At 43.1% G+C, this 70,338-nt stretch overlaps 6 protein-coding genes across 6 annotated transcripts in view; 3 read left to right on the forward strand and 3 right to left on the reverse strand.

Annotated features, from left to right (window-relative positions):
- Window positions 1–4,819: 4,819 nt before the first annotated feature.
- nol12 (nucleolar protein 12) lies at window positions 4,820–8,106 on the forward strand. Its single transcript, XM_063213766.1, has 6 exons — window positions 4,820–5,040; window positions 5,297–5,402; window positions 5,501–5,549; window positions 5,641–5,786; window positions 6,977–7,071; window positions 7,440–8,106. The coding sequence occupies exons 1-6, from the start codon at window positions 4,934–4,936 to the stop codon at window positions 7,645–7,647; spliced, it is 711 nt and encodes a 236-aa protein (XP_063069836.1). The 5' UTR covers window positions 4,820–4,933; the 3' UTR covers window positions 7,648–8,106.
- Window positions 8,107–18,405: 10,299 nt separating this feature from the next.
- triobpb (TRIO and F-actin binding protein b) lies at window positions 18,406–47,397 on the forward strand. Its single transcript, XM_063223840.1, has 13 exons — window positions 18,406–18,787; window positions 20,630–20,686; window positions 21,352–21,420; window positions 21,716–21,805; window positions 22,223–22,332; window positions 23,207–23,702; window positions 24,847–25,126; window positions 27,627–27,738; window positions 41,187–41,346; window positions 43,642–43,755; window positions 44,350–44,436; window positions 45,097–45,308; window positions 46,301–47,397. Exons 1-12 carry the CDS (start codon window positions 18,782–18,784, stop codon window positions 45,256–45,258), a joined length of 1,743 nt encoding a protein of 580 aa, XP_063079910.1. The 5' UTR covers window positions 18,406–18,781; the 3' UTR covers window positions 45,259–45,308; window positions 46,301–47,397.
- A 3,349-nt stretch (window positions 47,398–50,746) lies between these two features.
- Window positions 50,747–54,479, reverse strand: LOC134461041 (zinc finger protein 287-like). The gene is made up of 3 exons (XM_063213778.1): window positions 54,257–54,479; window positions 53,339–53,673; window positions 50,747–53,025 (listed from the first exon to the last, which is right to left on the reverse strand). Exons 1-3 carry the CDS (start codon window positions 54,411–54,413, stop codon window positions 51,736–51,738), a joined length of 1,782 nt encoding a protein of 593 aa, XP_063069848.1. The 5' UTR covers window positions 54,414–54,479; the 3' UTR covers window positions 50,747–51,735.
- A 1,381-nt stretch (window positions 54,480–55,860) lies between these two features.
- ndufa6 (NADH:ubiquinone oxidoreductase subunit A6) lies at window positions 55,861–58,448 on the forward strand. Its single transcript, XM_063223841.1, has 3 exons — window positions 55,861–56,030; window positions 56,539–56,654; window positions 57,954–58,448. The coding sequence occupies exons 1-3, from the start codon at window positions 55,892–55,894 to the stop codon at window positions 58,083–58,085; spliced, it is 387 nt and encodes a 128-aa protein (XP_063079911.1). The 5' UTR covers window positions 55,861–55,891; the 3' UTR covers window positions 58,086–58,448.
- A 1,153-nt stretch (window positions 58,449–59,601) lies between these two features.
- LOC134469689 (essential MCU regulator, mitochondrial-like) lies at window positions 59,602–60,914 on the reverse strand. Its single transcript, XM_063223842.1, has 3 exons — window positions 60,670–60,914; window positions 59,940–60,084; window positions 59,602–59,859 (listed from the first exon to the last, which is right to left on the reverse strand). Exons 1-2 carry the CDS (start codon window positions 60,826–60,828, stop codon window positions 59,947–59,949), a joined length of 297 nt encoding a protein of 98 aa, XP_063079912.1. The 5' UTR covers window positions 60,829–60,914; the 3' UTR covers window positions 59,602–59,859; window positions 59,940–59,946.
- Window positions 60,915–62,496: 1,582 nt separating this feature from the next.
- fam234b (family with sequence similarity 234 member B) overlaps window positions 62,497–70,338 on the reverse strand; it is a 14,429-nt gene continuing 6,587 nt past the window's right edge. Inside the window, exons 6-14 of the mRNA XM_063213789.1 lie at window positions 68,019–68,134; window positions 67,334–67,484; window positions 65,846–65,987; window positions 65,120–65,314; window positions 64,601–64,682; window positions 64,289–64,450; window positions 64,029–64,143; window positions 62,790–63,016; window positions 62,497–62,690 (exon numbers count right to left, since the gene is read on the reverse strand). Of these exons, the coding sequence (XP_063069859.1) occupies window positions 62,688–62,690; window positions 62,790–63,016; window positions 64,029–64,143; window positions 64,289–64,450; window positions 64,601–64,682; window positions 65,120–65,314; window positions 65,846–65,987; window positions 67,334–67,484; window positions 68,019–68,134 (1,193 nt within the window). The 3' untranslated portion in view covers window positions 62,497–62,687. The remainder of the gene's footprint in view (window positions 62,691–62,789; window positions 63,017–64,028; window positions 64,144–64,288; window positions 64,451–64,600; window positions 64,683–65,119; window positions 65,315–65,845; window positions 65,988–67,333; window positions 67,485–68,018; window positions 68,135–70,338) is intronic.

Raw genomic sequence — 70,338 nt, forward strand, 5'->3', positions numbered from 1 at the left:
ATTCCGACATTTTGGTATCAGCATTCCGACAATTTAATGTCACCATTCCGACACTTGTGGGGAGCTGTCCATGGTCATGATGCGAGAGATTGCTCGTGCGTCGGCAGCAATCATATGTGCAATGTCGGTGACCGCGATTTCCTCGGGTTACTGTTGTTCCTGGAACGACATCGCAAAGTTGGCCCTGGATCAACATCTGGTTTATCTTACGTATGTAGGTATTGGGCCTATTCTTTGTCTGATTCCAAAAATTAAAGGGCATGCCAAGTGCCGCCACGGTGGTTATGGTAGGCTATATAGCCTACGGCTCTGGTTATGGATAGGCTACAGTGGCTACTACGATGTGGAACTGTGCCTAAACCAAAACTAATTCCTAAACATAACCTGTCAGTGAAAATGTGTGTACACCAACCTAACAACATGCCAAACTATGCCTTTACCAAAACATATTCCTAAACTTAACCTGTCAGTGAATAATGTATTTTGTAACAGCATGCCACTTCTGCATGTAACTGATCTTACGCCATACTGCAGAAGACGTTACTGGCGCAAAATCTGACATAGATGACCACTCAAACCAGATGTTGATCCAGGGCCGACTTTTCGATGTTGTTCCAGGAACAACAGTAACCCGAGGAAATCGCGGTCACCGTGCAATGTCTCGTGTCTAATGTCTCCTGTATATATACGTATGCTACTTGACACATTCATTTCCCCTTGGGATCAATAAATGATACTCATACTGACTTCTACACCTCTAGAAGCCACGGGCAAAACATCCCGGATGGAGAACATTGGACAGGATGGGAGGAATGTGTTGTGGGCTGGGGATTTTAATGCACACAGTTCATTATGGGGAGGAGAAAGTACTGATAGTAATGGTCAGACTATAGAAGATCTGCTGAGTGAGAAGAATTTAGTTTGCTTAAATGATGGTAAGGGAGATTTGATGTTAAAACGGGGCGTGAGTCAGCACTGGATCTTACGCTCTCTTCAACTAGGTTGGCCCCTTTCTGTTCCTGGGAAGTGCATGATAGTGGTATAGGGAGTGATCATTACCCTGTTGTCTGTACAATAGATATTGATGTCAGACTGCGCTCAGGAGTGAGACCAGGAAGGTGGGTCTTTCAGAAGGCAGACTGGGAGAGGTTTAGTGAAGTTAGTGACCTGTTCCTCAGGTCAGTTCCAAATGCAGGTAGTGTTGAGGAAAATGAAGCAGAGGTGCGACGGAGGATTTATATGGCTGCGATGGAAGCTATCCCTAAAAGCTCAGGAAAACTATATAGGGCTGCAGTCCCATGGTGGAACGAGGAATGCGAGGCGGCTGTGAAAGTTAGAAACAGGGCCTTTAGGAAGTTGAAGCATTCGCATAATTTTCAGCATTTTATTGATTATAAGCAGGCCCATGCAGTGGTCAGGAGGGTCATTAGGCAAAGGAAAAGGGCGTACTGGAGGGATTACTGTAGCTCCACAGGAAGTACTGTGGAAATAAATGATGTGTGGAGTATGATTAGAAAAATGGAAGGTAACAGGAGAGAGTGGAATTATCCCATTCTATCAGATGGTGGTCAGCTGGCAGTCACTGATGTGGAAAAGGCGGAAATGATTGTGACAACCTTGAGTAAGGTCCACAGTACTGATAATCTCTCAGAGGAGGAAAGGCGGGGAAGAGAGGAGACTATGCGTGAATTTGGTGGGATTATTCAAAAGAAGAACAAATCAGAGGATAACTTTAATGTCCCTTTCACTTTGTTAGAATTAAAGAATGCTTTGGAATCATGTAGAAAGTCAGCCCGTGGACAGGACGAAATTTCTTACCAAATGTTGTCTCATTTGAGTGATGAGGGTTTGCAGGTACTCTTGGCTCTGTATAATAGGGTGTGGGACGAGGGTCTCATTCCTGCAGGGTGGAAAGAAGCTGTCATAGTGCCCATCAGAAAGCCAGGGAAAGATGCAAGTAAACCTGTAAATTACCGCCCAATTGCATTAACTTCACAGATGGGTAAACTAATGGAGAAGCTAGTCAATGGTAGGCTGATGCACTTTGTTGAGGAAAAGGGGTTGCTGACAAGATTTCAGAGTGGTTTTAGGAAGGGGCGAAATACAATTGACTCCATTATATGTCTTGAACATGAAATCAGGAAAGCCCAGGTTAATAAAGAAACTGTTGTAGCAGTGTTCTTGGATGTTGAAAAGGCGTATGACATGCTTTGGGTGGAGGGACTTTTGATTAAGTTGCACCTGCTGGGAGTTGGAGGAAATATTTTTAATTGGGTGATGGAGTTTTTGAAGAACAGGAGTATTCAAGTGAAGATTGGGGCGGACATATCGCGAAAATGTGCAGTAGAGAATGGAACGCCACAAGGCAGTGTGGTCAGCCCCTTACTCTTCAACATAATGATCAATGATGTTTTTTCCACTGTACAACCTGATATTGGACAATCTCTGTTTGCGGATGATGGTGCTTTATGGAAGAGGGGTAAAAATGTGCGGTATACTGTGAAAAAAATAAGGTTCAGGAGGCTTTGACCCTTGTGGAGGACTGGGGAAGGAGGTGGGGTTTTAGGTTCTCTGTTGAAAAGACAAAATCAGTGTTTTTTACGAGAAAGAGAATCTGTGAAGACAGTGACCTATATCTATATGGCCGTCCAGTGGAAAAGGTCTCCTCTTTTAAGTTCCTGGGAGTACTTTTTGATGTCAAGCTTACAAGGCGGGCTCATGTGTCAAGGGTGGTGGATAAATGCAAGAATGTCTTGAATCTGATGAGGTGTCTGGCTGGGAGGGAGTGGGGAGCAGATTTGGCCTCTCTGAAGCTGATATACATATACCTAATAAGGGCAAGGATTGACTATGGGAGCCTGCTGTATGCTTCTGCGTCAAATACAGTACTGGCTAGACTGGATGTTCTTCAAGCAGCGGCATTGAGATTGTGTGCAGGTGCTGTGAGGTCTTCTCCAGTTTGTTCCTTGCAAGTTTTGACGGGAGAAATGCCTCTGAGCTTGAGACGACAACTGTAGGCGAATTATTAGGTTAATTTGATGGGTCAGCGTCAAGATCACCCTGTCATAAGAGTGACTGAGCCAAGCTGGGAGAAGGAGGTGGCAGCTATAAATAGTTTTGGATGGACCGCTGAAGGTGTAGCCAGGGACTTGAATGTCCTGCAGAGGACCTTTTGTCCAACAATACTGTGGCCCCCTATTCCTTTGTGGCAGCTTGAGGTCCCAAGTATTGACTTGTCTTTGTTGAAAATAAAGGAGCAAGATCCTGATGTAGACCTGAGATCAATGTTTTGTTGTCACGTGGCTGATACATATTCTGATTTTCTCTTGCTATTCACTGATGGGTCCAAGGACCAAGACACAGGGATTACTGGGGCTGCGTTTGTTGCCCAGGGAATGGACGTGCAGGAAATGCAGAGGACTTCTGACATGTTGAGTGTTTTTACTGTGGAGTTGTATGCCATTCTAATGGCTGTTAAGTGGACTGAGCAATTACAGAATAAAAAGGTATTAACATGCAGCGACTCTGTGTCAGCAGTCAGGAGTCTTGGGAAGGGTATTTCCAAGGGGAGGCAAGACATGGTCTACGATATCCTAATGGCAATTAGAGATGTGGGAAGATGTGGGGTGAGTGTGTCTTTTTTATGGGTTCCTGCTCATGTTGGTATCCAGCTGAATGAAGATGCAGATAAGTTGGCAAAGGCTGCAGCGCAACGGGAAACTATAGATGCCAATATTTCCATGTCAAAGTCAGAAGGAAAGAGTCTGGTATGGAGGGAGTCTCTTATGTGTTGGCAACATCTTTGGGAAAGTAATGTAAAAGGCAGGCATTTGTTTTCAATTCATGGTAGTGTCGCTGAATCAGTTGCGGTTTTCAGTAGCGGAAATCGCAAGGATGGTGTGATCATTGCTAGACTGTTGCTGGGCCATACATGTCTGAATGGGACGTTATTTCTTTTAGGGAAACATCAGGATGGATTATGTGCTTGCCAGCAGGTGGAGACAGTTCACCATGTTTTGTTAGCCTGTGGGAATTATGACCGTCAGAGAAGAGATTTGATAAATTCTTTAAAACAGAATGGACTAAAGCAGGTGTCTCTGAAAAATGTGTTGACTGTGGGGATAGGTAAGGGCAGGCAACACTTGATCAAATTCCTGCGCGATACAGGATTGTACCATAGGATTTAGGACATAGGTCATTAGCAGGGTATATACACCAATCTTGAAGTCAAATTTACTACCATTTAATACCCTTTTTCACTACCTTTAGATTTTTTTTACAACCGTCACGACGCTCTGATGCGAGTATTAACAAGACATCTTTCGTCATTTCTACCTCCTTAACATTACATTACACTTTCGTTTTTTTGCAAAAAGACGCTCGAAAGGGATCAGTGTGGCGGGATGGTACCATGCTAAGGGCACCTCAGTCATGGAAGAGGATGGGGGAGAGCACTGGTTAATTACTCCACCCACCAACCTGGCAGGTTGGCAACCTGACGCCCTAACCATGTACCCATGACTGCCCTCAGATACAGAATCAATCCATTTTTTTGTCAAAATGGTACAACTGAGAAAAATGAATACCTCGTTTTTCAAAAAATAATACCTTTTGAGCAAATTTACTTCTTTTAAGGCCATTACATTTTGGCTTTTTAATTTATCACCTTTTAATACTTTTTAAAACCCTGCATATACTCTGATTAGCCACTTCAGAACTCTAGGTGGCAGCAGTGCAACATTTTGGATGCCGGCTGCCGTTAAAACTCATAGAAGAAGAAGAAGAAGAAAACATCCCGGAACCTTACTTTCGATTAACATCGGCACGACGGAAACATTTAATCGTCACAACTAACTAGACATACCCGGAAGTTGCATCAAAATAGCAAGTTTGTAGAAAATCCACGTGTGGTGGAGTATTGTTGCAGTTGAAAATGGCTAAAAATGGAAAGTTCAATAGGCCTAAAGGACCTAAACACAAACCTGGATCCAAAAAGAGGGAAAATAAGTGTATAGTCATGTTCGATGAGAAAAACCGACAGTAAGTCAGCATAACTTACCTATTGACTAACCATGCTGTAAGCAGATTGTACTGTTAGTATTCAGTTGTATTATTGCCTCATTTTTTCTAAATAGTTTATGTCATATTGCAGTTTTGTGGTATATTGCAAATTGGATTGGTAGTTATTGCTCCCCTCGTTTGTGGCTCTAGTTATTTGGGTGTCATTTTCTTTTGGCTCTGGTTTGGGTGGTTATCCTCGTCCTCAATATTGAACATGAGCTGTTTGTCATTTCAGGGAGTATCTGACTGGTTTCCACAAGAGGAAAAACGAGAGGAGGAAAGCAGCCGTGGAGGAGATAAAGCAGAAGTTGAAGGAGGAACAGAAGAAAGTCAGGGAAGATGTAAGTTGACCATTAACAGAAAAGGATGTTTTGTAGAGTTGTGCTTTATGAATATCAAGAATACGAAACCTCTTAACCTTATCTCACCCTCTCCACAGCGACACAAAGAGTACTTGAAAATGCTGCAAGAACGACACGAAGCTCTTGGTAAGTTTAAGTTTACAGTGACAAACCCCATTAATTGGTAAGTAACATCACACCATCACTGATACTAACATTCTGCTGCCTGGGTTTTAAGATGATGCTGAGGATGAACTGGAGGATGCAATCACTGGGACCACAGAATCTGTTCAGTATGACCATCCAAACCACACAGTTACCGTGACGACCATCAGTGACCTTGACCTAACCAGGTCTCATCTTTTTGGTGGGGAGACGCATCAGGTACATTTTCTTGAGACATGGTCCTTTAAAGAGAAAAGCGGGGGAGTTTTTTAAATGGCTAACAACACCACATGTTTCATTTGTTGCCATGGCACAGAGACTTTTGAAGTGTGAGATATTGTTTAGGAGTAGATAATGACTGCTGAACCCTAGTGCATAGCATTTTATGCCAACTACCATCAATAATAATAATAATAAATATATTTTTTAAAAACTAGAAATGTACTCAGAGGGAGGCGCTGTGGCGCAGCGCGATGGGACCCCCAAATTTGGGCTTGCATGCCCGCGGGGACCCCGGTTCGGGTCTAGCCGGAATCATTTCCCGGTCCCGCCCCGTCTCTCTGTCCCACTCGCTTCCTGTCACCATCTTGGACTGTCCTGTAGGATTGGGGCATAAAAGCCCCTACATTTTTTTAAGTGCAGACCTCTGCCAATGAAGCTGTTTAATAGAACATTTTACTAGGTTACACCGTATTTCTTTCAAGTCTTTCTGCCTTCTTTGTGTGGAGTTAGAATCTGGAATGTCAAAATTCGCCCTATCCCGCAAAGGTGAAGAATCTTTTTTTTTTTTTTTTTAAATCCTGGACCTGGATCACCATAAAAATGTAATCATTTGTTCCTTTGGTCATTTCCAACAACTCCACAAAGTTTCATTCAAATCTGTTCATAACTTTCAGAGTTATCCTGCTCACAGACAGACAGACCAACGTGACCAAAAACATAATCTCCTTGGCGGAGCTAATAACTGTATTTTTTGTACCACAAGTCATACAAGACGTGCAGCTCAATGTGCTTAACAATTAATAGAAACTAAAGTAATATTAGAAAATAGTGAAATTAAAAATGAAAATAAAATAAAATAAAATAAATAGAATGTGGTTTATTAAAAAAGAAGACAAGTAAACCCAAAAGCTATAGGGTCAAGATATGCCGAGCAGTAATAAAATATAAAAATATCGTAAAATCCACAAGAATCAGAAAGTTAAGAACAAAAACAAATGACGTACAATCACAAGGATCGGAGCACCTAAATGTGGCCCATTTTGCCAGCTGGGGTGAGGGGAAAAATCGTTTTTCACTTGATTTATGATTTCTTGGCGGGGGGACAAAGTACAGTCTGAGGAACAAAAAAACATTTAGTCCAACTATCAAACAATTTCTCCTCTAAATTCCTTTTCCATCCTTAACAGAATGAAGATAACAGCGATGCAGAGGATGGCGCTGAAGACAATGATGCGGTGAAGTCACTCCCTAAGACAGCTGGCCAGCCTCTCCTATCGAAAAAGTTAGTAGTTCAGCATCTGCAATCCCACTTCATCATTTTCATCCTTTTTTTTTTCGTCTTTAATAACAGTGAAGATCTCTCCTCATTACCATCCCCTTCCTGCACAACACCTAATTGCTTATTTTATTTATTTGACCTATATTTTACCAGGAAGGTCCAGTTGAGGTATAAAAATCTCTTCTTCCAGGGAGTCCTGGCCAAAATAGCTTACAGACAAACAGAGAAGGAATATGCAAGGATACATAAACCATAAACACAGACAGAGGACAAAGCAGCCAGTTCATCTATACATTGAACTGTATATACTAAACACACAAGCATCCATTGCTGCTCTGCTCTCACCAAGTGGCTGTTTCCTGTGCGTGCAGGATCAAGTCCCTGACGGCCTCGCTCAACATGTTCAGCAAGAAGCCGCAGAAGAAGAAGAGGAAGGGGAAGCAGGAAGACGGGGGACGAGGCCGAGCCAGGGTGCCCGACAGGAACTTGACTGGCAGCAACAACAAGAAGCGCCTGGGCAAAACCACCAAGACCCAGAGGCGCAGGCGGACGGGCGGCAGGAATCGGAACCAAGATTAAAACGTGTGTGTGTGTGAATCAATTATTTGTGGACTATTGGAAGACCTGCCAGTGAACTTCCTTTGATGGACTGAGCTTTCTTTTAATATACACGTGTATGTGTCTCTGTGTTTCTCAAATGCAAGAATATCGACTGTGTTCATGAGAAAGGTGTTAAGAGATTAGAAGTTGTTGATTTTAGTGTTTGGTTGCCCGTTTTCTTACCTGAACCACACAAGTTCAAACTTGCATACGCCAGTACAGAAGGGATTGTTTACTGCCCGCCACAGCCCTTCATGTGTGGTGAAGATGAGTACCCATTTGACCCTTGCCAGGAAAGTGTCAGTGTCATTGATTGAGGATCACTGTGTTTGCGTCTTTGCTGTACAGAAAATTTTTGTATTTTACATGTTTGTTGACCTTGAATAGTGTACATAGAAATGTAATGCCGTACATGGAAAATAAAGCGTATTATTTGTACATCGTAACTGGAAAGTTCCTTTTATTGTTCACAAGTCATAAAAAGAAAATAAATGTTTCAGTACAATACTTATTCTTTAGTCCATAGTGTTTTTCCTCTCTTTTATAATGAAAATGTACATTTAATGTATAATGTAAAGGGTCCTTTTATACTGAAGTGTTGATTTATTTAAAGTTTAGCCTTTGTGTGCCATCTGCTTACTAACCCACGAGGTCTTCATTTCGCTTTCTAAAGCAGATGACATTCAATACATCTTTGTGTAGAGGGACTGTCATGCCACTGGTGCCATGTTGGCTCAGCTCCACAGCCAGATGGTCGATTTCTGGGAAGGCTGAAGGAGATCCAAAATGGAGGACCAGCATGGTGTAGTTTCACCCATTGTTGAGGCAGCCAATGGGATGTGTGTGAGTGTGAATAAGCCCAGGGGGTTTAAATGAGCGTAAACTAGAAGCATGTGTCAGGGGTCTGATGGACACTTCATTCTAGTCCTTCTGATGCCAATTTCTCCATTAAAGTGAGGACCGGACTACCAAATATTAGGTACTGACTTTTTTATTCATTCATGTGTATCAAAATTAGCTTTGTCATCAAATAATTAATGAATGAAATCTACACCTAATGTATTGCTTACGTTTGTAGTTGTAATTAATTGTGGGGTAATTATGCAACTGTCTTGGTTAACTGCTAATTACTGTAGTCCGCTTGAGTGTTATGACTTTGACGTTTAAAGTAGTGCCTTCATATTAGAAGGAGTATTCTGATATCACTGACAAGTGTTGTATTTCACTGTCCTTGTGGTCAGTTTCACTTAGTCTAACTGCTTTCGTGAGAGATATAAATTACAGTAGCAGGAGAGTGCTAATTTCGCAACACTTCTCGGTGCTTTTGATCACACTACTTTTGTCACCTCATGGCAACTTTGTATTACTACTCAAAAAACAGAACCCCATCACACAGGTTTGAGATAATGGAATTACAAAGTTGGTGTCCTTTAAAACAATATTTTCCCATTTGCGTTTGAGACATGTTTTATGTTAAAATGTTAGGGTTTTCTTCTGATAGTGTTGTTATTGGGCTTTTTTTAAATTTAAAAGTAATTTTATTCAATGACTGATAACATATGAGGTACATTTAAACCATATCATTGAGCTGTTTGATTGTCCAATTTAAGTGCCATTGTAGTACTTAAGGTATCTGATCTCTAAGCGCTATGGACTGTGACATACTTGATGAGCTTTGACAGATATCCATCTTAAGGGTTCTCCACTGAACCTTCATTAAGTTATTGGAAAACGTTCTGACTGGCACCATCAATGTTCTATCTATCTATCTATCTATCTATCTATCTATCTATCTATCTATCTATCTATCTATCTATCTATCTATCTATCTATCTATCTATCTATCTATCTATCTTCTCTTCCTCCTGAAGTGTGTGGAGAGGGGTGCGATGTGTGAGCAGCACGTGCCCCCTCCGGATGCACCATGCCACTATCCGGCGACGACCTCATCTGCCCCAAGTTCCAACCCAACATCTTCGACTCCTCCCGCTGCCACGACTGCCTGCGACAGAAACACCTGCACGCGGGCACGCCCTCCGCTCCGCGGGTGAGCCCCACGCCACCGCTTGCTGGCATACCGGTGGCTGCTGCAGAAGTGAACCCCGGGCAGCAAGTTGGCGCACCCACAAATCCACAAGTGAGCCCTGGAGTGCCCTGGACTGGCACACTCCCGACTCCACAAGTGAACCCTGCACCGCTCGCTGGCACATCCACAAATGCACAAGTGAGCCCGGGTCTCCATGCTGGCACCCCCACGACCCTACAACTGAGCCCTGGCATACCCCTGACTCCACAACTGAGCCCTGGCACGGGCCCCAGACCCACAGCAGGACAAGCGCCAGTGTCAGAGGATAAGGATACAAGTGCCAAGGTAAGATAGGATGCAACGGGCATTGTGGTTGTGATTAAGAATGACCTAACTCACTGGAGTTACGTCCAGTAGTTAGTATGTGGATACTGGCTTGCTCAAGATGCAGTGCCATGCGAGACAGGCATTGACAATGAGGATAAGAGCAAGATTAAATGATATGTTAAGCTGTGGCTGGGAGTAATGGATAGGTCTCCTGCTATGGTTAGATAAAAGATAACTTCCGAGTGAATATTTTTTCAGCAGGTGGAGGCCTGGTAAAATAAAGAAAGAAAGAACGAAAGAAAGAGGAGTGGAGAAGGCATTTTGCTTAAACAGATGTTTCCTGTGAAAGCCTTTTTGCAGAATGACCTCTCGCATGCTAACCTAATGAATTAAGTTAGAAGTGCAGCAGGGTGGAGTACAACCAGAAACAAATGTGAGAGAGAGACTGAGAGAGCAAGACCATGGGCTGTGGTGAGCGTGCGCGCCCATTATAAATTAATGAGTGGAGATCATTTACTGCCCTATTGGGAATCACTGGTAACATAATCTGCACCAGTAAGGCAACTGAAAGCACTGGGCTCACCGAGTCTTCACGCAGAACTTCAGTAAAATGTCTCAGTAGGAAAACTCTACTTCCCCATAGCCACACAACATTCATAATGAATTTAAATGTGGTTTTCTGATCTGAACTAAAACTTTGAACCACACTATTTTGAGTGTCAGAAGTGTAGAGCGCTAGTACATTACAGAACACAGAATTATGAAAGACTATATGGAAAACGTAATTTAAATGAAAAGTTAGAATATGTTCAATCTCAATTCCACAAGTTTTAATCTTAGTTACACTAGTATATTTATAGCAGCAGTAAGAGATGGGTGAGCATGTTAAAGCACAAAAAAACGAGGGCTGGCATGAAATAGTGATGAGGAGAACCGCGCTCTAGGTTTGAATTACAGTAGATAGCTCCAGTGTAACCCTAATCGAGTCAAAGACAGCACAGCATGTATGAGTGTGATGGCAAAAGGTGTAGAAATAGTGGAGGACCAGGACAGAGGTACCGCTGGACCACGGTTCCAAGGAGGTCTACACTGGCGTGTCAATCGGAAGCCCTCCATTTAGGTTTGCACGGAGAGAGAGCGAGAGACAAAGAGTACTCGTGCTAGGGTAACTGTGCTTGCTTGTTGGGATCTTTATCTTCTTTATGTGTGAAGTTGTTTGTGTGTCCTCGTTGCATTGCAGTTTTTCATGCATTACAGTGTGTGCATGGCTGACAGTCGAAAGAAATTCTTACTCTGCTTGCAAGATATTTGCACAAGTTCTCTGCACAGCCTACGTATCTGAATTTAGTTGTTGAAATGACAATAATGCCTTTGAAATGCTTAGAAGTATTTGTCCAAGTTATGAACATGTTCAAGATTTTAACTTATTGGGTTGTCACGTGGGTTTCTTTTTTTACTGTCTTCTTGATGCTTGACTGTTGACCCCTCAGGACGACTCTGATGTGCAGTCAGTGGTGAGCATCTACTGTGACGTCAGTGGGGGTCAGACAGGCTATGAGGGAGGCTCGCCGCACATTCTGAGTCCCGACTGTCACTTCTACCTCTGTGACGGAGACGACGACAGCACAGACAGGTGGGTGACCCAATTACAAAACAATTCTTTAAAAAGTCTTTCTTTAAAGTCTTTGAAGATAATATTGTGTTGAGTATATATAAACATATTAGTTTGTAGTTTATAATGTCATGTATGTGTTTTCCATCCTTGTATCGTTGGTCAACTTGTACCCTCTTGCATTTACTGTGCGAAGGCCTTTGGTTAACTATATGTGAGGGTATGCTGTAACTAACAACATTAAAATATGTTTGACTGCTTTGCTTCAAAGCTTCCCTATACCATCATCCTAATACCAAATAGCTAATACCTACTTATACGTATATGTAGTTGAGTATTTTACACTTGTGGTCCAACTTCACAAAGCTTCTTTCTTACACATATACTCTTTCCAGTCAAGACCACTGCGACTGTTCGGACTTCTCTTACTCCACAAGTGCAGACGAAGACTATCATCCCGCTCACTGGAGTTCTTCCCAGTCAAGCATGACCCGCCTGGACCCGCCACCACACAGACCCAACCCCCGCGCATGGATGGAGGAATCCCGGGGCAGGGACAGCTTAGGTCGCCACTCCGGTATGGTACACCACACTTGAGCCAGTTTTTGGGGGGATCATATTACAGTCCAAGAGAGATAATCAGCCTAGAGTTGGCACTAGGTTATCTCTGAAATTAAAGGTTTTGACCTATATACAAGGTAACAGTAAACCGCCTCTTGCCCTTTCAACTCCCCAACTGTTTCAACTGTTGTAACAACAGAAAGATACACCATCTCTGCTTCGCACAGTATCCTTAAACAGTTATCCATGCACATGAATTTAGAAAGATTCTTGTTTTTTGTGGACACATATACAGCTATGACAGACACAGATAAGTGTAATCCTATGTTTTCCCCTAGTTGGCTCGAGAGGAGATCGGGATCGAGAGAGTGGATACTTCTCGTTGGGGAAGGCAGGAGGGACGCGCTCTTTTCGAGACCAAAGCCCCCCAACCCCATACAGGCATAACGAGAGGGGACATCCAATCCCGAATACCCGAAACACTGAACCAAAAGACATAATCCCATTTCGAAATCCAGACCTGGGAGTGCCATCTCACAGGAGGAACCCTGACTTCATAAACCTGGAATATGAAGAAGAGGAACCCCCTCCACCAGAACTGACACCCTTGGAGCGAAGCATTGAAGTTGAGGCACAAGTTGGTCCTCGATCCCCCAGCCCCACACCCTTCAAGCAAGCCGAGCAATTCGCCTCCAACCGTAGGGGGTTCGGGGGATCAAGGTCCAAGTCTCCCTCGGCGTTCTCCTCATCGCAGCAGCAGTCCCGAAGGGGCTCGTGTGTGTCTCGCTCATCTTCCCCTGCCAGGGGGACTTCCTCTTTTAAGCGGAGTGAGTCTGTGGCCTCGTTGAGCAGCAGTCGAGGCTTTGGCTCAAGTGGTGTTACGCAAGGCCTCAACAACAACAGCAGATCCAGGAGTCCTTCCTCTCAAACTTCTTACGGTGGACGAGGTGGGGATTTTGGGGGTGGGCAGGCAAACTTCAAGTCGATTGGAAACTCTGCAGCAGCAAAAGCTCTGTCTGGCTCTTACGCTGACCTGAGAGGGAGTGGGACGAGTGGCAGAGGGGCCTTGCGTAAGGCTGAGTCGACCACCTCTTTAGCGTCACGTGGACCTGCGAGTCGCAGTTCCTCACCTTCCAAGAGGGGCTTTGACTCTCCAGGTCAATCTGTTTTGCGCAAAAGCGAGTCAAACGGAATCCTCAGTGGCCATGGTCGTGACACAAGAAATTCATCGCCTTCGAGAAGGGGCAGTGATGCACCTGGCCAATCCCTGCTTCGTAAAAGTGACACAAGGACTTCCACCAGTTCTTATGGTCTAGACAGGAGGAACACATCACCTACAAAATCCAGTTATGATCACCAAGGCCAATCCCTTTCACAGAAGACTGAGAAAAGTAGATCCACATACGACCGTGATAGTTCTTCAGTATCTAGAAAAGGCTTAGACTCTGAAAGGTCATCTTTAAAAAATAAATATGAGACAAAAGGCTCATTAAGTCGTAGCTCATCTCCAGCTAGAAATGGCTATGACACTTCTAGCCAATCCATAATGCGTTTTACTGAGACGAGTCGCCCTGTGCACTGCCAAGGCAGCCGTAGTCCCTCTCCCACTAGAAAGGATTACGACGACCTTCGCCCATCCCTTCAACGCAAAGCGGATCCTGACAGCTCTAGAAGTCTATCCAAACGTAATAGTAGCCCCTCTCCATCTAGAAAAGGCTATGACACCCCTCGCCAATCAATACAGCGCAAAACTGAAACTGAGGGGTTCAGAAGCATATCTGACCGCAATGGCAGGAGTTCAACTCCTTCTAGAGGGACATATGACACTCCTCGCCAATCGTTCCAGAGGAAAACTGACACTGACGGTGCTAGAAGCATAGCTGGCCATACCAGTAGGAGTTCATCTCCCTCTAGAAGGGGACAGGACACCCCTCGCCAATCCCTTCAAAGGAAAACTGAAAATGACAGCTTGAGAGGCGTAACAGGACGTAACAGTAGCCCCTCTCCATCTAGAAAAGGCTATGACACCCCTCGCCAATCAATACAACGCAAAACTGAAACTGAGGGGTTCAGAAGCATATCTGACCGCAATGGCAGGAGTTCAACTCCTTCTAGAGGGACATATGACACTCCTCGCCAATCGTTCCAGAGGAAAACTGACACTGATGGTTCTAGAAGCATAGCTGGACATACCAGTAGGAGTTCATCTCCCTCTAGAAGGGGATATGACGCCCCTCGCCAATCCCTTCAACGTAAAACTGAGACAGACGGCTCTAGAAACCTATCTGGACATAACAGCAGGAGTTCCTCTCCTTCCAAAAGAGCCACTGACCTTTCTAGTCAGTCTACAGTGAGAAAATCGGTCAGTTACGAATCTAGACCCAGCGCTCCTTTCTCATATACAAACCCAAACCCAGTGAGTAGTCATGGTAGAACAGATTCTAAACCCAAAGTTCCCTTTTCGTACAGCAACCCAGCAGTGGGTGGCCATGGCCGCATCGGTACCAATCCTTCCTCCGGTTCCTGGAGAGGATCCTCCCATTCCCTCAGCAGTCCGCCAATCTCCCGCAGCCCCTCCCCTTCGAGAAAGACCTCCGAAAGTAGGTCGTTCGAACGTTCTTCTCAGAGGCCATCACCTTCTGCCATCTCGGGAAGTGGCAGCAGAGCTGGGAGCAGGAGCAACAGCAGCAGCAGGCATGCCACCACCATGGAGCACAGCCGCAGCCACACTCCGGAGACCAGGAGGTCGTCAGTGGGCCAAAGCCGAAGCCAGTCGCCCCAGATGCGCAGGCTTACCTCCTCGCAGAGCTCCATGGACTCCACTGACGTGTCCAGTCACATCTCTGGGGCGTCCGCGGGCTTCAACAAGGAGGAGTACGCCATGTTGGCAGACCTGCCCAAGGTCAAAACCATATTCCAAAGAGAGGGGCCAAATCGCCTGGGAAAACTTGAAAGTCGCCCTTCAGGAGAGGAGAGACTGTACAAGCCAGCCAGGTAACTGGCCCAGAGATGTATTAGATTTTGTTATTTATTATGTTTAGATTTATTAACATATTATCTTATTTTTTTAAAGCAATACTAAGTAGTTTAACCCAAACCGTCTTTATAGTGGTTTATCAAAAGAGTTCTGATGGGGTGAATGGCACTTCTGACCTCTTTGCTACCCTCCATGGCTTACATAAACTATACTTAGTAAATATGAAATTTGCAATTTGAATGAGGGACTGTGCAGTTCCACTTCCATCCTGTAGGGTGACTTCAGAGCAGAAAACTACATAGTGTTGCTTTAAAAAGTCTTACCTATTGATAGGTTTCCCCTTTACAAACATTTACTCTGTGAGGAGGGGCAAGATGCTAAGCAGCCAATCACGTGAGCGTATTTTTTGAGTGACAGCACTTTCCAAACAATCAGAGGTTGCAGAGGGATCCTCAGCTGCGCACGCAGAGATCTTTGTAAACAGGAAACCTGTGTACTGAATACCCATGGATGTATAATGTCAATGATGATTCCACTGAAGTGACTTAAGCTGTACCACTGTGTCTGTCTGTCAGCCACTCCCACACCAAACCCTCCTATAGCGGCTGGGACAGCAGCGGGGAGCAGCTGGATGGAAGACTGACACGCTCACACTCCTCCAACTCCCTCCACCTGCAGGTGTGTTGTGTACCGCGTAACATGCACCACCCCGAGTGACATGCACATCCTCTCCCTCTACCATAGGTCGCCCCAAGCTAGCCAAGCTATGCCGAGCAGCCATGCCGAGCAGGAGCCAGACTCAACAACCGGCCACCTTGGCAGTGTTAGTGAAGCATAGCTAACTTGACTGACAAAGTTGGGGTCAAGAGTTCAGTTCCTCCTCTCCACACCATTACTGAGGCGCTCACAGCTTAGTCACTGCCGAGCTATGCGCTTGCAGTGCAATTGCATCTGAACACAGTTAAAAACATTTGTATTGCCCAATAGCAACATGCACACACACACACACACACACGCACGCACGCACGCATAAACACAAAGAATAAGTCTTAGTGTTTATCCCCAGAGAGCATGCAGTCCAACTATGGAGGAGGACGAAGAGGAGCAAGCATGGACAGAAAAGCGGAGGTCGCCGAGGCAAAATCAGGTTTTGATACATTTGTTACCTTATTATTACTTAAGTATTATTGTAAAATAAAAGTGAAGTTTATTTAGGCTGAATCCCATTTCTACCCCTTCCACTTCCACTTCAATTTGTTTAAGAGAAGTTGATTTAGTGTCTTTTTACCACCTCTGTGTGATGCGATGATGTCTTCACTCACCTAGAGAATGACCCAGGGCAGGCCTTCGGTCTACTTCTCACCCAGCGTGGAAAGTGCTGATGAGTCTGCAATTGAACAGGTATGTATACCACCAGTGATTTCCGCAGAACATCTGTCAGTCAGGGTCGGTGTGGGGGGTTGGCTGGTATCAGAGAGGTGACCATCATAGGACAAACAGTGCTGTGCAGTTGAAATGATAAACCGTGAAATGAAGCCCAGACTAAAAGAAATAGGTTATAGCCTACAGTCTTTAGACATACAACTTTAGACATTAGGACGTTTTCTGAAAGTGGAAGGGATTGGTTGTTGAAGTGGCTTAAAGGATAACTTCAGCCAATTTCAACATGCAGTTGTAATGCTCACACTACCCTGGACTTGTCAGTAGGGCCTACCTAAGATTTTTTTTTCCAGCCTTTTCTGAGATTCTGGTCATTGTAATGGGGGCAGGTGTTTGTTTACATTTCAAAAAAACGTCTGGATTTATTCCCAAAAACATCCAAAAGGTTATGCAACATCAGCAGACAATTAGCAAAGAGTGATACCTTTTGGGAGTTGGCCTATGTTAAGATGTTTTTAAATGTAAACAAAAACTGCCCCCATTAGAATAGCTTAGATCTCTGAAAGGGCTGAGCCGAAAAATGTGGCATCACCGGGTAGCCTACTGACAAGACAAGGGTAGTGTGAGCAATAGGCCTACAACATTGAAATTGACTGAAGTGGTCCTTTAACTAGAAAGTGCTATGGGAAACACACTTTTGATGATAATACCTCCTTGTGTTCCTTTTGTGTGTGTGTGGCCTGTGTCTTCCCCCACCATATAGCCTAGAAAATACATTAACACATCACATACAATATTTTGATAGAAGAAGACATACATGTATATCACGGTATTTACGAATTTACGAACGAGTTGATAATAATTAAGAAAGAGGTAACTAGATGTCTCACACGTGCACTTCTGTTCTGACCGACTGGGTTAGACACATGGATCGACTCGAGTCCCGCGCCCAGTGTGTACTCCCTGTGGATGCTGAATGAGAGCGCGCATAGAGCTCTTCAGCGTTGACGTCAACTTGTATGCGGCGTTTGGACTACCGGTTCCCTGGCGATTTTTTACATTGCAAAACGCCATAGAGATTCAGGTTTGGCAAAAATATAAGTTGCACGGCAACAACGAACATTAGCGTGTCCCCGCATCCCTTTCTCATTAGTGGAACGGATCGTATCATCATGTTGGTGTATTCACATGTTAAATCATGACGATTATAATTCAATATTGCTAACCCCTTTCTGATCATTAAAACTTCCGAACTACATACTTTCCTTTGGTTGCCATGGGTACAACCTTCCGCACGTACATGCCGTTAGATACTGGCGCCGTTTCTGTAGTCGCCAAAAGCTTCCGGGTTTAGCATATGGACGCAACATCGTATTTATGTCGAAGTTTGACACAAAATGATCAACCATGTCATACCTACAGCCTATTTTTAACACCCTCGACAGTTTGCGGGGGTTCGCTAAGCGCGTGATTGCACTCGGAGCTTATTTGAAATTTACCCCTATTCATTCCCAATGGAGGCCGGAAGCCGATAGGAACCAGGACGTCCTTAAATGCTAACATGAAAGACTACAATCTACTACATGCTTCCGCTTCCGCTGAAGAACTCTATTGTCAAATGTGGGCTGCCAGGGCACGCATTCCAAATTCCTGGGAGCAGAACCAAAAAGCTAGAGATGGGATTTCACCTTGTCAGCTGAAAAAAAATCCCAAAACCACGCATAGACGTCCCTTTAACGCGCTATAGCCTACTTTGTGTTTACCGCCTTTTGACTGTATTTACTGTTAGTTATTTGTTATTGCGAGATACATATTCAGTCAGTCAAGTTAATGTCACACCTGATTGGTTTGCTATGGTTCTACTTGCCCAAACGACTACCAGAGACACGCCCAGGAAGTAAATTGCGAAGTAGTGCGAGTTTGCAATGGAGCTGGGGGAGTTGAGAAATCGATAGATTCAAATTGTCACGTTATGTGTTTGTTGTAATTTATTGTGTTAGAGAACACGATGCGTGTTTACTCACTCGAATCATAATGCTAGGAGATGGCGGTAGTGTGTCGATGTAGGTTATGTTAGAAGAGCACGGTGCTTATAGCCACAGAAAATCAACAGGTAGCCAGCAGATTGCTCTCGTGTTTACTTAACGCTGGCTCTCAACACCAAACAGGAATGCGTTACTAATATTTCACTTTCCCCCACTGTGTCTTCAACTGCCTATTGGATTTAAACATGACGGTAAGTGTTGCTCGCCGCCGCTGTGGTGAGATTTCTTTGCCTTTTCACAAACAAGAAAGGGGAGTTGCATTTCTGTAGTTCTGGGAACTTCGACAAAGTCTGAATTAAAATCGCGTTGTGTCTGTAGGTGGTGATGGTAAGAGATGATGTGTCACTCGCTTCTGTAGCTTGTAAATTAAACGTTGTTGCATGATTTGTTAAGGATACCTTGCGATGTACATGGTGAAATACTTAAAGTGTGGCAGGGCAAGTCCTTGTGGATACAACAGAAGTATGTGGGCTAATCAGCAAAGGTATGCAAGGAAAAGGTCTAATAATCTGCGTTGTTTAGATAGGCTACTCTTTCAACTGGACGTGTCATGCTGCTGCTCGATAGTTTTATAGTCGAAGTGGCTAGTGTTGCTTCCTGGATTTCAGATAAGGCCGTTTCATCTCATCTGCATTCAATAAGCCAATCTTAAAACCGAGTAGAAGATGAACCCAAGTTATTTGTTGTAATTAAAGTGGGAGCACACAAGCAATTATTAGTTATGAGTGTACACTTGGTAGTCTCGTACATAAATATGCTTTCAATGTCAGCTTTCCTAAATCCTGGTGTCCTCCACAGCTGCCATTATTGATCAGTCGGTCAAGGAGAAATGTGACGTAGGCATTAGAGTTAACTAAACTAAGTTCACGATTATCTTTGGCCATTGCCCAGATGCTTTTGTTTGTCATTCTCCAGTGGCCAGTCAAAGTCTGCATGCCATGAGAAACTGATCAGTTAAAAACTGCTGATTGAGAAACTGAACAGGGGTTGTTCATGGTTGGGTGAATAGAAGCTTATGAGATGGTATGACAAGGCAGATAATCTTGATTCTCCATCAGAGTCTGAAAGTAGGTCTACCTTAGGCAACTTGGGTGTACCTGTAGCTGCCTGATTGTGTTTGCTTCCTTCTCATGGTGGTGTGTTTTGACAGGGGTTGTAAGGCAGGCAGGCATTCAGACAGACAGAGAGGGTGTGGTTAAAAAGGCGGCATTGGCTGCAATAATCTGCAAAAGACGCCGGCAAAGCCTCCACTGTTTACCATTTCTCTGAAATATTCCAAACGCAGACAGTTTACAGCAACTCCCCTTGTTTGGGATTGATGATATTGCTCATCTCCCAAGTACTCTACTCTACTTAGTCTTGGACGTGGTTGTGAAATACAGCCCTGGCTCTGAGATGCATGTTGGCCTGCTGGTATTGCTGATCATGAAAGGGTGATGTTGTTTCTGATGGCATCATGCAACCCTTCAGAGACGCAGTGTAGGGTGCTCTGCTCTGTTCGCTGGTGTTGTGCATTGTTGTTGTGCATGAATACATGCTGTGTTTGCCGTGCTGTTTCCTCTCTGTCTCACTCGTTCTGTTTCTCTCTCTCTCTCTTTCTTGCTCTCTCTCTTTCCCCCTCTCTTGTGCTTCCTGCCACTTTTCACACCTCATAGCTTCGTCTTGCCCAATGTAGCCGTGACACACACACACACACACACACACACACACACACACACACACACACACACACACACACACACACACACACACACACACACACACACACACACACACACACACACACAGACAATTTCTGTGAAGTGCACACAAGTGTGTATGTTTTTGTTCCGGTGGGTTGCTCTGAAGCTTTTGAAGGGTTTGCTGTCTCTCTGTTTGCCATGATAGAATTATGGTAAGAAGTGTTTGTTTTTCACTTGAACCCTGAAAACCCAAGAATTCACCCCCCCTCTCTCTCTTTCTCTCTCTCTCTCTCTCTCTCTCTCTCTCTCTCTCTCTCTCTCTCTCTCTCTCTCTCTCTCTCTCTCCCACAGCCTGACCTCCTGAACTTCAAAAAGGGATGGATGTCAAAGCTTGATGAAAATGGAGAGGTACGAATGGACGCTGCCCCCTCCCCTTTTTTTGTTTCACTGTCTTTTCTGTTCAACCCTTATATTCCTTTATTCCTTCTCTTCTTTTTCTCCTCATCGTTCTCTCTATGCTCCTGCTTCCAGTTCTCCTGTTCCCTCTACTGTATTCCACCCTCCGTTGGGGGAATTGAGAAGGGCTGCTGGTAAAGTGATAGCCCCAGGCTCTCCCTACCAGTGTCCTCCTTGTTGATGCCTGTAGCTCAGGTGTGTGTGTGTGTGTGTGCGTGTGCGTGTGCGTGTGCGTGTGCGTGTGCGTGCATGCGTGTGTGTGTGCGTGCGTGCGTGCGTGCGTGCGTGCGTGCGTGCGTGTTGCACAGAGCAGTCCGCCTACATGCGAGTAAGATGTTCACCGGTGCTGTTGGCAGTGGTGACTAATGTCTTAGGTGTGGCAACCCAGTGCATGTGCCTGAATAACTCGACAATTAAAAAAAAAAACCTCACCGATAATGTTTTTTAGAAAACCTTTGTAGATTTTAATTTCCCATGTTAGGCGTTTTCCCCGTTGACCAAGTAACTACGAGTAGGGTTTTGCTTGCTAGTACAGTACATTCCCCACAATAACTCATCAACAAAACTGCGTTCCCAAATGGTCGACCGATAAATCCTGTGTGTTTGTGTGTTTGCAGTGGAAGAAGCACTGGTTTGTGCTGACTGATGCCGGCCTGAGGTACTACAGGGACTCTGGAGCGGAGGAGGTAGGAGGACAGGACTCTAAATTTACTTTTTTTCATCACCAGCTACTAGCCAAACTGAATTTTCACTGACATTTGGCCAGTTGGCACGTGTCAATTTAGAGCCCTGGTAGGAGGACAGCCCCCACCAACCACATTGCATTGCTACCTGAATTCCTTTGGTCTGGGGAGAATACCATATGCCACGTCATATTATGGACCTCCACAGTGGCAATTTCAGAGGACTTGCTGGCTAGTGCTGTCTTGTAATTGCAGTTTCTGTTTACTATAATGTGACACTTTTTGTGCTTCTACGCAGAAAGATGACCTGGACGGGGAGATTGACCTGAAGTCCTGTGTGAAAGTGTCTGAGTTTGATGTGCAGAAAAACTATGGCTTTCAGCTACACGTAAGCAGCACATTCCTCATAATTGTTTTTTTTTTCTTGTTGGAAGAAATGTAAATAAATGTGTGCAGGAAGTTCAATGTAGCGTGATAAAAAAAAATAAAAAAACATTTATTCAGTGTCTCGGAGTTGAGAAAGAAAAGAATATGTGTTATGCCTGAGCTGCTTACAATGAAGCGTGTTGTCAGAGTGACTGACTGGTGAATGTCGTGGTTGTTGACACTTCTAATTAAAACTTGTTCTGATATTGTTTTCTTTTTTTCTTCTTCACATCCTCTTAACTGCCAACCCACCCACTCTTCGTCTTTTGCCCACTTTCCTTCCTGGTTTGGACTCCACCTCTCTACACTGCTCTGCTCTGCTCTGCTCTGCACCCCTCCACTGGTCTGTCTCTCTACATCCCTCGTTCCCCTCGACCAGACCCGGAACACGGTGATCACACTGTCGGCCATGACGGCCGGTATCAGAAGGAACTGGATCGAGGTTCTGAAGAAGAACATTCAGCCCAGTAGCTCTCCGGACCTCACACGGTAAGTACATTTAGCCATCTAACCTTCTACCCTGCATCACTCTGGCTGACGGACCCTAGTTGTTTTTGTCAAGGACCATTTCCTTAATGTTGTCTTTGCACCTGCACCTCTTCCTGTACGCTACCTTCCCAACATGTTTATGTTGTTATCCTCTTTTGTTTCCTACTTTTCCTTAAGCTTTTCTATTTATTTGTGTCCGGGATTGTGTTGGAGCTTGTTGTCGTTTTACCCCTCATCCCAAGAGTTTTTTTTTGTGTACGCAAGTCTTTGTGTAACACTCTTCAAAGACTCTTGAGGCATTTGTGCAAAAGTGATACGAGATGTATAAAATACACAGGACACAAGGGTAAGAAATAAGAAAATTAATAGAGCTTCCATCAAAAGAGACACTTCATAGGCGAATGCATAGATGATGGGGGTATATGCACAATTTTGAAGTCTTCAGCTGCCTTGATGGTGAACTAAGTGTTCATTGGCGCTGGTTTTGTGGTACTGCTCAATCTGAATTGAGAAAGTAACATGTTGTCACACAATACATTCTGTATAGATATGCTGTACACTATACAGGCTGTACAGATATGCCGTACTCTGTGGCGGCGCACATAAAGGCCCGTGTGATAATTTGTAGCAAATTACAATGCGGACGTACATACCCTGTAATAAAGCACCTTCCTCCCAGCCAGCCGGTGCAGGAAAAGTGGCCCTTCCTGCATGTCGCGGTGACTCACCTGTCTGTGTTTGTGAAAGCAGCGAATGAGTCTGCACCTATTAGTCAAGCCGAGCCGTCCACTCACTTCCCAACCCAAGTCATTCCTTTCCTCTCTCCCTCCGTCTCTGTTGAATTGCGTTCTGTTCCCTCCTCCTCCTCCTCTAGGCTGCCCGACAGTAACAGCGATAAGGAGAACTCACAACACTCCCGTTCCCTGTCCTCTAGCCGACGCCTGCCCTCCCACTCGGACAACGCCAACAGCACCGCCGCCCCCTCATCCAACCCCCCGCACCAGCACCGACGCTTCGACTACGTGGAGCTTTCCCCCGTCACCGCCACCACGGGCCCGGGTTCGAGCGGCCAGAGGGAGGCTGGCGAGGGCCAGGTGAAGGCGGAGAGCGGCTCCTGGAGGGAGGAGTCGAGGGACGCCACCAGCAGCCAATGGGAGGCTGTGCTGTCGCGGAAAGGCGTCGGGCAGGGCGGGGACGGCCGCGTGCGCATCGAGGACGAGATCGAGAGGAAGTGGGCGGAGTTTGAGCGTCTGCCCCTGAGGGAGATGAGGTCGCTGCCCTCCATGGGGTCTCACTCCGGCCCCGGTTCCGATTCCGGTTCCGGCCCGGTGGGGGGTGGGCCGCCCTCCAGCGAGGCGCTACAGAGGGAGGTAGTGCGTGGAGATGACTTTTCTTTAATTTGCAAAAGACTAAAACGCAAATTAACAAATTTCATCTGCTGAGTTGAAAAGCAAAAGTGTGCTAGCGAGTGACTAACCCAGGGTGGTTTGTTTGTTTGTGTGTGTGTGTGTGTGTGTGTGTTTGTAGCCATTGCTCTTTGAAAATCACACCACAATTGTGACATCAAATTTGCATCAATAATGCCATCTCTGTATTGCACCTTTTAAAGATCCAGTATGTAAATCAAGGTGTTTATTTTCCAAATATATGCTGCCCATTCACAAACTTGATATTTTCATTATTTACTAAGTAATAAGCTGATATTTACCAAATTGTACTGGTAATTGAAGATGACGGACATGGAGAAGATCCTCTTGTTCGTGTATGAAAAGCGACAATTTTCAAGTCATAATGAAATTTTGGAGATTGATGATGGTGGTTAATACTCATGAAAAGATAATGATAAATCAATGATTAAACGGCATAAATTCTGGAAGTAAACCTTGAAATAAATTACATACTCCTTTAAACTTTAATGGGTACTTGCCATAGGGTACTGTCAAGCAGTGCGGATTTTCTCAACTTTCACTATTCACATGCAAGCATAAGCCTAAGCAGAACGACAATTAGTCATGAATAGAATTTCCTAGTGTAAGCAAATTCGCTCTAAGGAGAATCGTAAGAGGTCAGATTTAGTGGCCAGTGAACATATGACCAGTTCAATGGTGCAAGTTAACAGGTTAAATCCTGCTGCTTTGAGAGTGCCCTTGTGTGACTTGTGTGCAATTAGTAGTAGCAGTCTGGTTTCTGTTTTCACCATGACCGTACAGCCTTTAACGGAAACCTCAGCGAGTCACATGAGGCTCTTTGTTGGACTAGTGGGCTCGTGGTGGGGAGGGATATATACATTGTGGATGGCACCTAATCTACAATCTGAATGCACAAAGGGGCCCCTTTGACTGAACAGTTCCGCTGCAATCACATGTGCTTGCCCTGGCTTCGCATCGCCGCTTCACCATATAGATCTGCTAGTCTGTTCTGCAGAGTGCTTTACCCCATTCCCCCCTCTCTTCCTCTCTTCCTCCCCCTCTCCTCTCTCTCTCTCTCTCTCTCTTCCTCTTCCCCCACTCTCAGGTGGCGTCTCTGAGGCAGCAGCTCGAGCTTCTAAGGAAGGGGGGCGAGGGAGGGGGGGTTAGGGGGGGTAAGGAGCAGCGAGATGGAGTTGGAGACGGAGGTATAGGAGGAGGTGGTGAGTGTGGGCCTCTGGCTTCGTGCGGTAAGAGCCTGAGGAGCATGGAGCTGGCCCACCGGCACGCGCTGGAGGAGCTACAGAGACTGCATGCACGCGAACTGCTGGAGATGCAGCAGGAGAGGGACCGCCTACTGCAGGAGGAGACACAGGCCACCACCAAAGGTACAGAACAACACAACACAGCACAGCATCCCTTTCAGACAGCTTCCTCTTGCGTCCACAGGTAATCCTGTTGGGTGTGGCTCATTCCTCTTGGGTATTATCTTGGATACCGTGGCTCTTAATAAATCACATAGACTTGGTGTCTCGGTCAAAGATGCAACCGTTACATGCGCACCAAGAAATTCTCTTTTTTGAACTCTGATGTGTCACCCATAATGCTGTGTGTATTGCAATTGCATTGCTTCACTTTACTGGTGCAATCACGGTAATGAATATTGGCCAACAGGCTGGTCCATTTGAGCCATGAAACTTCCCATATAAAAATGACAGGTGTTTCAGTTATTTTGTCCAACCCCTGGATATTAGGGGGAGATGAGATGAAATATAGTAAGGATGAGATGCAGCAAAGGAGGGGCTGACTGTTGCTGGAGGAGTCACTGGCTACCACCAAAGTTAAAGATCACCACACATTGTAATGATTTGTTAGAAATAAATTATTAGAAAAATATAATGGGCAGCGAAGATGAGATATTGTTGACGAGATGCATCAGGTAAGAGACACAGGCCACCACTAAAGGTAAAGATCACTACTCAGGCACTAGGATGTATTCTGAGGGTGAGTCAGTACCAGCAAACTTCAGATGCAAAATCCTCTAAAAGCCATTTTTAAATAGCATTTTCACTAAGAATGAAAGAGCCAAGTGAATGTTATCAAGTTAGTTTGATTCATTTGCGGGGGTTGTTGAAACACCCACATGGAATCAAGCCGAGAGACTTTCGGTGAGGTGATGACCTTTGTTCGCTTCATTCCAGACCAATAAAATTTTATAAATAAATAGTTATTAGTAATAAACCCTATATACTATGGGAAGCTAAGATTACATTTCGTGAAGGAAAAGTGAATTGGACCAATTTTGTTTTGGTGGCTATTGCCACTGTCTCTGTCACACATCCACCATTTTACTGCTGGCTGTGAAACGAGACATCTCCATACCAAGAGGATTTGCCGTATCAAAGGAACTTGACAAGCATGTGCAGACGGGCTGCAATATTTTACATCAAGTTGCTAGGTCTACCAGTATATTATAGGTCATGAAGATATCAATCAGATTGATGTGTTAAGTGAGATCCAGGCTCTGGGACAAGCTGAGGAAAAAACCCTCTATGTAGTTCAGAAAGGGCTTGTACTGCGAGTCTTGCGTAGCAGGAAAAATAAGTGTTGGCTGTTTGGGCTACAACTGCTTACTCATCTAATTCCATCATCTTTATGGCCGGACATCTGCATTTTTATGTATACAGCATTTATGAGTTTGGCCCAAGACATTCAACAGATGACCAGAGGAGGAAATTATGAAGCCCCATAGCACTGTGAACTTGTGAACGCGATCAACCAGCTCAACACGGTTTCAGCTTGTTGTTCACACAGCCTTGTAATGCGATATACATTGTAGAAGAATAACTTTTTATCCTCAATTTAGCCAGGATTGTCCCTTTGAGGCTAAAGCCCTATTCGAACGGGACTAGTTTTATGCATGAACATGGCAAGATGTGATTTTATCTCTGAACATCGGTAATGGCTGATTCAAACTGGATTAAAATATCTCAGTAAACGAACAGAAAGTGGGAGGCTTAAATCATCATGCACCGTCGTGACAGTCTCTATATGTCTCTATCTATTGTGGAGATGTGTGCCATGTCCACAATATATTGATTTTTTTAGCATATTATTGGGAATCCAAGGAGTAATTTTTCCCGTGGAACAATTTTAATAATTGGCTCCTGGTTTAGCCTAATCAGAATCCATTAAAATGCGTCTGTATGCGTGTCCTTCCATCTGGAGAATGCGTTTGACCTTGCTGCCTGATTTTGACAGCAAACACAGTTTGGAACAACTCTCGAAAACAAAACGGACTGCTTACTTCAAGGCTGTTAACAAGCCCAGAGAGGTTAGATATAATGTGTGTTTCATGCACTTCACCAGACATCCTTACATAGGATCACATTCGGACAGGATTAGTATGACGGAGGGTAATTTCTCTGGACCGTTTCACAGGTGGTGAAACTCTCGGCAAAGTTTACCAACATTCTTCGCTATCTTTACTGACATGACTCGTTCGGACGGGACTAAATTTCCACATTATTATTACTTTACCCCACGTCCCTTTATTAAACTAGTCCCGTCCGAATATGGCTTAGTGTCTCTTCTGCCAAGTATGTCCTGGTCGAAATGGCAACCAGTAAAAAGTTCCAAACACGTATTAAGACATAATAAGGAAAATAAACTTACATAAAACATTAAATATTAACACTATTCATGTTCAATGTAGGTTCAAAGTGTATTGAGCAGATTGTACCATTACCGAGCTGAGAACGGTGTTGTTCACCAGACCATCTGACCTAATGATCTGGCATGATTATTATTCATGTTCAGTGCACTGACAGACAGACACACAACTAACTCTCTATGTTTTTCTTGCCATCCCATAATGGTCGTTGGCAGCCATGGAGGTCCTGAAGAAGGCCCACCACGAGGAGCTGGACAGGGAGCTGGAGAAGGCGCGGAGGCGGGCCTCAGCCGGGGCGGACACGCAGGCCCTCGGGACCCAACAGCGGTCAGTGGCCGGACACATCACCATTGCATTGCATTACATTACATTACACTTGGATGACGCTTTTTTATCCAAAGCAACTTACAATTATTTGCAGGCTATTGGTTTCAGTCCTTGGAGCTGTATGGGGTTAGGTGCCTTGCTCAAGGGCACCTCAGACATGGAGTGCGGTAGGGAATGGAAAGGTGGGATTTGAACCTGCAACCCTCTAATCTGAATATCTTCTGAATCTCCTTAGCGATTGGGCCATGGCTGCCCACACACATACACACCACACAGAACAGTAGAGCAAAGTGTGTGTCTCCTACTGCACATACAGCTGGCCCACACAGTAGGCCTGTGAGAGTTGAACTCTGCTCTCAGCCCATAGATTCCACAGCTTGTAGTGCTAGTGCAGAGCAGTGCTGCTCATCCATGAAGACTCTTTCTCCTCTAGGGTCGTTATCAGAGTGGACATGCACTCCAAGAATTCACAACCAGTGGCCACGGATTACCTCACTAGCCGCCTTGACCTTAAGCCGAGTTTGCACTCACCACCACTTTCATCTTTGTGCATAACACAAAGTGATGACACTGGCTGTATTGAAATGATTTCCTGATTTCAAATGTTTCCCGTTGTCGTAGTACCAGTGACTTTTTTTTATGGTAGTGAGTGTTGTGTTACTGCTGAACATGGAAAGATGTTTGTTATTCGTCACATGTGCAGCATGTGGGCTGGGTCTTATGCTTGTTTTGCTGAGCAATGCTTGGTTCCTTGCTGCCACAAACACGCAGGCCAAGGGTGGATAAAGCGCTACTGCATTGTTGGTTTCTGTTATACTAGTATACTAGCCCCACCCACCAGCGGTTGAGAGTGGGTCTAGCCTCAGACAATGCCCCAGGCCCTGAAACTGACGGACCAATCACAACGCAGGAGCTTTATGTTGAATCTTTGGATGCATTTGTTTTGACTGTTTGGATGCAAAGCGGGCGGGGTTTTGGTCAGAGCCTTGGCCTATAGGCGCAGACACGGTTTGATAAACAACGAGTTGATCCCATCAACAATCTTCCGATGTCTCATTGATCAGGGCCAGACTAAATATTCACATTTAATCTCCCATTTAGTCTGGCTGGCCAGGCTAAGTTTCTGTGTGTTATTGAAGCTAACTGGAATCTCAACACTTGTACGTCTGTGGTATGATATGGTGTGAAGTGTCAAGGCAGTCAGGGTCGGTTTCCGACTACCGAGTTTAAAAAAAAGAGCTATATCTCTTGCCGAGTCGGTCTTGCCATGATGTGGTTGTTTATTACATTGGCAATTTGAACCATAACGACGAGAATGACTTGGGTCTCTCTCACCCACAGCCCTCAGCTATCTGACACGTCCGAGTTCCGACTTAACTTTTCATATTTTAGTCTGGCTTGTCAGGCTAGTTTTACTTTGTTATGTAACATTCAGGCATTCTGAGTAAAGGAAACCCTGGGTCATTTCACGTGAAATCAGACACTTTGGGACCCGACCGACACAGACTTCAATCATACTGGCTGTGCCTGTTTAGTAGCAAGGTAGCGCCCCAGATCTGCATTTGTGTGAATCTGACACCAATATGAAGGGAGAAACGGACCAGCAAAGTTTGACATATGAGGGTAGGACACTATACATTCAGCCTTGATTATATCAGTCAGTGTAAGTCACAAAAATATGTCTGAGGTGTTGTTTGAAAGCTCTTTTCTGGCTCTACAAATTACACACACAGCATGGAATACAACAACCTTCAGAGTATGAATTATGATACATTAAAAAATAAAAAATTGAATATAAAAAAAAACGTATATTTTAAAATGGCCAGTCTCTTGTCTTAACATAGCCTGTAAGGTTATAAATGAACAACAACAACACCTGAAAATGGGGTGTTTGGTTCTGTATTCATTTCAGAGATAATGGGACATAAAGGTTGAAATGAGTTGTAATGAAGTAGTAATAGAGTAGTGTCAGGGACAGGACTGGACTGGCCATCTGGCAAAACGGGCATTTTCCCGGTGGGCCCTGCACCCTTGTCGGTCCCTATTCCAGGTTCTCAAAAACTACACAGCTTCTGCCCATTGTCAATGGACACAGTGGAAGCTAGACAACTTTTAGCATTCAGAGAAGGCAGGGTTGAAAGAATAAGCTCAGTAAAGGAATTTTCGAAATGTTCAAGCATCAAAGGTATGTTGTAGCTGTATATGATGGCAACTAGTGGCTAGCATGTGTTGAGGAATGTATGCCAAGCACTGGGGGGGGTGAAACTGAACTTCCTGCATCCTCATGGACCATCTCCATCCTTCACATATTCCGTTAGACATGCTGTCATGTGATATTACTATGGTATTAACATATTATTACTAGGTGATTTGTGTGATGCCATATTTTTGAGTCCCATTCTCTCTGAAAGGAATAAAGAACCAACCACCAGCATTTCAGGTGTTGTTCATGACATTGCAGGCTATGTTTAGACAAGGAACTGGCCATTTTAAAATATAAGTTTTTTTGATATTCAATTTTTAATTTTTCAATTTATGATCATTCATATTCTGAGGATTGTTGTGTTCCATGCTGTTTGTGTAATTTGTAGAGCCAGAAAAGAGCTTTCAAATAACACCACAGACATCTTTTTGTGACTTACACTGACTGATATAATCAAGGCTGAATGCATAGTGTCCTACCCTGATATGTAAACCTTTGCTAGTCTGTTTCTCCCTTAATATTGGTGTCAGATTCACACAAAAGCAGTTCTGGGGTGCTACCTTGCTACTAAACAGGCACAGCAAGTATGATTGAAATCTGTGTCGGGGTCATTTCACGTGAAATCAGACACTTTGGGACCCGACCGACCCGGATTTCAATCATACTTGGTGTGCCTTTTTAGTAGCAAGGTAGTGTGACGGAGGTCATCTTGCACCTGTTCACTCCCCTCGGGGATCGAACGTGCGACCTCATCAACTACAACGGTCCGGCAATGGGAGACACAGTACGATACCGCTGGGCCAAGAGACTAGTCTCTCGGCCCAACGGCACGAGACTGTATGAAGCTATCGGAGGGAGGTTTACCAACGTTCCACGCCAACTCTGTGCTAGTTAGCCTCTGTTACACTCTCCCCCTTAAACCTCACTCCCATCCCGGGTCAGCGGCACCACTGTGACGGAGGTCATCTTGCACCTGTTCACCCCCCTCGGGGATCGAACGTGCGACCTCGTCAACTACAACGGTCCGGCAATGGGAGACACAGTACGATACCGCTGCGCCAAGAGACTAGTCTCTCGGCCCAACGGCACGAGACTGTATGAAGCTATCGGAGGGAGGTTTACCAACGTTCCACGCCAACTCTGTGCTAGTTAGCCTCCGTTACAGTAGCACCCCAGAACTGCATTGGTTTGAATCTGACACTAATATTAAGGGAGAAACAGACTAGGGAAGGTTCACATGTGAGGGTAGGACACTATACATTCAGCCTTGAATATATGAGTCAGTGTTAGTCACAAAAAGATGCCTGTGGTGTTGTTTGAAAGCTCTTTTCTGGCTCTACATATTACACAATCAGCTTGGAATACAACAACTCTCAGAATATGAATTATGATAAATTGAAAAATTAAAAATGTAATATCTAAAAAAGCTATATTTTAAAATGGCCAGTTCCTTGTCCAAACGTAGCCGGCAATGTCATGAGCAACACCTCAAATGCTGGTGTTTGGTTCGTTATTCATTTCAGAGAGAATTGAAAGAGCCAGAAAAGAGCTTTCAAACAACACCACAGGCATCTTTTTGTGACTAACACTGACTCATATATTCAAGGCTGAATGTATAGTGTCCTACCCTCACATGTGAACCTTTCCTAGTCTGTTTCTCCCTTAATATTAGTGTCAGATTCAAACCAATGCAGTTACGGGGTGCTACCTTGCTACTAAAAAGGCACACCAAGTATGATTGAAATCCGGGTCGGTCGGGTCCCAAAGTGTCTGATTTCACATGAAATGACCCATCGGTCGGGTCCCAAAGTGTCTGATTTCACGTGAAATGACCCCTCTGCATGTCCAGCAACGCTGTTGTGATGATAAGCAGTACACAGTGTGAAGTGATGTGGTGTCACTGTCATTTCTGTGCAGGTTTTTGGTCACGACGACTGATATATCAAGTTAACCTAAGAAAGTTGACCATGGTTTTTGTTTTGGAGTTACATGAAGTGTAAGCAGTATTGTCGTACCAGCATTTGACAAAAACTGCTGTGCGAACCTGGAAAACTAGCTGACTTTGCAAACTATTTGTAAAACATTTGTGTGAGCCTTGTTTATTTTGAGCAATGTAAGAAGAGAAGGTAATTAAATTTTAGGCCATTGCCACATGCATAATCATGTCTTTGCAATTAAAAGGTCACAAGCTTTGTGTGCTGTTAGCCTGCATAGCCATAATGAAATCTTATTCAGCTGTAATTGGGTGGTTGACGTTTAAGGGCGTAACGCAAAAAAAAAAAAAGTTTTTCCAGTTCCTGAAAAAAACGATGGGAAAAATTGGGGAAAAAATAGAAAACAATAAAGCTCATAGTGGTCCGTGGAATTTCGCCAAATGTTTTCCATTTTTGGGGAAATGTGGCCTGCAGTGTGACATCCTTGGTGTGACATTTCTGTAAAATACAATAAAAGTATTAATATTCTGCACAAACATATTAGTCTAGTCATTATGGGGGGTCCACCCGCACCCCCCGTAATTGTTGTTGACACCCATTTTTTTAGACTCCTTAATATGTCTAGTTAACAATAAAAGATGTTAACATTGCTGCAAATTGTCCCATGACTGTTTTTCAGAGGTCATCTTGGAAACTGTGCAATAGCGATTTGTTCAATTCTGACATTTGACTATTCACATAACTTTTGAACCAGACATGGTACAAAGACAAATTAGACCACTTTTCCATATAATTCCAGCATGGGGAATTGATTGGAAGGCTCATTTAGTTCATAAAAACATGTTTAGACTACTTTGTAGGACAAAAATGACTAAAATGTATCAAATATTCTATAGATTCGGACATTAACTAATGTCTAAGTTTTCAAAAATAGTGCAAAAATTGCAGAAATTACAAGCATTTATGACTAAATGCATTCCTTGACTTCAGATGACTACCATACATGCTGTCATTAACATCAAAACATCCCTGCAACCTTTTAAGGCTATGCTTAGTCATGGTTGATGCGAAAAGCACAATATATTAGCAATCTGATGCATTGTTGAATTGACTCTCCCAAAACATCTAACAACAGATTTTTCAGTGGTTTAAAATAATATCAGATGTACTTAGAACATAATAAATGTTTGCCCAGTTTTTTTGTGACAAGAAAGGCCTCAATTTCAAGATGGCCGCCACCAGGCCCACAAAATGAGCATTGTCTGAAAATGACCATACAATGACCAGAAATAGTGATGTTTGATATGCATTTTGACAATGTAATATTCTTAATACTATCCTTACTTGATGGGTAAGTAGTTATAAATACATTTTGACATTGAGAAAATCAATTATCAACATAAAAATAAACTTATTGAATTAAATTAGATCAAAATTAGTGAAATAGAGCTGGCATATGTTGGCTCAGAATCATGTGAAGCCAAGCAATATAGGTGTTTTACTGAGTAATTGTACTACAGCGCACTATTAACAACAATGTGAAATTTCCACTCTTCAGCAATTGAAGATTTAGAATCAGAATACTTTCATTTGATATTTCCTAACTCCTTGTTGGCAGCACAGTGCATACAATTTCTCACAAACAAATTCACCCATTATTGCTTTAAAATATGCAACACGCCAGCCAGCCCCAGCACATTGCTATTTTCCTGCAATTTGCCAGAAGAATCCATCCCAATTTCCATGGTAACACAACATGCCCAACAACTAGGATACTAAACGATGCAACATCTACTGCAGTCCAAACGGGGGTGCGTGGCCTGCTATAAGTTTGGGAACTGCTGATTTACAGTATTAAGCCAGGGGGGTATACTGAGAAGTTGAACATGGTTATGTAATAAACCACTAAGTTAACCAACAAGGAATGGTAAATTTGTTAATAGATATACCTATGATTTAGTTAAGAAAATGAGGACTCCAGGTTCCATTAAATTATTTACCTTTAACACAAGGTTAACTTCACCTGTTTCACTACTAAACCAGCTTCTTAGTATACACCCCCCAGGATGCACTCCGGTTTAAAATCAAAGCTCATAAAACCACCAGGCACATCTGTGAGAAACACTGTGTCTGTGTCAAACTCTGTGTCTGCCACGATGAACCTATGAAAACCAGCTGGTTCAGACAATGGCCAAAGTTGTGTGTGCAAAGACTGAGCACACTTGCTAAACTATCTCTTTACCAGCAAGGCATGATCCCATCATGTTTCATAGCTATCACCATCAAAGTTGTCCCAACAAGGCATGATGCCATCATGTTTCAAAGCTATCACCATCAAAGTTGTCCCAAAGAAATCATTCCTATTCTGATGCCAAGCATCATGAAATGCTTTGAAGGGCTAGTCTTGTCGCACATCCAACAGCAAATACACCCATCCACCTTCTTCTAATCTTCATTGCTTTGTATGCTCAGCCAGGTCTTCCCCAGAGGATGCAATTTCTCCAGTCCTCCCAGCCATAATCCATCTCTATAAAAAGACTAATATGAGAGAATGCTCCGACATATGAGGATGCTGGTAATGAATTACAATCCAGCATTTAGCAAGACTTATTTAGCCAAGCACCAAATGCCAACAACCTCATTTACCATAACACTGAGCACAGGGCCCAAGGTGTGCTCAGTCCTCAGTGCTAAACAACCTATTAGCACCAACCCTCTTTGGAAGTTTGCAGATGACAGAGCTCTAGTAGATATCCTCACCATCGGTTGATGAGACTGGTTGACATTGTTGATGTGGTACAGACACAACAACCTCCTGCTGACAGGTAGCAAGACTGAAGAGATTGTTGTCAACTTCCACAACCAATACCCAGGGCAAGGCCAACACCCTTCACCCATCACTGGTTTTGCGAGAGAGAGAGAGAGAGTGAGTTACACAAAATCCCTGGAGAGATGCATGAGTGAGGCTCTCTACTGGGACACCAACCTTTCGTCACAGAAATAGCCCACTAATGCCACTGCTTCCTGGGGTGGGAAAGTGCTTCACCACCCATCATGAGCATTTGCTCAGCTAGTGCCACTCATCCAATCATCTATGTGAGCTGTGGCAAAAAGGTTTGCTATGTCCCTCACCACAATGTCCAGAGCATAATAATACTACTACTAATAATAATTGTATTTGTATAGCACTGTATCATACAAGGCATGTAACTCAAAGTGCTTAAAAAATGGGAAAAAACATCATTGTTAGAGATGGATTTGCATGGAGGAGATGCCAGTACACCAAGGTACATGGAGTAGGCCATAGGATGGTTTTACAATCCAGCAGTGGGAACACTATCTCCTTCCTTGTGCCAGGTGCCACAGGAAGAGCGCTACCAGGGCCCTTCAGATTGAGCTTTATAGGCCACTAATGTCAAGTGCTCAAATGGTCAGAAACAATAGCAATTCTTGATTGTGACTTTCAAAACACCACCAAGGTTGTGTGTGTGTGTGTGTTTTAAGAGTGAGACTGGAGATGTTTCTGAGATGGTAGAAGTAGCAGATTTGGTGACTATTTTGATGTGGGACTGAATTGATATTGATGAATCTAGGATAAAGGATGAATCTAGGGACTGAGTGGGACATATTGTTGCCGGTTTTATAGGTAGTGAAACCAGACGAGTGCTGTGCCAGATAATCCAGTGAACTCAGAGAGCCATTGTAAGGTGTTAGGTACTGTGTCAAAAGCTGCAGAGAGGTCCAGGAGGATGCGGATGAGAAACAGATTTCATTAGGAGGGAGTGAGGGTCTGGTGTCCACAAGTGGGGCCTATGCTTACAAAGCGGCACTGTAGGGAGCGATTTGCATATACCAGAGAGAATTAAGACTGGCACATTCACCATTGGTTCCCTGTGTTGTTCATAGATGAGAGCAGGTTCACACTGAAGATACGTGACAGACATGACAAAAGTCTGGAGAGAACAAGGAGAACGTTATGCTGCCTGCAACATCATTTATGAACAGCACAAGGCGCCGATGGTAAATTTGCCATTTTGATGTTCTCTGTTCTTACGCAAATTGCCCCCTACGATGCTGCTCAGAAAGCATAGGCCCCATGTGTGGATTAGGGTGGCACCAAGCACCAAGCACCAGGACCCCCACACGCCCCATCCGAAAATATGTCCTCCTTTTACCTGTCATGGAGATGGTCACCCTAGTGTGGATACCAGGTACTTCTACCCTCATCATGAAGTCTGTTTCTGACCATTTGAAGAGCAGCATGTAGGCCTAAATTAGTTGCCTTAAAGCTCATTTTGCAGAGCTCTGGCAGTGCCACTTGGCACACAGGAGATATTAAACCATCCTATGGTCTCCTCTACATTCCCTGGTGTACTGGCATATCTCCTGGCATCTCCTCCATGCTCTGGGCAGTGCTGAGGGACACAGAATACTTTGCACTATTGGACATGTGCACTAAACCCACTCTGTTCTCTATGCCATAACATATATGTACTGCTTTTATTACTGTTGCTGACAATTTACTGTGTTCTAGTATTTCTTTGTGGTCACTGTAGTAGTTTCACATTATCTTATTTTTTGTGTCTCTGCACATCAGATGCTGTCCTGTTTTGCAATTCCATTTGTGTCCTGTCTTGTCTTCACATGTTTGAAACACAAATGTGGTCTTTTGTACGAGTTTCTGGCTTTCTACTATCCATCATCATAAAAACAAGATATTCAATTAAGATATAAATGGCATACATTTAACAATGACTGGACACATTATAAACAACAAAAGGCAAATAAACACACACACAAAAAGGTTAGTATTTACACATGATGATTTCCCCCCCACTAATTTTACAAAACCACACAGTTGTAGTGAACTTCTTCCATATGAAATTGTACTTATCACTTACCCATCAAGCAGATATAATAATTATAATATGACATGGTCAAAACATTTATCAAATATCACTGTTCCGTCATTTTAAGGTCATTTTTTGGGCCATGATCATGCAAAGGGTCTGTTGGCGGCCATCTTGAAATTGAAACCTTTTTTAAAAGTCAGAGTTTGGTCAACTTTTATTATGTTCTACGTACATCTGATACTATTGTAAACCACTGAAAAATCTGTTGCTAGAAGTTTTGGGAGGGTCAAGTCATCAATGCATCTCAATGCATCAGAGTGCTAATATTTTGTGCTTTTCGCATCAACCATGACTGAGCATAGCCTTAAAAGGTTGCAGGGATGTTTTGATGTTAATGACAATATGTATGGAAGTCACCTGAAGTCAAGGAATGTATTAAGTCATAAATGCCTGCAATTTCTGTAATCTTTGCACTATTTTTGAAAACTTAGACATTAGTTAATGTCCGAATCTATTGAATATTTGATAAATTTTAGTCATTTTTGTCCTACAAAGTAGTCTAAACATGTTTTTATGAACCCAATGAGCCTTCCAATCAATCCCCCATGCTGGAATGATGTGGAAAAGTGGTCTAATTTGTCTTTGTACCATGTCTGGTTCAAAAGTTATGTGAATAGTCAAATGTCAGAATTGAACAAATCGCTATTGCACAGTTTCCAAGAGGACCTCTGAAAAACAGTCATGGGACAATTTGCAGCAATGTTAACATCTTTTATTGTTAACTAGACATATTAAGGAGTCTAAAAAAATGGGTGTCAACAACAATTACGGGGGGTGCGCGTGGACCCCCCATAATGACTAGACTATATCCCCCATGCTCTTTGTACTATTGTTCCTTTAACCCCCACCCCACACACACACTACTACCCACCCGCACCCCCACCCCCACTCAAACACACGTCTATGCATTGTACAGGCAGATTACTGTGATTTCACTGCATGGTTTCACTGTATTACTTGTAATAATTGTGTGAATGTGACAAATAAATCTCCTGGTATCCTTATATCCTTGCATGATACATGAAAAACAAGTAAGGATTGAGTAACACATTGCATAAGCATGTCACACCGCATGACATGAAGTCACACCACAGGAAATTCACTGCATTGTGGCCATTTTAATCCTTTTGTATACATGACTGAGCTCTGAGATCATACTAACTAGGTAATGATATTGTGTTTAATCTTAATATGTGTTTTCATTTATAAAAAACTTTTTTCCCCTTCTATAAGAGCAGTCACACCACAGGACATCATAAAATGAACCTAAGCATTGCGTGACAGAAAGTGGCAATATGTAGACATATTAAGAGGTGAAGAGTCACCTTAAACTTCCAGACCACTCTCCAATAGCTGAGGTACTGACTGGTTAGGAGCCTGTCTTTAAGACCCTTGTAGTTGGCCTTGCAGCTGCCCGTTCACCAACATTGACATACATGTCACCCCACAGGACACAATTTGTGTTACGAAATGGAACTTGTAGTTAATATTACTGTCTTGAATTTTTTTCACATTCACATATCTTAATATCAAGATAATATTTATGCAATCATGCCAAATACTTCATACATTATTCAAAATGCTGTTGGTTAATTTATATATATATTATATTCCAGGTTTCATTAATGTTACAGTCACACCGCAGGATATTTGGCATATAAGCCTTTACATAAATCTTAACAAAATATTTCTTCTCATCTAAGACTAATATGAAACATAATGTACCACATCTTCTTTATTGACATTTGGTTTTAAGAGGAAAAATAACAGTTTTGTAGGTTTTTAACCAATGTTACGAAAAAAAACAAGGCGTCACGTCTCCCACCCAATTATATCATATAATTGGCTGATTCATCTCCCTAAATACTGCTGTGCGACAATAATGGGGGGTTTTCTTTTACCTCTTATGTTACAAAATGAATTACAATAGTCCAATATATAGTACAGGCATGGGTTAACGTTTCTTTTTAAATTATATTTTAGGGGCTTTTATCTGACAGGGCAGTGTGAGGTGGTGACAGGAAGTGAGTGGGAGAGTGAGATGGGGGAGGATCAGGAAATGACCTCGGGTCCCTGTTGTACCAGTCAATGTCCTTACCGTTTGAGACACGACAGGCCCATGGGCAAATGTTTCTGATTGCGGGCACATACTGAAAACTTAAGCTTCCAAGGTGGCAACGCAAAATTAAGCACGCCTGTTTCAAACCAGTTTCTTTGTGAAAAACAACTGCATGTCAAAATCAACATCAATCAATTAATTCCAAACACGGCACACAAGTTTGAAAGCCATGCTATGCAATGGATATGAACTGTAATGTTGGGTTAATGTTACAGGCCTTAAGTTTTTAGTTTATGACAGGCTGCATGAAACGAATCCAAATTAGAACTGCCCCAACAGTTTCTTGTTTTAAAGGAACAGTCCACCCTTTTTGATTTTCACATATTTGCAGTATTCCAAGCATTATTCATGAATGTGCATATAATTTTTCGTCTATATGTTTGCATTGCCTCATTTAACAGTGTAGCCAAATTAAGCATAGCAATGCAAGTCTATGGGGGCAAACAAAGCATCATCAATGTCCCCACATCCTGTGATCACTTTTCGCTTGATGCTAATGCTCCCATTTACTTCCAGTGATTATGCTAACTAAGCTATGCTGATAATTCTGGTCCAATAAATCTTAAGTACTGAAAACACTGAGAAGAGAATGATATGCACATTCATGAATAATGCTTGGAAAACTGCTAATATGTGAAAATGAAAAAAGTTGGACTGTTCCTTTAAAAAGAAATTACAAATGCCTTTATTCTCATCTGCCTTTGGTGAGTTAGTTAGTTATCTACCATATGCGTATAACACAATATCGTTTTTCTTCTCTCTTCTCTCTCTACTCTTCTCTACTGAATGACAGTTATATGTGATAATGTGCTATATGAATAAGATTGATTAATTGATTGATTGACTGGCTGTAAGTGCTGAATGTCCCCAGCCCTCATTTGCAGGCTATTGGCCCTGGTACAGCACAACACGGCACACATGGTAATGAACTGCTAGAAATATATTATGGGCAGATAACATGAAATATGATAAGGATGAGATGCAGTAGAAGAGAGACTCGCCCTTCGTTCCGGTTCATTTGTGTGCACAGACCATAATGTTACATCTTCAAACAGTCTTATTCAAACAGTCTCTTAGAAAAAAAATATCATCTGATTAACCGTTGACTGCTCTTAAAGCTCTCGCCCTCTGGGTGTGCGTGCCAATCTTTATGAGGATGCATGTATATTAATACATGTGACTGACTTGTGTTTTGCATGTCTATTTGTGTGTGTGTGTCTGTTTGAAAATTGATTTGTTCCAGACCAGCAAAATGAGGTGGTATATGGGACTTCTACCTGCATTATTTTAGCTCCCACCTTAGAGCAGTTGAAGTTCTACAATCATAGGAACCGCCGTGGTTTTAACTTACTTTAGCGAGGTGTTTTGATAACGATTATTTGTACCTATATGTGAAATAAATGTTGACCCAATTTCACACCAAAAAATGAAGTTGTTGAATTAAAACGGCTATGTCTAAAACAACCGCACACAAGAATAAGCAAGTTTTGCTTATTTATTGATGTTTTAGACCAGTTTTTTACTTGAGAAAAATAGTATGACTTATTATTTCTCATTGAGATTCACTGGCATTGGCTCATTTTCTGTGGAGCATGAATCTGAAAAAAGTGACTCCCCCTTGCACATTTCTATTAGGATCTTTTGGACCCACATAATTTTGAGGATCTTATCCATCAATATTTTCTAACCTGTTTGATAAAATACTGATCACATGTTGAGTAGACAAGGCAGAGGGTGAAATACTGTATATGTAGATATTGTTTGGTCCTCTAGGATGAAGGGAACATGAGAGTGAACAGGAGCTATGATTTTTTTTTTTTTTAAATGATTTTTCTATAGGTCCGGGTCTTTTTTGTACCCGAACACTTCTGTGTAAGAAAAACACAAACACCTTACAAGGATTAAATAATGACTCCACGGGCACTTCCATTAACCTGAGTTTTTTTAGGTTTGAGGTGGGAGTAGAACGAGGTCTCCCCAGTTCACTAGTTGGATGTCCCACTTTGACTGGCGTTCCAGTTTTCGTAGTAGGAGAAGGAGGAAGTCTCCCACTACGTAGTTTGGATTGTGTCTGTAATGTGCCAGATGTACCTGCCTTTGTTTGTCTGAAGTGTGTGACTGTGGCCTTGTTTGTTTGTGTCCCTGTCTGTGTTTGGCACTCACACCTGTGTGTGTGTGCGTGTGCGTGTGCGTGTGTGTGTGTGTGTGTGTGTGTGTGTGTGTGTGTGTGTGTGTGTGTGTGTGCGTGCGTGTGTGTGTGTGTGTGGTTGTTCCCTCAGTGCGGAGGTGGCGGCTCTGGAGCGGGAGCTGCAGGGTCTGTCTGAACGCTACTCCCAGAAGTGCCTGGAGCTGAGCCGTGTGGAGCAGAGCGGGGAGGAGCGCCAGAGGGAGGTGGGCCGCAAGGTCCGCGAGATGGAGCTCCTCAAGCAGGAGAACCAGGTGAGGACAACCATCTGATCCGACATGCAGTACTGTGTGTGTGCATGGATGAATGCACAGCATGCGTATGTAATGCACAAATACACATGGCTTTGCTTGCTGCAAACCATTCATGCACAAGTGCAAATGCACAACTAAAACCTGTTTTCACACAGCCTGGGAAATCCCATGCTGCTTTGCACAATCGTTCTGATCTGGAAGAAAGCATGGATGCTTGTCCCAAAGCGGTAGCCAGTGGTAGCCAATCTGAGAGCGGGGAGGGGTGTTAAGATGATGACGCTGTTACTTGACAAATGGAAACTTGCTGTTTGTTTGAATACATCTGACGTGATTGGCCAACAGCCGTTGGCAATCGTAAACCACACCTCCCCTATAAGAAAATCAGTAGGTGGTCTGCTGACCATAGCTCACTAGTTATATGGCCTGGTGTGAACCAGGCAAGTTTTCACATACTGCATGATGCGTACGACTTGACAAACGGAAGCTTGCCGTTTGTTTGAATAGATACAACTGACACGATTGGCTATGGGCTGCGTGTAGTATGCCAAATGATACATTCATAACGTCCAATAAACGGCCATTGGCAATTGCCAAACTCCTATGATAAATTGGATTGGTGTTAACCAGGCAAACCAAAAGCTGTTTTCTCATACTTTACATGTATGTCGGGATTATTCGGCTGACTGATTGTGCCACTAAGTAACTAGAGCATTAACAGTGTTGTGGACAGTTTTATTTACTTTAAATTATACTGATTTAGCAATGTGGATGGCCAAGGCAAATTTAACAAGGGGTCCCTTCAAATCCTTACTTTTTACATGGAATGGGGAGTGGGCAGCTGGTCTGAGGGCCCGTGCGGTTTGATGAAGTCCCCGCTTTCTGATAAGCTCCCTCGCTCGTCACTGTGTTTAGTCCAGCATCCAAGCTGTCTTTCAGATCTGAACAATTGTGCAAAGCAGCATGGGATTTCCCAGGCTAGTCCTCCAGACCCTCTCTAGTACCTACATGAACAGCATCGGTATTCAAGGGAGATATGCTACCAATTGAGGTGAAAACCAGGCTGTTGGCTCAGGCAGTAGCATACCTTTTATCGGGAGGTTTATTCCTGTTCCATAATTCATACTGAGCTATTTGGCAGCCATTGCACGATAAGTGCAACTCTGGAAGAATCTGTTTGCATATACAGAATGTACTGTATGCAGCTGAACACCACTGGCCTTGGTTGCTCCAAGTCACTTTGGCCATGACCAAAACCAGCACAACACCACTGACACTGTGAGAACTTAGACAGATGTCAGGTGAGTCAGGATAAACAGGAATTTGACATGTGGATGCGTGCACAGCGAATTTAAGGGGTGAATGCACCTGAAGTACAGATGAGTGTGAGAAGACAATGGCAGCTTTGATGTTATCTGTTACCTGCCTAATTGGACTACAGGTGAACAAACCTCTAAATCTAGTGCAAAGTATCAGTGAAAAAAAACACTAAATCTAGTGTAAAGCATCTGTTAAAACTGCTACTGCTACTGTTTTTCTTCAGCCTGTGTGTTTCTCAGAATGACGTTTTAGAGAGAAATCCTGTAAGTGGTAGTCAAGACAGCCCCACATATGTTTGGTAAACATAATGGTGCATGTGGGCCTAGGGACACATACCTGCTGTATGTGCCTCTAGCCGCTTATAGCCCCGTCTCACTATCTGGCTCATCTTGACATTTATGTTGTTTGTAAGTTAGGGTGTACACATTCACAAAAGCAGTAATCCATGTGCCAGACAATTGTAGCAGATAGTGTGAGGAACCCTGAAGAAGATCCCACAAGTGGATCAAAACGTTGCCATTTGTTAAAGGGACACTGTGCAGGAAATGGTCAAAAAAGGTACTGCAACTATGCTGCTCATTGAAACTGGGCTGCCTATTGCCAAATTTAATCTTTACATGGAAGTTTACTAAATAATAAACAAATATTTTCTAGTATGGTCCAAGTACAGTCATTTTTGCAGCTAAAAATGGCTATTTTTGGAAATTCAAAATGGCGGACCATGGAGAAGATCCCCCTTTTCATGTATGAAAAGTGCAATTTTTCCAGTCATAATGAATACTTAGAATTTGATGGTGGTGGTAAGTATTCATGAAAAAGGTAACATTAGTGAATGGGCGGCATGAATTCTGGAAATAAACAACTAAAAATCTCACACAGTGTCCCTTTAAACAATAAACTAAAGCATTTGGTTGGGGTGTACACCCAGTGTGCAGAGCACTTTTTCACACTCAACCATTTATACTCTGACCCCCTCAGGACCTGCAAGCCCGTCTGACTGAGGAGATCAACCGTATGCGCACCTTTGTCTCGGGCAAGGAGCTGGAGGGCCTGGCGGACAGCAACAGAGACAGGAAAGCATGTGAAATGGAGGTAAGCATTATTAGTGACGTGCAGGGAGGCCAGGGGTGGGGGGCTAGGGGGTAGGGGTAGACAGACGGGACAGTTGTCCCAGGCCCAAAATTGTGTCTCTATTACATTTTGTGTATTGGGGGGGGGGGCTTCAGATGACTTTGTCGTCATTGGCTCTGGTCACATGAAATGACTCTACATGCCACTGTCTCTATTGGAAACCAGTTTGAGTTTTTTTTTGAGGTTTTGCACGCAACATAAGTGTGTTGACCTTGTGCAAATGCGACACGACAGTGTAACTGCACCTCAGTGTAGAACACTAAATGGAGAATGAACAGACATGTAAACATTTAATTATGTACCGGTATCTTTTTTTTTTCTAACCCAGCCATACTGTCATTGTTGGCCAACAATCAGGTCCCAGGTATACATTTCTCTATGGTTTGGTTCTGTGGTTGTGTTTGGCCATTCTCTATCAGCATACTGTACTACCTCTAAATCCATGCTAATGTCAGTGTATCCAAAGGGATGGCATGCCATTGGTTGCCTTCCTGACTGTAAAGGCTTTGTATTTAACTGTTAGTAACACTTGTTATTGATATGTTTATTCTATAGGTACTGCTGAGGGTGAAGGAGAATGAAGTGCAATACTTGCAGAAGGAGATCAGTTGCCTGAGGAATGAAATGCAATGTCTTAACTTGGTACTTAATTCCTCCCTCTCTGAGTGAGTGAGTGAGTGAGTGAGTGAGTGAGTGAGTGAGTGAGTGAGTGAGTGAGTGAGTGAGTGAGTGAGTGAGTGAGTGAGTGAGTGAGTGAGTGATAATGTAACCACGTGACAGCAGTGCTACAGGACTAAATAACTACAACAGTAGCATTGTAGTGTTGTTTCTGATATATTCAATATTCTTCTTGTATCAGATTGTAATATACTGTATTCACATTGTACCTTGAATGAATTCAGAACATTTTCAAAGTGCGCCATGGGGGAAAAATCCACATCTGTTTTTGTAGTATTGATTCTGATGTATTTAATGTTTTGCTTGTGTTACATTGTATTGTATTTACATTGTACTTTATGAAAGCGTTAAGATTTCAAAAATAAGCCGTGGGGAAGAAAACCCACATCGCAGCTCCTAGTCCATAACACAGGTTCCCTAGTCCGTAACACAGGTTCCCTCCCTAGTCCGTAACACAGGTTCCCTAGTCCGTAACACAGGTTCCCTAGTCCGTAACACAGGTTCCCTCCCTAGTCCGTAACACAGGTTCCCTAGTCCATAACACAGGTTCTCTCACCTCCTCTGCTCCTAGTCTCATAGTAACACAGCGTCTCTCTCCGCCTCCTCTGCTCCGCTCCTCTGTAGGAGAAGCATTCAGCGAGCGAGCGCTGTAAGGAGATGCACGAGGAGCTGAGCGGCATGAAGAGCAGGAGCGATCGGGAGATCCAGAGCCTGCGGGAGCACCTCAAGCTGGCCATGGCGGCCTTGCAGGAGGGCCAGCGGCTGGGCAACAGCCTGGAGCACTGAGGGCCCCTCCCTGGAGCCCTCCTGGAGCTTCACCCAGTAACACATTATGGGTACGTGTCAAATGGCAAAACGTCAGGGAAAGCGCACACATCAGTAGCACAGGTGCTGGACCAAACAGAAGATAACTGAAAGGAAGTGAAAGGTGCCCACCTTCAATATAGGCCTAAAGTGCTGAGGGAAATCCTGGTTTGTGTTCATAGTACTGCCCTTGGAGGATTTTTATAAAATTTGAAGTGGCCCGCGAATGAAAACGGTTCCCCACCCCTGATTCATACTAAAGCTCCAGTATTTATACTAATAATCAGGGCTCTAAATTAAACTGAAATTTCACCAGCATTTGGCCGGTTGGCTGGTGTTAATTTAGAGCCCTGCTAATAATATACAATATTGACCACTGTGAGTAAATAAGGTCTCCCCGTCCTTACAAAACCAGACAAGCCCAACTCGCCAAACATACCGTTGGGGAACATTACGTTGTATGTACGAAACACCACAAAAGGATCACAGCTGGGGAAGTCCCATCACACCAACTAACCTATATGTATACAGTATATCCTTCCTCTGATTCCTAATGTGTATACTCTCATGCTTTTAAAGGTCAAGTGAATAACATGCATGCATGCTGTGCATACTTTCAGCTCTCTCCTTGCATGCTTGATATGCTGCTAGAGGCAGTTGTCTATTTTAATAGTGCCACAAACCACAGAAAGCACTCCCACCCCTACGGTTTAACTTCATTTAAAAACACTGGTGTTTAAGCAGTCTTTAATTGAAGAAAAGAGGTGCAGACTGTGTCCAACTAAGAATTCATTAGATTTTAAAGTTGATTTCAGTCATGAGGTGTTTTTTTGTTTTTGTTTTTTTTACTTTACTATAAACTGGAGGAACAATTTAAAACAATTTGCAGTCATTTGAAAACCTCTCCAGTTCATTCATCTAAACTGCCACTGTTTATGTCCGTGTGAGTGTGAGTGGTTTGCGTGAGTGTGAAGAACTGAAAACAAAACACTACAGCAGGCATCTTTATCTTTCTGTGTTCTAGTCACGAGCTTGCTGTTTCAAGAGGACTTGAAGCCTCGAGGACCACATTCACCGGCGATGCAGATGTTGAAAGTGCCTTTGCTTTCCAAACAGCCACGCAGCTGCAAAGACTGTCAGCTGATCAGTCATACACTGGGTTGCCCAAACATGCACTTTCCAAACAGTTTTTTTTAAAATAGCGGTTTTATTGTGTGAGTTGTGTGTATGCGACTGTGCACACGTGTGTGTGAATGCTTGGCCGCTTTTTTGTAGTTCACAAGCGCAAAAGCATGGCAATAGTGGTTGCAGTCTGAACTCAAAGTGTGACTGATGACCTATAAACTGGACCGTAGTAGTTTTTTTTCTCCATGTCATGGTCTGTATTGACTGCATGGTGTTACTGCTGTGCATGATAAGTCTGAAGACCACAAGACCACCAGCGTTTTACAGACGGACGTCAGTGCGGATGGCCCCACACAGAACACATTCCTTCAACATTGTTTCCAGAAGAAACTGAAAGCAGTGACATCAAAGACCTTGTCTGTATAACAGACTTTCACTGCAGATGGTGAAAACTGGTAACTGGGGGACAATTCCACTTCCAGCTTCCATCTACTGTGATTTCCTTGCAGGGTTCCTCAGATCAAGTCATTTCCTTCAAAACAAAACAAAAACTGCCTGAGAAGCCAAACGAATGTTTCTGTCACAACATGTGCGTACGTAACAACCTCCTACCCCATCCCGTCTCATTCCCTATTTATGTGCTTTTAAATTTTTTTAATTTTTGTACGTTTTGTGCAGGATAATGGTCTGTGGTTTGTTCTACTCATTTGATGTCAAAGGTCCACATTTCAGGCTGAGGTAGAGCATGCTGTGGTAAACAGTCTACATGCCGCCAGACCTGCCTTTTGCCTTTGGATGTTGTTTGTGGGTATACGTTGTGTGTGCCACCACAAGCTAGTGTTGCTTCAATGAGCCAATGTTTTTTTCTTTCTTTCTTATTTTTTGTTTTTATTTTTTGCTGATCTAGTTGGCAGTCGTTTTTTTGAAAATTTCATATTTAATGTAGGGTGTCCTTTTAACATACCAGCATTTTACAATAAAACAAAACAATATGTATTGGTCTCTTTCTTTTGCATTAATCATGTCGTCACCGATTGTCACCCTTAGTGATGTCAGTGATTGGCACCATAGTGATAATGTGCACACAAGTAACAGTAGTGATGAACTGTGAGATTGAACCAGCATTTACCCAACTAAATGCGGAGGTTATACTGTAGAAACATGAAATGCTGGGTTAGGTGATTTTCTGGTTAGGTGGGTACTACTTAACAGGGCTGTAGTACTCGAGTCCGGACTCAAGTCCGTTTTTTTATGGACTTGGACTTGTCTTGGACTTGCTATCAATTGGACTCTGACTTGTCTTGGACTCGGACACTGGTTTTGCCAAATTAAGCTTCGGACTCGACCGGGTCTGTCTTTATTTTATTTAGAACATTGGCTACCATAAATTCTAGAGTGGACCTTGAAATCCAACAGCATACAAGTTTGTCTTCACATCCACGGTATATGGGTTACCTTCAAACATCTGCTTTATTGATATTCATCCTTTTCATTGTTTAACACTGACCGACATGTGACTTGACTTGGACTCAAATCTTTTTGGACTTGGTCTTGACTCGGACTCGAACCTCTTTGGACTCGGACTTGTCTCAGACTTGACTATTCTGGTCTTGGACTTGTCTTGGACTCTACAAAGGTGGACTTAACTACAGCCCTGCTACTTAACTAAATTTCTGCAAAGATATTCATAATTGGGTCTTTAAAAAAATCTTCATAACAAGCCCAAAAGCAGGAAGCAAACATCCTGGTGAAAAAGTAGCGCTTGTGAGGCCCCTGCTGAGAGGAACCATCAGACGCAGCATGAAGGACACGTGTGGCCACATCCTGACCTGCTGAGGAGGGCGCAACTAAGTACCACAGGAAACAATAACCACTAGCCAGACCGCGCCCTCCTAGTGACAGCTGCAACAACAATGCATGAATATTTGAAAATGGTTACGGATGAAACCTATTGTACCTAGGTCAATGTTGATAGGAGTCACTTTGTTGTGGCGGCTTGTCATCTGTCTTCCAACACATTAAAATATATGACATTTAACTTGTTGCCAAAACAGGGCATTTGTGCCAAAAAGCACACAAAGCAAATACATTGCACCTTAAAACTGAAATTAATCTTGGACATCTTCATGGCAAGAGAGCTAGTTAATTTTGGGCATCTTTCTTGCCCTGGGGCCTATACTACAAAGCTGGTTCAGGAGTGAACCAGGTTAAGTTTAGAGGTAAATAAACTAATAGAAGAGCCTGGAGTGAAATGCGGACTCCAGACTCTTCTATTAGTTAGGGAAAGATATGGATTTTTTGAAAATCTGTGAACGAATTTATTACCAATATGAACACATTTTTCCATACAATACTGACCCAGAGAATTCAATCGAAAATCCAAAAATACCCCTCAATTGAATTCGCTGGGTCAATATTATATGGAAAAATGTGTTAATTTGTCTCTATGTAGTTTACTTCAGAATTTATGACCCATTATGCATCCTTTCTCCCCAATCTGCCGTGTTGCAATTTTTACATAGGCCTTCTGGGCACGCCAACTTTGACAGAGTGTCACGGAAATTCCCATGGGATTTGGCCGTGGATAAATTGTGAGGTGTGTCCAGACATCTGTAAGAACACATGGTAAAAAAATCTATTTTTCACAAAATCCTTATCTTTCCCTAACTATATTAGATGATTTACCTAATCTAATATAGCCCCCAGGTGTTGCACCTGACACCTGACATGTTTGCTGCTGGGGCAGTAGTGGCCTCTGGTGCAGAGGTTCCTTTTCCAATGTTGTTCCAGTTCCATGGCCATCTATCACAGTGTTTCTCAACCTTTTTTTAGGCGAGGCACCCTTTCAATTCATGAAAAATTTCAAGGCATCCCAAACCAACAAGCCGTAACATGGCATCGCATCCGACACACACAAGCTTAGAAAAGGAACACTTTTGGAGACGTCACACGACCTACGTTCGAAGTTGCAGCTGACTGGGGCGACCTATATTTACTTTATTGTGCGTAAATGGCAGATGAAAGATTCCACTTCCACTAGCATTAACTTATCAATTTAGACAAATATGTGTTATATTACATAATTTATCAGCCACGTTTCCGCGGCACCCCAAGGTGCCCCGGCACCCCTGTTGAGAAACACTGATCTATCATGTCATCTCTGGCAGCAGAGCAGTGAGGTGGTCAGCAGATATGGAGGTGGAAGGTCTGCTGAATACGCTGTGCAGCTGTTCATCAGCATTGCATGCCTCCTCAGTGATGTGGCAGCCTTCAACCTTATCATCAGGCTGTCTGTCCTCTCATTCCATGTGGACAGACACCATCCATAACTGTGAAAATCGTGATACGAACCGACTTGTGAGTTGATTGTATCGTTACAGCCCTAGTGGACACCATCCATAACCTGCTGGACCATGACCCCAGTGAACAGGCCCAGCAGCTGCTGAGTTGGAGAGTGCAGCCATGTCACGCTCACAGCTGTCAGATGGGATGTCTTGGACCATGATCAGCTAGCTGCAATGCTGAGAGCAACCTCTGGATCAGGCCAGAGTAAAGAGCATTATAGTCCTCAAGGTCTGATCCAACATCATGACTCAATCTGAGAAGGTTTGCTTTCCATGTGTCAGTGCCCTCCACTTTGTCAGGTGATTATGATGTCCTGGGCTCATTCTCAGGAACAGGTGACCGTTCCTTTTGGTCAGCGATGATGGGCAAAATGGATCCATTAGTTACACTTTAGTGCCACATATTTCCAAATGACCTTGTTTTACCTGTCCAATTCAACCAGGTGATCAATAAACCAGCCTATCACTTGGCCGAATTGGTCAGGTAAAACCAAGTCATTGGAATATGTGGCACTAGATTGTAAATAATGAATCAATTTTGCCCATCACTGTTGGTCAGTGTATCATTTCAGCTCTATGCCAACATTGCAACTCTTAACATCACTTGACTTATAACGGCTCCTCCCCCGTCGGAATGGTGGGACATTTCTAAAAAAACAGATGCTGCCATTCTGGCAATTGAATGTCAATGTCAGAAAGTCAGCATATCGGAATGGCACATGTAACCTGGGGAATCAAGACTAGAGGATTGGATTGTAGCCCCATAATGCACAACGTACGAGTAGCATTGAAAGGTTAATTACCATTGTATTACTCTACTACGACATAACAGAGGGCTTTCGTTATATAGGTAACACTTTAGAATAACAGGCACTTATAAAGTATTAGTAGGCCTAACACTTAGTTAATAATGAACTCAGTCATTGCCATTCTGATAACAACAAATTTATGACGCCTTGTTTTAACGGGTTAACAGACTATATTTCACTGAGCACAGCAACCATTTTTTCATATCTTTAATTAATTATTTTATGATTCTTCATAGAATGATCAAAACAATAGGCATAATACATGAAAAACTGTAATGTCCTCTTGATTCAACTACAATCGAGCAGAGCCGCAAGACGTAACCTACAATTGTTTAGAAACAAATACCGTATGTCGAAACATGACGTAAAAAGAGCAAAATGTTACTTAACTGAAAATGAACACACAAGGGCACTTTATCCATTAATTCAGTACAAGAGACAGGCTTCTCCTTCAGTAGGCCAACCTCAGAACAGGAGGCCTCCATTTTCTAACGGACCTCAGTGTTCTAACATAACTGCCCAACTGCAACCTGGACTGGGTTGATCTCAAGGAATTTTAAGTGTAGGCATATTCTTTTTTTCTATAGAAAGTCACTCTACATTTCAGCATTAGGCCTACAGACCAACACATACAGTATATCAACAGTTGTTAACACTCTGCAGGAACACTGCAGGTACACTCAAAAAAAAGAAAAAAGGTACTGCAACTATGCTGCTCATTGAAACTGGGCTGCCTATTGCCAAATTTGATCTTTTCATTAAAGTTTACTAAGTAATAAACTAATATTTTCTAGTATGGCCCAAGTACAGTCATTTTTGCAGCTAGAAATGGCTTCTTCTGGAAATTCAAAATGGCGAATCATGGAGAAGATCCCCCTTTTCATGTATGAAAAGTGCGATTTTTCCAGTCATAGGGTTAGAATACTTAGAATTTGATGGTGGTGGCAAATATTCATGAAAAAGGTAACATTAGTGAATGGGTAGCATGAATTCTGGAAATAAACAACTAAAAATCTTACACAGTGTACCTTTAAAGTGTAATACAACTTAATAATACCAAACTTTTCCAAAAATATATAGGCTATTTAAACCATTTCAATTACCTGGTTCAATCCAATATTATCAAATCTACACAATAGGCCTAGATACCAAGACTCTTTGTCCTGCAGGACAAGGGTTTGCTAATGTTGTGTGGCCATATGTTTCTTCAGGTGGGAGGTCTGTTTAAATTTCTTGTCACACACATTGCACTTGTAGGGCCGTTCCCCTGTGTGAACTCTATTGTGTGCCTTGAGGTTGTTGGGGTCAGAAAATGACTTGTCACAAGTCAAGCAGACATAGCGTTTCTCTCCCCTGTGTCTCTGCATGTGGGTGTTGTACGTCCCACGGTGCCTGAACTTCTTGAAGCAGACAGAGCACGAGAATGGCTTCTCCCCCGTGTGAAGGCGCATGTGGGTAGCAAGGGTCCACTTGCACTTGAAGCCCTTCCCACAGACCTTGCACTCGTACTCCATGGCGCTTGTGTGCGTTACCTGGTGACTGCGAAGCCCAAACGCGTGAACGAACGTCTTGCCGCATTCGTTGCACCGGTGGCGTTTGGGCTTGTGTGTCAGCAGGTGACGTCGGAGGCCCCGTCCGTCAGGAAAGCCTTTGCCGCACCGCTCGCACACCCACGGCCGCTCGCCGCTGTGGATCCTGCGGTGGCACTCCAGGGCCTTGGCGCTGCTGAGGATGCGATCGCACACATCACACTGGTTCTTCTGCCGGGGCTCCTCCGTAGCGTGTGGCTTCTCCGCCACGATGACCACGCCTGTGGGTGATTTCCCGTTGATGACGCTTGGTAGATGTTCCTCCACGCTCCCTGCCTCCCTGGCCGACGGGGTCATGCTCTTCATCACTCTGCGGTATGTGGACCTCGTCTGCCGGGAGCTGGTGCTCGGGAGGTCGCTGCGGCTGAGCTGCGAGTCAGTGTTGCTTTCGGCGTCGATATCGCACTCCTCGAGCACCACCTCCAGTTGGGCAGGTGTGTCCCTGTCCTCGACGCTGGCAGAGCCTGGAACTGGCAGTGGCGGCGACGACGACAAGGTAAGGTCATCAGTCGGTTGTGTCAAGGTCAGTGTGCCCTGATGTCGGGTCCAGGTCACTGCGCCCTTCTGCTTCTGTGGCAAAGTCGCTTTGCCTTGCTGCTGGGGTGCTGTCAAGGACACCTTGACCTTTGGCTGTGACAAGGTCAAGGCAAGGGGAGCATCAGTCGGTTGTGTCAAGGTCAGCGTGCCCTGATGTCGGGTCCAGGTCACTGCGGCCTTCTTCCGCTTCGATGTCGCCGTGCCCTGCTGCTGGGGTGTTGTGGAGGACACCTTGACCTTAGGCTGCCGCAAGGTTGGCGTGCCCTGCTGTGTGGCGGTCAGCTCTGAGGACGTCAGGTGGGTAAGGGCGACAGTGGGGTGGCCCCGGGTGGCCTGGAAACTGGGCTGCACGATGATGGGGGAAAAAATGAAAACCCGATTATTTGGATCAAAATCGAAATCAAGATTATTGATCACGATTATTGAATATTTTTTTTGCAGAACTTTATTTTAAATCACAAAATGAAATACAAACAAGAATGAATTATAAGGGATGAACAAAAAACTGAATTGTAATAATTATGTAGAAGGCAAGAGACACCAGGCTGTCAGCATGTTCTGGCTTCAAGGCGCTCGAAGGCAGGTCACTTTTGGCACGATTAAATCCTGATTGACATCACAATAACATCACAATTTTCGATTAATTGTGCAGCCCTACCTGGAAAGCAGACAGTTTGACGGGGATGAGGCTGGACTCCAAAGATGCCTCCCCGCGCTGCTGCACAAGCAGCTGGCTGGGCTGGTCCTCCAAGATTTTTGTGAAGAGACACGTCGGCTGTGTTTCATCACATGTGTCGGGCTCTTCTTCTTTGACAGACACAATTGCAAATTCTTCCTGGCCATTCTGTAGGGCGTCTGGAGGCAGGGCTGTGGGATCCATGGGGCTGCATGATCGCTCCACTTGGGTGGCAGTTGTAGGTGCATCGCACTGTACACCAACATCTCGTTTGGAGCACTTGGATGGGCTAGAAGCATCATCTGTAAATATGTTACCTTCAGAGGTGGAAAGAGATCAGAAAGATTATACAAAAGTAAAAGTAGGCCCATCTTACATTGCCTACACCCTAACCAAGTAAAAGTAGCATACCTAATATCAAAAAATCTACTGAAGTAAAAATAAAAAAGGACTTTTTAAAAGTAAAAGTATTCAGTTACTTTTAATTAGCTTTCCTTTCGAAAATTCAATGTTTCTTTTTCTTGAATTTAGTCCATAATCTCTCTCTCTCTACCTTGGCACCTGCAGTAGTAAGTTAGTACACACACACACACACACTTCCACAAGATATTATGAGAAACTCATAAAAGATAAAAGCATTATGCTCTCTGCAATACAACATAATGTTCAATTTCAGGCGTTTTTTACACTGCATTTTGTCTCTATTTTTGACTCAGGCTTATCAGGCCATTGTAATTGAGTAGAGTAGGCCTACTTGAGTCAAAACGCACACACGTAGCTCTACTCTACAACTTGAAACAAGTAAACGTATGCATTTAAAAAAAACTACTTTAGAGGTTAAGAGCTACTCAAGTGCAATACTTGAGTAAATGTAATTCGTTACTTTCCACCCCTGCTTACCTTTTAGCACGTCGTTTTGTTTTCTTAACTGGGCTAACTCGGCTATGATGTTCTGCACTGTCATGTCGAATAGTTTCGATGTCTCTTTAACAGCTGAGTGCAAAAGTTTGCTCATCATCAATGACAATTGATTTTGGAAATCTTCGTTGCTTGCCATTATAGTTGCAGCGTTAAATATCCGCTTTATAAGAATTTAACTAGTTCCATCCATTGTGCTACTTGCTGAAACTGAAGACTGCGTGTGTGAGCTCATTTGCAATCGCATCCAGACGCAGTCTTCACAGCACGCACGCGCAATGCGAAATTATGACACATTCTGGTTAGAAAATTCCAACCTGAGAAAATTCTAGAAATTCTAGAAAATTCTCTAACCAGAGACTAAAAATTCTATCCAGACTAATATAAACTGCGCCGTCATGATCGTCGTTGACATCTCAAACGACAAAACTACATAAACCTCATTATTAAACCTGCTGTTACCCAAATGAGTCAGTAGATGGAGCTAATTATCAATCAATCAATCAAAAAAAAAAAAGATATTATCAAATGTCATTCAATGTGCTGAAGGATAGAGAAAATGGAAGAAAAAAACTATATTGTGTATAATTAACTATCTATCATCAAAGGCAGATGAGAATTAAGTTGTCTTTATTTCCTTTTAAAACAATACACTGTTGGGGCATTTCTAATTAGGCATTTCTAATGACTCCAGTTCTAATTAGGACAGGAAGTTGATTCCAGCATTTTGCAGCATAATGACTAATATATACCATTTCACCCTGTTTAGACCTGACCCTAGGTACACAAATAGGCCAGTAGCTGGAGATAATATACTGTTAATGACAGAGCTGTGGATAAGGAGTTCGGTGAAACACTCAAGGAAAATCACCTCAATAAAGACAAGCCTGATGTCATTCAATGTGCTTGAGAGAGAATAAAGAGAAGAGAGAACTAAATTGTTATAGCCTAGAATGTGGAAACTGAAACCAACAGAACTTTTTCTTTTAGAAATCGCAGAAGAAATGTACGTTTAAGTACCTATGGCACTATGGCACATTCCCCTACGGGTGAAAATGGAATGTTTAACTATAAAACGCAATGATGTTTATGTTTATTGCTCCAAATCTCTCTCTCACACACACACACACACACACACACACACACACACACACACAGAGAGATAGAGATAGAGAGAGAGAGGCGGGGGGGACTCCAACTCCCACTGTGATTGTGACACAGCACTCCACAGCACACAATTGAACACTGCACACAACGAAATTGCATTTATGCCTCACCCGTGCAAGGGGGCAGCCAACAATGGCACCTGAAAGGGAGCAGTGCGACGGGACCGTTATGCTCACCTCAGTCATGGAGAAAGATGGGGGAGTGAGTCTAATATCTAAAATAACTAGAAGTAGCCAACATATCTCGTATATTACTGTATTCTAAAGTCAGAAACATATTCACATTTACTTATTTGAACAATATTGTACATAAAAAACATTCTCCACTGTTAGTATGGAGGTCTGACATGTGCATGTAGGCCTACCACACCCAACCACAGGATGGCAGTAAGGTGAAATGTGACATCGACGATAAAAACCATCCGGAAACTACTAAACAAGGATAACAAACATGGCGTCCACCGCTGCGACCCGAGCGGCCAGCGGCGCAGTTAAAGTTGTGAAACCAATTTTCAGTCGAGACATCAATGAGGCAAAACGAAGGGTTCGTGATTTATATCGGGCATGGTATCGTGAGGCACCAAATACAGGTAATACCTGAATCCGTGGTAAAATAAGTTCTCGTTAAGCCAGTAGTCAAGGTCGTTATATGGCCGGTGCTAGCGGACTAGCTCGGTTTGCTATCCCACATCAGTACGTTTTGTCAAAGGACAGCAGCAGTATTTAGGTATCAAATACTGTCGTATCTGTGTACTAGTGACCAACAATTACACTCAGTGCTTAGCTCACTAGATCATTAGTGTGCTGAATCGATAAAGGTAACATAGCTCCAAACAATCTACTATCTGCCCGTGCCTAGCCTTAGGTTAGGCATCTGGTTATGTGTTGGAAATATTGCATACCACTTCCCTAACCACCATGCCAGTGCACTTGCAGCTACAGTAACATTTTAGGGATGTAAAACAAAATCAATTGGGCAATGTGCTTGATGTCGTTCAATGAATGAAGCATAATGTCAGTTGGAACGTTGATTGTCTCATCCATGTTCTGCTGTGTTGTTGGAACGTTGTCTCATCCCTGTTCTGTTTTGTTCTGTAGTTACTTTGTACCAGTTGGACATTTCCACCGCCCAGGCTAGGGATAAGGTGAGGGAGATGTTCAACAAGAACAAACACATCACAGATCCTCGAGTCATTGACATGCTTGTAATCAAGGTGAGACCTGTATTCATGTCTATTATTTTACCCACTGTAGATGTTTTCTGAAGATTCCTATTCTTCCAGGCCAGATCAGGTCATTTAGTCTAATGCAGAAGTCTCCTATTCAGACAATGTCGCGTCTCTCTGGGCACTATCTCACAGGTGGTCCCTTAACGAAACCCCCTTAGTGCTTTTACCAGTTAAGGCGGGCACAGTGACAGCAAACACCCACCACCTTGGCAAGATCACCAGAAAAGAGAAATATATTGTATTGTGACTGTAATTTCCAAAGTTGTTTTACCAAAATTGTATAAGCCCTATACGCCGCCTTTATCCGGCTCCCAAAAAAAAAATAACGTTATGTAGGGTCATATGTTTTATGACGTGTTTAGTAAAGAAATGTTAGAAATTACATTTGAAATACTATTAAGATATTTGTACAGGGGACCTAGTGAAGGTGGGGTCTGTTGTATAGGTGGCCGCCTTCAATATAGGCCTAAAAAGTGCAGGGGAAATCCTGGTTTGTGTTCATTTTACGACCCTTGGAGGACTTCATTAAATTTGTGGCCCCTCGAATGAAAAAGGTTCCCACTCCTGTTGTAAATGCTGGCTCTGATAGTCCGGCCTGAAAGGAATTGTGAGCAGCTGGACCTCTCCAAGGTTCATGATGAAGTCCATTTACAAATGAACTCCCTTTGCCCCTCTATAGATGCTTGTGAGAAAGTTGTCTGTACATTGGGAAGGTGTTATGATTATTTTATTAGTTTTCAAAGGCAATGTCAATGATCAATAAATAAACAATCTTGGGACATTCCGTGTGAGAAGAACTACTTTCACACATCTAACGTCATCTCCTCTCACCTCTGTTGAATATATCCATAACTGTCTAGCAGGGCCTAGTAGGGGCATAACTATGGTGGGTTCAGCAGGTGTGGTCGCACCACAGCCTGTCACCTTCAGGGGTCCGCCACCATCCCCAAAATGAAAATATAATAAGAACTTCATTAAATTCTGATTTGGTTAGGAAAAGAATTGTCATGTCTCAACTATACGTAGTAAGTTATCAAAACTGCATTATATTTTCTCAGTGAAAGCCAACTTTGATGTCCATCTTTAAGATGTGAAATATTATAAAACCGTGTCGACCTCTGGTACTCGCACCAGGGCCTTTGAATGACTTGGGCCTGGGATATTTTTTTGAATGTGTGCATCATTCACTTTCTGGAGCTACAATAAAAGGTGTGTGTGTGTGTGTGTGTGCTACTATAAAGGTGTTTCAGTGTGTTGAAACCGCTTTCCCTCTGTGATGCTCAGGGTAAGATGGAGCTGGAGGAGACCATCCACGTCTGGAAGCAGAAGACCCACGTGATGCGCTACTTCAGCGAGACTGAGACGCCTCGCCCCACAGATTTCCTGTCGAAATTTTACCAGGGTCACGACCCTTAAATTGACCTCCTCTCCCACCACGCTAGCTTCTGTTCCTCCGAGTCTACAGCCAGAGACGCTGTGTGTTCTGTAACATTTTGAACTGTAAATACACTTATGGTGATCCATTTCTTTGTCATGTGCTTTTGTTTGACAGTGTGATTGGACAGATTTTGATTTAGACAGAGTAAACTAGGTGATGATACAATCACCTAGAGCCCGATTGGCTCCTAATTTGGCAATGTAACAATCATTTAAAGTTGTCTGCTGATACAATATCTAGTTGAAGTCGAAACATCTGTTGGCTTAAAGATACCCATCTTCTTCTGTCCATAGTCCTCTTTCTGTCATGTCTGGCAAATGGCATTAAATCTTCAAAAGCTGTTCCCTTGTAGGGAACTTTGTCAGGCTCACCACAAACATTTATATACTCATTGATAAAATACACATATGTTAGAAAAGGTGCCATCCTGATGAACATGTTTAAGTGAAATGAGTGGTGCAGGGGTGTCAAATATAAGGCACAGGGATGCAGCCCGCCATGTTTCAATCTGGTCTCAGACTTGTAGAGGGGGGGGGAGAGACTGTCAAAATAAGAAGTAAATCTCTAGCCTTTTCCTATATTTGATGCGGTTCTCAAGAGTTCTGATCTTTAAAATCTTGAACAAGTTTCTTTTGGTCACCTAGATTGGCTAGCAATGGGATTCCAATATGAAGTAGAAATTTCCAATCTTTTGAAATGCGTTACTGGTCTGGCCCACTCCAAATCAGACCGGCTGTATGTGGCCCCTGAGCTGAAAGGAGTTTGACACCTCTGGACTAGTGCCTCTGTGTATTATAAGGTATGTATACATGGGCACTTCTGATCCGATTAGAATAGGGATATGTTTCTAGTCCGATCAGGAATTCCCTTGTATACGGCCCGATCGGACTAGATTTCTTTGATCGGATCAGAATTCTAATCGGACTAGAAGAGGTGGTGTAGTCCGATCAGATGGTCCATGTATACACTTCCACTTGTTTGTTTGTGACGCAATCGTGTCACATATTTTAACAAATGAAGCTCTGGTTATCCTAACATTTTAACGCCATATTGGTCGCTGAATTCCTGCAGAACAACTCTCTCCCACCAACCCTGGCTTCGTACTCTCATCCACAGACTTCTTTCTTGTTTGTGAGGTGTTTTAAGTGAACTGGTGACAACAGCGCGTCGGAGTGCCGCTGTTACGCACTTGCCCATAAGCGCAAGCGTAAGTACAGCAGTGTCGCTTCCCGCTGCACTTCCAGAAAGACTAAAATTATAAATAAAGCAAGCGATACTTTCATGTTTATCGCAGTTTCAACCATATAGCCCGGCCTGTTGCTAACCACTGTCCCTGGTAACCGCGCGTGGCAGGTATTCGAACGTTCGAGGACAATGTAATGTATACACTTCATTCCGATCAGACTAATCGGATCAGATCTATTCCGATCGGCGAAAAAAGCGCCATATATACACAGCTATTATTGATGCTTAGCATGACAGACACACACTTAGGTCTTTTCACAGCACTTTATTATTTTTGTATATTGAAAACAATTCTGCAAGTGTATACACATTAATGGCTTTATCAGTGAGGTCCTTCAGCCAGCAGCTGCAGTTCTTCCAGTAGAGCACAGGATAGGCACAAGTGGAGACATGAAAATACAAGGGAGCATTTTTCTACATTTCTCTGAGTGGGTGGGCGTTAAACATCCTTGACATTGAGTGGGAGTCCCTTTGACATTCTAATGGTACCATTTTCCCCCTCCAACCCTGAAAAAGTAACAACGGGAGTCATGTCAGACACACAAGTCAGCTATTCAAGTTGTATTTATAAGGTAGAATAAACTTACATCCATCTCAGTCATCATCATCGTCATCCTCAGGGACAAAGATGTCGTGCTCCTCTAGAAGAGCCGCGAAGTTCTTGCTTATCAGAGTTCCAACATACAGGAAAGGCACCACCACTATTATGAAGCGGATCAGGCCGAATGAGGTCTGAAAGTACGGATTTAAAAATGAGGATATGGGAAACACATGCACCTATCCAGATAACACTGAGCACACATGGATTTATTACCTAGCACAACTCTAGAATAAATGAACAGATGATCAAAAGAAGATCATGTGTTATGAAAAATGAAGTTAATTTTAAAATGCTATTATTTCTGAACGTGTCAGTGTGTGCATCATGGCAGATGCATTTTAGCCCCATGAATGAGACTTTTTAAAACCGCAGTTTTGACGCGCGCATTCTAAAACTAACATGTAAGATGACACATATGACAAATGACTGGAAAGATAGTCTGAGAGGTGCTTCTGAAAATGTAAACACTTTCACTTGCATGAAAGCATTCTGCGTTATTTTTGCGAGGGACATCAAGGTGATTCAACGTGCATGCTTCCTCAAACGTCTCATTATTTTGCGTATGTCAATAGGGGCAGGCGCCATTAAAAACGCACCAAGCCTTGTGTTTGTAGTGTTTCACAGAGACTCTCGATCTCGAAACTACCTTGAAATAAACCCCGTGTCGTGACAAATCGATAACAACTGTCTCGACAAGCTGTTCGTAAGCTACTTACTTTTGGGGGTTTGGGTAAGATGGCACCGCTGGCCGACGACACTGCGTTTCGGCAGGGTGTGGAGAGGGTTCCAGAAGTTTTAAGTCCAGTCAAACCTGATGAAATAACACTATTCCTAAAACCTCCCAACCGGGAAAGACGAGAGATAAAAGTCGCCATTGTCCTTTCCTGTGACAACAAGCGACAAAAAAAATCCAGCAATGCGGAGGTCTGTCTGTCTATTCAAGAGCGCAGTTAGCGACAGTGGCGAGCTTATCTTAAAGGTGTAGTGCACCATATCATATCGCACACAACCTTTGCATCATTCATACAACAGGAGTGGCGAGGGAAATATGTCGGCGTCAATCCCCTGGGTGGGCTGAAGTCGATGGCGCTTGAGGGACACTTCCAGTGCTTTGCCTGTTTTCCCCACACATGGATTTGTTTTTTTTTTTGTTGTTTTTTTTTGCGTGAAGCAGAGTTGTACTTAAGGAGGATAGAAACGTGCCCAAATACTGGGGTGGGTAATGACACAGTCACCATAGAAAATTAAAATCTTAATGTTTATTTATATAAAGCGGAATAAACCTTAATAACAACCTAGCCAGTCCACTACAGTAGTCTGGATTGACTTAGTACTTTATCTGGATAGAGTTGGACTGGTACAAAGAGCCACTTTCAGAACAGAATTCACTCAACAATACATTGTGTATTCTGTACACTTGACAAATGATCAGATTATCCTTAATTCTGAAAGTCTAATATACTTAGATTCATCCTCTCATATACATAAAACAATCTGAGCAAGATCATATTTCACAATATTTTCAATTCTTCATAAATAGACTTTTCAGAGGAAAAAAGTAATAAATACTGTACAGGAATAAAAATATATACATCATTGATTACATCAAATCACAACCACAACAAAACCACTATCTTGGTTTAATTGATAACAGTACCTGACAATATTTACAGCTGACAAAAAAGATAGGCAAAAATGACAATATCTGGTGTTAACTGCCAGTGGAACTCATGAATAACCTTTGTAGGCTACAGTATAAATTAAAATAGTGTAGGTTCAATTCAGTCAAAATAAACCAGCTGAAGCAGTCAGAGCCACTGATTTTCTTTTAACTCAGCTGCTAGTTAAACGTATGCGGATATTGTTACTTCTTTACATGTAAACACGATATGTGGATAAAAATAAAACTCCATTATGACAGGTGCATTTCATCCCCATAAATGAGATACTATTTAAAGCCGAGTTTTGAAATGCGCATTCTAAAAGTGTAAACGAGAGACTAAAACCAATGAGTTTTCAAAAATATCCATATACGTGTAAATGGCTTCTTAGACACTTAAAAGTTTTATCCTTTACCTCATATGTTTTGACGCTGTAACTTCTGTCAGCTGAGGAAGTGATGGAAGTAAAGGTAACCATGGGTTGATTCTCAATGCTAAGCAGCATCTGGTCTGTTGCTATACTGAGCTGAGGGGTACACTGACATCAAGGTTCAGTGATAAAACCAGGCTTAGTTAACGAACAGGATGTGGTAAACCTGCTAATAGATATACATGCCGGCATCATTTAGTTAAGTCCAGGCTCTTCTATTAGATGATGTACCTCTACCACAAAGTAAACTTAACCTGGTTTACTACTGAACCACGGTCTATGTCAAATATGGCCAGACCATTTTTTTTGGTCCTGGTCCAATCCTGGTTCAAAACAGCAAACCCAGCTCTTCCCAGCTTTTCAGCTTGTGCTTAGTAAGTAATATTTTAGTTCTAGGACACAACTGTGGTTTCATTGTTCATGACCCAGTGTAGCCTTTTTTGTACGGTCCCTGTACAGAAATGTCCAGTATAATACAAGTATCTAGTCCACAGAGAAGACTGGTGTACAAACAGCATGCTTACATAGTGCATATAAACTTAATGTCTTGGGCTGGCAAAAAAAAGAGATATCCATATTCTTTCACTGTGAAGAGATCCCCAGGCTTTGTCTCCATCAGATCTGTAAACCGTCTGTACACCAATCACTGCAGACAAAACAAAAAAAACTTAGTTTTGTGTGAAAATAAATCAGTCTACAAGACAGTCTTCTCAGCCTGCTATTTCAAACATCCTCGCTCTCTCACCTGATCTTTAAATGACAGCTGGCCAAAGAACTTAGTGATCTCGAAATTCCCCGGTTGGACGGGGCCAGGAGCCCTGCTCTCCTCCCCGAGGCGTCGTATCTGTGCCCCTGAGATAGCGGTCTTCAGGCTCATGCTCTTAACCACCTGAGTGCCCAGCCCCAGGCCAGACGTGGGCCGCGAGAACACAGCGATGTACGCTGCATCCTTCCACTGTTCTTCATAACTCACTGGAAATGGCAGACAACATTACTGTGAGTAAGCACTTAGGTATGGGGGGGGTAGGGTTGGGAAACAGGCGAGGCCGGACTCAAACCCAGGTCCTCATGAACAACTGTCCACACATGGCATAGGTGCACCAGCAGCACACTGTGCCACAGCACCCCCCAGGCTATGGGTCAACTTAAGTAACACTTCTCACCACTGACAGTACTGACATAAAAAGTCAAGTCAAGTGAGGTCAAGTCGGCATTGTTGTGAATTTCCTTACATGCACTGGTCATGCAAAGAATTGAAATTACGTGTTTTACTTTCCCATACATAGACATAGACATACTTTAGGCATGGACATAGACACATTATGTGTCTCAAATGGCGAACTTGGGCACTTCGGGCACTATGTTTCAGTGCGTAACCAATACGGCACGGCATACTGTGTATTGTTTCTTAATGCTTATTTATTGTTAGCTCTTATTTATTATATGGTTGTCTATTGTCTGGAATGTGCTGTGTGGATGGCCAGGTGGCATTCAATTTCCCCTGTGGGGATTAATAAAGTCTCTCTCTCTCTCTCTCTCTCTCTCTCTCTCTCTCTCTCTCTCTCTCTCTCTCTACTGAACGCAATGAAACATAGCGCCTGAAGTGCAAAAGTGCGCCATCTGAGACACAGCAATAGACAAAAAGACATGCAGTGATTAAAATATATATTAACTAGAAATGCACTCAGAGAGTGCAGACCTCGGCCAAGGAAGCTGTTTGATAGAACATTTGACTATGTTACATACTATTTTTTTCCACCCCGCAATGGAGAAGAATCTTTAAAAAAAAATCCTGGATCCAGATCGTGATCCGGATCACCACCAACATTTTAATCACTTGTTCCTTTTGTCATTTCCAACAACTCCACAAAGTTTCATCCAAATCCGTTAATAACTTTTTGAGTTATCCTGCTGACAAACAGACAGACAAACCAACGTGACCAAAAACATAACCTCCTTGGCGGAGGTAAAAAAAGATGGTCACCTGCAGCAGTCAATACTGTGTCAGTGGTGCTGGCCAGCTCCAGCAGCACTGTGGGATAGGATGGGTGCAGTAGGAACAGCTTGCGGACCACCGGGTCAGTTGGCGCTGCACCAGTCTGTTGGAAGACATAGAAATAGGCATAGAAAAGGTATTTTTCTCAAACAGCAAATACTAATATTACTTAGTTAACAATGTATTAGTTATGTTGAACAACTTTTTTTTTTTTTTTCAATGGAAGGATCGCATCAGTGAGTGGTAACCTTGGTAGCGTTCCAGTCTGGTTTCAGAGGATCACCCGCCCAGAAGAGAAACAAGGATTGGCCGACTGTCGTCATGACAGCAGAGCCTTCCTGTGCGAGGCGTGGGCAGATAAAATCCCTCTCCCACAGGTTATTGCCATTGGCTCCATCTATAATCCGGACCTGAGAGTAAAAGGGTGTATTGAATGACTGAATTAAAGCAATACTAAGTAGTTTTCACTTTCCCCCCACAGGTTGAAAGTGGTATTCCTTTGTAGCCAGTGGGGTGCACAGACATTTTGGGATCTCTGTGTGTATATCAATGTTTCCCACCTTTCTCACGCCTGGAGCAGCAGTCATCTGAATGAGCACATCCGCTACTCCGTCTCCATTGAAATGGCCTGGACTCGGGCGGCTGAAAACAGCAGTACAAAAAACATTAGTTCAAGTTCTTTTCTATCTTTTTCTCTAACCTCTTATTTAGATATTTCTTTTCTAATTCTCATTTATTTTGTCATCTTGTCCTTCAATTTCTTGTTTTGTTAACTTGTCCTCTAACTTGTTACAAGTCCTACCGAGCCCTTAAAATGACATGTGCAAGCAAAAAATATCCTGAAGGGTTTCTCGTGCACACCAGAAACTTGAGTGTGCAACCAGACACTTTTAGGTGTGCACAAGAAAGCATTCAGGATTTTTTGTTTTACTTGCACATGTCATTTTAAAGGCCCCAACCGTACAATTCTACTAAGAAGAACAAAGAGAATACTGCCACAGAAAATACCAGAAACATAATAGCAATTGAACAGATAATGTTATCCTCTCATTCAGGTCTCACGTCAGGCGTGTGCATACCTGTGAATGGCTGGTGCGCTGTGATTCCACACGGTTCGGGTGTCACTCTCCTCCAGCACAGAGAGACTGCTGTTACCGCACACCACCACCCAGTCGCTCTGGCTGGAGTTCAGGGTGGACATTCCATCCAGGTTATTGTGGTTGTTGCACTGACCAGCCACCAGGGGGACAAGGAATCTCACCTGCTCTGGGCCGCTGTAGAGAAGGCCGCCATTAACGCAATTAGAAAATTGTGAGGAAAAAGAAATCAGAAAACATTGGGCACGTGCAAATTATTTACATTATTAAAGCGTTTTATGTTTTGTGCTCTATTGACATTGGCATCTGTATTGTGTGTTTTTAAGTTGATAATTCACATAGACCAGTGGTGGGTAACCTTTGTCTCGAGGGCCATTTGCGGCCCTTGAGGCTGTTTTATCCGGCCCCCGATATAGTATTAATTTTATGCATCTTCACATGAAATATGACATATCTTGCAAAGGAATCTTAGAAAATACATTTCCAGTACAATCAAGTTATATTTAGGGGACCTAGAGAAGGTGGGGTCTGTTTTAAAGATGGTTGCCTTCAATTAAGGCCTAAAGTGCAGGAGGAAATCCTGGTTTGTGTTCACAGAACGGCCCTCGGATGAATTTGAAGTGGCCCCTCGAATGAAAAAGGTTCCCCACCCCTGACATAGACAAAGCCTGACCACAAATACTGTACATCTACATAGATGTACCCTACCTTGATATATGGATGAGTGAAGAAGAGTTTGATTTCCTCAGCCTCTCCCAGCGAGGGTCCTTCCGCTTCAGCTTGGGTCCTACAACCCTTTCTCCACTGGCCTTGCTGTAGATGTCCCTCAGTGTCACTGCCTCCACAGTGCCTGTGGAAATAAATACCCGTTAAAAATGATCCTTTGTGTTCTCATATGCTCAACAGTATATAATTTTGTCAACATGTTTTTACAGTAGCACACTGGCAGAACGTTTGTGCAGAGGTGAGTTCACCACTTTACCAGATTAGTTCTGTAACAGTAGTCCAAAAATCCCCCTAAAATGTGCAGATTTTAGTGAATGTACATGCCGAGGGCTATATTATAATCTGTTTGTAATGGGTGTGTTGTAACCTCAAAGTCAGTTATTTACACACAACAAAGGGTAGGAGGTGCTCCTTTTTCTAGTTCTAGTTCTAGATTCTGTTCACACATGAAAGACTTGAGAAAAGCTGCGCAGGCCAAAACATGAACATGAACACTGGCATGAGAAAAAGAGTGTGTAGCTTCTTTCACCTTCATACAGTGATGTAGTTCTACCAGCATTGGAACATTCACTGTGTTTTTGTGCTTTGTACAACTATCTAAGGTTATTTTCACACCTAGTTCCCTTTAAAGGAACAGACCACCCTTTTTTGATTTTCACATAATTGCAGTATTTCCAAGCATTATTCATGAATGTGCATATCATTTTCGTCTATGTGTTTGCATTGCCCTGTTTGACAGTATACCCAAATTAGGCATAGTAATGCAAGTCTATGGTACAAAATAAAACATCATCAAATGTACTTATAAACCACTTTAAAATGAATGTAACATTCACCAGAGTATAAAACAGCAATTTAATTCGGTCCAGTGATCACTTGTGGCTTGATGCTAAAGATACCAGTTACTTTCAGTGATTATGCTAAGCTATGCTAATAATTCTGATCCAATAAATCTAAGTACTGAAAACAAAGAGAAGAAAATGATATGCACATTCATGAACAATGCTGGGAAATACTGCAAATATGTGAAAATCAAAAAAGGGTGGTCTGTTCCTTTAAGCGAACCAAACTCAGTCCTCTTTAAGTGGACCAAAAAATTAACAGACAGTAAAAGGACTCAGTTCTGTTTTTGTCCATACATATTGTGGATGTATTACAAAAAGAACCAGCTGCTCTTTCTGGTCCTGTTACGACTTCTATGGGGTGTCAGTCCTCTTTTTTGATCATGCCCAGTCCCCTAGAGCTCTCCTAAATTGATTACACCTAGTCACAAGTGTAACTTGACAGGACTCATAAGTGGACCATATTGAGACCACATCAATAAAGGTCTCAGTATGGTTCACTTCCGCAGGGTCTGGGAACACTTTGGAGCATTCACAAATGTGCAGTAAATACTGAGTCATGGATCTGAGTTCACTGACTGGAAGGGACCAGGTGTGAAAACAGCCAAAGTCACTGTGAAGCCCTTACCTAATCCAAACAGAATGTAGTAGGCCCCCACTTTGGTCTCATGGAGAAGAGGGCCAATCAGCTTGCCCTGTGCTGTGAGGTTAAAGGTCACTGGATTACCAATCGGAGTGCCTTTTAGTGCAGACAACAGAACCAGGGAAAGGTCCGACACCTGTTAATGAAAAGTAACATTGTCCAGTCAATAGTTGACCCATCAACTAGTCTACGGTGAAGGTTAACTTTATACACTAATCCACTTGCAGCAAAGCATTCCCGTCATGCTGTATTTTTTATTGTTGTCATTTTCTGACTAGGGCACTGCGTAAATAGGTTGATGCTTTCTTATTTTGAGCCCCTGATGATATTCAGCAGGCAAAAAGACTGTGTGTATAGTAAATGTGTGTATAGTAAATACTAGGTTTGGGTAGAATCACATAACAAACATGCTAAAACACAGTTTATGGACACACAGGCACAGTAGAATGCATGGAAAAATAGGAAAAAAGCTCACAAAACATATACTATAAGTGAAAACAGACAGAAATCGACATCGGACTGAGGCATAGTAACAGTAATTAATTATCATTTCTAAAACGTAATGAATTAGTTATTTAAGTAAAAGTAATGATTTGTTAACTCATATGTACTACATATTCTATACAATGATTAGTATGCATGCAGTATGTCAAGCACTGTGCAAACCTACATGGTCATCAGGCAGCGTGACGATGAGCAGATCTGGAACGGAGTCTCCATCCACATCAGGGAGGGACACCGCTGGTGACTCTATATCGCCAACGGCAACAGACCACAGCTTCTTTCCTGAATAAAGTGTTAGGAAGGGCTAATTAGGGCGCACAGATAGACAGCACGTTTCCATGTCCACACCTCACGGGGGGTGGGGGGGGGGACCGAAGGGTAAGCCGCTCCCCCCCAACCCTACTTCACATCCAGACAGTAGTTTGCACACTCTTCCTGCCACATTAATGCATACATAACAATATGTTTTAGGCAGGGATCTATAACTACCTAATGAAAGACATTAACCCGTTAAAACACAGCATTACAAATTTGCTTTTATCAGAAGGGCAATGACTAAGTTAAAGTGCATAGAACTAAGAAAATCTTTGGCATTACTAGAGGCCCTGTGTTATGTCATAGTAGTGTTGTACTATGATAGTTAACTTTACAATGACTACTATTACAGCGTTCCACTGGTGGAACGACATGCATTATGGGACTACCAGACCATGCTGTCATCTGCTCTTTGACTTAATCCTTGATTTCAGTTCCAATTCGGTGCAAGCCGTTTTCTGGTGCCAATGCCAGCAGATGCAGGGATTAAAGTTTAAAAAAATCCTGAACCTGAACTTTTTGGTGCGTCCACGCGACCCTATACGATACACGGTGAAACGAGAATTTCATTACTTTTTAAGCTTAGTATTTACACTTATGTTTATCTTATTTATCTTATCCTTATGTGGGTGCCATGTCAGGGTCAAAGTGATGAATGACTTGAATGACTTTTGCAACTCGAATAGGGCCTACCAAGGAGACTAAAAGGGTGTCAATAGTGCTAATCATTATTACATAATTACATACTTATTATATCCCCGAAACGCGGAGCGTCGGGGATGTAATGGTTTTGCGTGCACCGCCGCCGCCGCGTCCGCCGCCGCCGCCGCCGCGTAAGGTCTTTCGTGTTAACGCGATAACTTTTGAACGGATGTTTGGATTTGTCCCAGATTTGGTGTGTGAATGCTCTAGGGCAGGTTCATGAACTGATTCGAGTTTGGAGGTCAACAATTTCAAGATGGCCGAATTCAAGATGGCCGAATTTTTGTTTGGCCCATTACTTCTGACCAGGTGGATGGATTTGTCCCAGATTTGGTGTGTGAATGCTCTAGGGTGGGTTCATGAACTGATTAGAGTTTGGAGGTTAACACTTTCAAGATGGCCGAATTCAAGATGGCCGAATTTTTGTTTGGTCCATAACTTCTGACCGGGTGGATGGATTTGTCCCAGATTTGGTGTGTGAATGTTCTAGGGTAGGTTCATGAACTGATTCGAGTTTGGAGGTCAACAATTTCAAGATGGCCGAATTTTTGTGTAGCCCATTACTTCTGACCGGGTGGATGGATTTGTCCCAGATTTGGTGTGTGAATGCTGCAGGGTAGGTTCATGAACTGATTCGAGTTTGGAGGTCAACACTTTCAAAATGGTGGAATTTTTATTTGGCCCATAACTTCTGACTGGGTGGATTGATTTGCCAGGTAACTCCTTAATTTAATGGTTCACCATTTCAGTGAATCTACCATATCAGGTAGGCCTACAGTGTAATAACCAGTGTAACAATATTTAATACCATGTAATACTAGTGTAATACCAGTGTAAAAATAGGCAATACCAGGTACAGTGTAATAACCAGTGTAACAATATGTAACACCATGTAATACTACTGTAATACCAGTGTACAAATATGCAATACCATGTAATACCACTTACACACAAATAGCCTACATGATATACAGTGCCCTCCATAATTATTGGCACCCCTGGTTGAGATGTGTTAAAAGCCTTAAAATAAATGCAGTGTTTATTGCAGAAGAATACTGTCACACTGAAAATTTTAGGAAAATGTAGCCTTCAACTCAAATGAATTGTAAGAAAATAAAAATCCATGACTAAAAAATAATTATTTTTCATTAAATCACCTCTTCCACAATTATTGGCACCCTTAACAATTCCCAGGAAATAAATATAATTGAAGCATTTCTGTCATTTCTACAGTAGTTTACAAAGTTTACCAGAGTATGTAGGAACATTTAATTAGTAATTCATCACTTCCTGTTTCCCTGGGGTATAAATATGACGTGACACCGAGGCCATTTCTCTTACCCACTCTTAAACATGGGAAAGACAAAGGAACACAGCATACAAGTGAGGCAGATGTGCGTCGACCTTCACAGGTCAGGCAGAGGCTACAAGAAGATTGCCACTCAACTGCAGCTGCCCATATCCACTGT

This window comes from Engraulis encrasicolus, chromosome 2 (genome assembly GCF_034702125.1).
Source record: "Engraulis encrasicolus isolate BLACKSEA-1 chromosome 2, IST_EnEncr_1.0, whole genome shotgun sequence".
Taxonomy (NCBI): domain Eukaryota; kingdom Metazoa; phylum Chordata; class Actinopteri; order Clupeiformes; family Engraulidae; genus Engraulis; species Engraulis encrasicolus.

Excerpts from the sequence above, each read along its gene's own strand:
- nol12 (XM_063213766.1), top strand. The coding sequence starts at position 4,934 with ATGGCTAAAAATGGAAAGTTCAATAGGCCTAAAGGACCTAAACACAAA. Across the intron at positions 5,550-5,640 it reads AGAACGACACGAAGCTCTTG|ATGATGCTGAGGATGAACTG; the intron begins GTAAGTTTAAGT and ends CTGGGTTTTAAG. Across the intron at positions 7,072-7,439 it reads CAGCCTCTCCTATCGAAAAA|GATCAAGTCCCTGACGGCCT; the intron begins GTTAGTAGTTCA and ends CTGTGCGTGCAG.
- triobpb (XM_063223840.1), top strand. Across the intron at positions 21,806-22,222 it reads ACTATGGCTTTCAGCTACAC|ACCCGGAACACGGTGATCAC; the intron begins GTAAGCAGCACA and ends CCCCTCGACCAG. Across the intron at positions 41,347-43,641 it reads TCCTCAAGCAGGAGAACCAG|GACCTGCAAGCCCGTCTGAC; the intron begins GTGAGGACAACC and ends TGACCCCCTCAG.
- LOC134461041 (XM_063213778.1), bottom strand. The coding sequence starts at position 54,413 with ATGGCAAGCAACGAAGATTTCCAAAATCAATTGTCATTGATGATGAGC. Across the intron at positions 53,674-54,256 it reads ACAAAACGACGTGCTAAAAG|GTAACATATTTACAGATGAT; the intron begins GTAAGCAGGGGT and ends CCACCTCTGAAG. Across the intron at positions 53,026-53,338 it reads TCAAACTGTCTGCTTTCCAG|CCCAGTTTCCAGGCCACCCG; the intron begins GTAGGGCTGCAC and ends ATCATCGTGCAG.
- ndufa6 (XM_063223841.1), top strand. The coding sequence starts at position 55,892 with ATGGCGTCCACCGCTGCGACCCGAGCGGCCAGCGGCGCAGTTAAAGTT. Across the intron at positions 56,031-56,538 it reads TCGTGAGGCACCAAATACAG|TTACTTTGTACCAGTTGGAC; the intron begins GTAATACCTGAA and ends TTTGTTCTGTAG. Across the intron at positions 56,655-57,953 it reads TTGACATGCTTGTAATCAAG|GGTAAGATGGAGCTGGAGGA; the intron begins GTGAGACCTGTA and ends TGTGATGCTCAG.
- LOC134469689 (XM_063223842.1), bottom strand. The coding sequence starts at position 60,828 with ATGGCGACTTTTATCTCTCGTCTTTCCCGGTTGGGAGGTTTTAGGAAT. Across the intron at positions 60,085-60,669 it reads TCTTACCCAAACCCCCAAAA|ACCTCATTCGGCCTGATCCG; the intron begins GTAAGTAGCTTA and ends CCGTACTTTCAG.